The sequence below is a fragment of the Ranitomeya imitator genome, chromosome 5 (assembly GCF_032444005.1).
Source record: "Ranitomeya imitator isolate aRanImi1 chromosome 5, aRanImi1.pri, whole genome shotgun sequence".
NCBI lineage: Eukaryota > Metazoa > Chordata > Amphibia > Anura > Dendrobatidae > Ranitomeya > Ranitomeya imitator.
Window position 1 is genome coordinate 23510836 of NC_091286.1, and position 71497 is coordinate 23582332.

Sequence of the window (71497 nt, forward strand, 5' to 3'; positions counted from 1 at the left end):
ATTACACACCATTTTTGCATGTGTCAGGCAAATTGCTTTATGACATTTGAGACATTCATAATTTGAAAGCCTTCTGGTTCCGCTTTCCGTTTGGCAGGTGGTGCATCTCCTTCTTTTGTGAGGTGGTGCAGATGGTGACTTTTCACCATCATCTTCTGGGCGGAACCTTTTGAGCTGAACTTGAAGGCGAGAGGGGATACCGATTGTTTTCACGCTTCTCCTGCGTAGCTCTCCAAGTACTAGTTCATGGGCCAATTTTTTCAGATACAATCGTCTACGGAGTGGTTCAAGCTTGTTTTCAAGATAAATTACTTGTGAATTTATACCACCCAAATTCAACATAGCAAAAAATATGACCATTGGCCAGCGTTTGATGTTTCTGCTGACGTTGAAAGTGGAGCACATCTGATCTGCTGTATCCACACCCCCTTTGGTGGCATTGTAAAATGTAATTATCTCCGGGTTTTTTTCTGCCCCAGTCCCAGGATCGATGGCAGAATATCGATATTTGCAGATGATACAAAACTATGTAAAGCAGTTAATACAAGTGAAGATAGTATTCTGCTACAGATGGATCTGGATAAGTTGGAAACTTGGGCTGAAAGGTGGCAGATGAGGTTTAACAATGATAAATGTAAGGTTATACACATGGGAAGAAGGAATCAATGTCACCATTACACACTGAATGGGAAACCACTGGGTAAATCTGACAGGGAGAAGGACTTGGGGATCCTAGTTAATGATAAACTTACCTGGAGCAGCCAGTGCCAGGCAGCAGCTGCCAAGGCAAACAGGATCATGGGGTGCATTAAAAGAGGTCTGGATACACATGATGAGAGCATTATACTGCCTCTGTACAAATCCCTAGTTAGACCGCACATGGAGTACTGTGTCCAGTTTTGGGCACCGGTGCTCAGGAAGGATATAATGGAACTAGAGAGAGTACAAAGGAGGGCAACAAAATTAATAAAGGGGATGGGAGAACTACAATACCCAGATAGATTAGCGAAATTAGGATTATTTAGTCTAGAAAAAAGACGACTGAGGGGCGATTTAATAACCATGTATAAGTATATAAGGGGACAATACAAATATCTCGCTGAGGATCTGTTTATACCAAGGAAGGTGACGGGCACAAGGGGGCATTCTTTGCGTCTGGAGGAGAGAAGGTTTTTCCACCAACATAGAAGAGGATTCTTTACTGTTAGGGCAGTGAGAATCTGGAATTGCTTGCCTGAGGAGGTGGTGATGGCGAACTCAGTCGAGGGGTTCAAGAGAGGCCTGGATGTCTTCCTGGAGCAGAACAATATTGTATCATACAATTAGGTTCTGTAGAAGGACGTAGATCTGGGGATTTATTATGATGGAATATAGGCTGAACTGGATGGACAAATGTCTTTTTTCGGCCTTACTAACTATGTTACTAACTATGTTACTATCATGAAGTGTTGATAGAAGAAGTACGATTTTTTTGGCATGTGGTACATAGGAAACTAAAGCCTTTCCATTATGGAATGCAAACATACTGCTGTACTGTTGTCTCTCTTTCACACTTACAAACTGTGGCGGCAATTCCCTTTTGTTTTTTCTTACAGTTCCCACATATGACAGCTTCTGAATTTTCAGATAATCAATCAGATCACAACTTGTAAACCAATTGTCAGCTGTAATATTGCGACCCGATCCAAATAAGGGTTCAGCCAGTCTTTTTACAACATCAATGGGTTTGTTGCTCACACAGTAAGGACCTTCTGGTTGTTTTCCTGCATAAACTTCCAGGTTGTAAGTGTAGGTCTTACTGGCATCAACAAGGGCATAAATTTTTATTCCATATTTGTTTGGCTTTGATGGAATATATTGACGAAAGGCACATCTACCACGAAAACCAGGGAGCATTTCATCAATAGTGAGATTCTCTCCAGGGTAATAACTTTGTTTACAGTTTACAACAAATCTTTGAAATATATCACGAATTGGAGCATGTCGGTCATGTGTTTTGCGTTCGGTTCGGGTAGTTCTGTCGTCAAACCGAAGGCAATGAATTAGAATCTTGAATCTGTTTATGGACATAACAAGACTAAATTTTTCAACTCCATCCCCATCTTTACCCCAAAGTTCCTCCAAACTTTGTCTATTTGCCCTATAAGCTCCTGCAAGGTACAGTAATCCAAAAAAAGCACGCAGTTCTATTTCATCTGTGGGCTTGATGGTTCTGTTGCAGATGTACTTGTCCTTTATAATGTCTATATATTGGTTGGTATATGTGACAATAGAGTCCAGAATGTCATCTGTAAATATACTGTTCCAGCATTCAACTGCAGTTTTTGCATTACGTGCAGTTCCTATTACTGCAGGAAGGTGAGTAATAATGTTTAAAGGTTCCCTACGTTTTTTCTGGAATGGCTTCTTGTTCCATTTAGTATTTTTATCTTTTCCAATATAATATGATCCAACTTCTTCATCCTCACCACTGTCACCATCTTGCTCTGTTTCAGAATCCAGGACACATTCTTCCACCTCATCATGAGAATCAATCTCACTTTCCTCTCCTAAATCCTCATTCAGTGTGAGGTCTCTATCATCTAACAGCATGTTTGTTACTTCCTCAACATCAAGTTGTTTGGATAAATTGTACATTTTCCTCTCCATTTCAGCAGATAATCTGAAGCAAGAGAAGGAATATGTTAGGGAACTACTGTATATGCCTGAGCAGCACACTTTCTTTTATAAAATCTCCCTTATTTCTATGAAATATCCTCACATTTTGTGCTATACATTCATAAAACAAGCTAAATAAACTATTGTGATGAATAAAAACATAAAATACCAACCTTACTGAATGTGACGTATTCACATACAATGAGCCTGAGAGATCTGTGCAGCTATATCCTCTCCCCTGAAGCTCTGAAATCCAACTGTGATATCAGGTTTCACAGACCTTCAAGAGACAGGAGACTACCTGGAGGGAGGGGGTTTCCTCACAATCTGGTGAGGAAGGAGAAATGAAAGTAAAAGAGAAGCGCCTGTCAGATCAGTTGTATGTGACGGAGGGTTAAAAAGCTGAAGATGAAGAGGAATTTCACCTTTGGCATCTAAAGAAGTTGAAAAAAGGAAACCCCCTCTGTCAGCCAGTCAGAATCCATCCTGTGCCACGTAATGGGGGCAGGTCTTTGTCTGTTCATCCCCTCATGTCTGTCAAAGTGTATACAGTCATAAGAGGTGTCCTCACCAACCACAAGGTAAGACTGCTTTTGGTGCATATACCAGCATAATATGTCCTGGAAGTGTCCTGACTCTCATGCTTTGTAATGTTCTATGCAGGGAGTGGTTCCTCTTGATTAACAATCTGCCAGTACTGTAGGTGTTGGAACATCTTTTCCATCACTTCCCAGCATATATTGCTATTTCCTCTATGTTACCATCAAAACGCCTGTTCCTCTTTATCAGCATTCTTCCAGCACTATAGGTGCCAGGACTTGTGTTCCTTCACTTCCCAGCATACATTGCTCTTTCCTCTATAACTAACCATTAAAAGGGCTGTTCTTCTTGATCAGCATGTGCCGCCACTGTAGGTGCTGGAATGTTCTTTCCCTCACTTCACAGCATACATTGCTCTTTCCTCTATATATTGCCATCAAAAGAACAGTCCCCCTAAATCAGCATTCTGCCAGCACTATAGGTGCTAGAACTTTATTTCTCTTCACTTTCCAGCATTCATTGCTCTTTCCACTGCCTAATGTCTTATATATTGACTATTTTATGGCTTAATAAGTATTTACTAACGCCTTAATAGTCGTTCAAAGCTTGTGATACGCAAAACCTTTATATGTTGTGGGAACGTCCCCTGAGGATAGTGGCGAAACCTGAGCTTCCGTATAGAGCGCCGCAGCCGTCTCCTGTCACCGTGATGAGTTGTCCGGGACGGGATCAGCCTGAGGGAGAAATCTGCATCTGTACAGCCTGGAAGGAACATCAGATACTCCGCGCAGGTGTATGGGGGGCACATAGGGAGGCGGTGGGGGGCATTTTACGATATGAGAAACCTGTGCGCCGCCTTCCCTGGAAAGATCCCTCCAGGCACGGGGATGACTCCGGGATCAGTCAGTGATTACACCGGAGAAACCTGATTCTTGATCCAGTCCTTTATACATCAATATCTGTGAAACCAAAGTCACACCTGAAGAAAATGATTCCCAACCTGTTCAGCCACTTAAAGGGGAGGGGGTCAAGCTAAAGGAAAACATTCTTCAGTTTCATGAAACTTACTAAGGCTACGTTCAGGGGCTGCGTCGGCGATGCAACGCACAACGCAGACAAGAACGCATGCAAAATGCATAGTTTTGCGACGCATTCATCCTTTTTTTGCCGGATTTTGGATGCAAAAAAAATGCATCTTGCTGCGTCCTCTGCGCCCTAACGTTTGCGGCAAAAAAGACGCATGCATCGCAAAACGCATGCAACGCATGTCCATGCGCCCCCATGTTAAATATAGGGGCGCATGGCGCATGCGTCGCCGCGGCTGCGCCCGACGCAGCCCGGCAGAACGCAAATGTGAATATAGCCTAATAAAGTTCTTCAACCGCAACCTCCAGTCCTGACAAGTCCTTTTCCTCTTTGTATCTGACATAAAACAGACCATTACCATGTGAAGGAGGCTGTCTGACTACTAATTTCAGCGGCCAAGCCATCCCCCTTCTATGTTTTCATATTGTTGTACCCCTTTAAAGTGAATGTTCATCGTTGATAAGATAGTGTGTAACTGTGGCCACCACTAGAGGGAGCTCACAGCGCACTTTTTTTTTTTTTTATTAGTGACTAGTGAGCTCAATGTATAATCAGCTCTTACAGGGGTTGTCCAACTTTAAGACTATTTTCTTGTATAATGTATATTTGGGGTTAAAACTATTTTTTGTTTCTATTAAAAATGTTGCACCAGTTGGCTCTTTTTTTTGTTCTGCACATTTACCTTTGATGTGGTCTGTGGTCATCAATCAGCTGAGAAGAGCTGAGAAAAATACAGGAAAAAAATAGTTACAAACTAGAATGAGCTCACTGATGGATTCTCAGTTAACTCGTCCTGGAGCCAGGAAAAAAGTAGTGCAACACAAAGACTATAGAAGGTACTGGGCACTTTTTTTTTAAGTAAAACCAATTGCAAAAAATATTTTAGGTGCAAATACATGCAGTTAAGTAAAAAAAAAAAAAAAATTTATTATTTTAAAATTAAACAATTTTTATTTTTTTTAGTTTTTGTGCTTCTTAAAATAAATTTAAAATATTTTCATTTATTTCTGCACGGCTTTTTTTTTTTTTTTTTTGCAGGATGCTTTGTATTTTTGAAAGACACCATTCATTTTACCGAATAATTTACTAAACAATGTGCGGTGAAATGGTGAAAAAAAAATAAAGAAATAACCCAATTCCCTCATTGTTGGTTTTGCCTTTTATTTTTATAGAGATCATTGCAAAAATGATCTGGCGATGTGTTACTATAGGTCGGAACTTTTTCAGTGATACCGAACTTTTATATTTTTTTTAGTAATTAAAAACAAATCAAAACTTTGTAAAAAAAAAAAAGTTTCCCGACACCTGGAACTTTTTTTGTTTCTCTGTTGATGTTTAGAGTTTAGACAGAAGTATTTGAGTAGTTAAAGAGCAGAGATCTGAGTTAGCTCTGATCTCTGCTGTTGGAGGCAGATGTCGGCTGTATGACACAGCTGGTACCTGACCTATCTTTTAGAGGCAGCGATTGGCTGCAGCGTTGATGGACGTGATTTCTTAGTAATGTACTTGCAGTTCTTAGCCAGGTCTTAGATCATTCCTTTAAGGTCTATCCATATGACACCTTCACATTTTGGAAGAAATGGAATCTGGTGAGTTTCTTTTCCAAAGCGAAACGCGTTGTTTTTACTTGGTACATTTCATAATAATTTTTTTTTTTTTTTAAATAAGCAATCTTCACGATCGCCGGCACCAGACTGGATTTCTGTATCTTTTTACTTTTCACCTGCGGACGACTGACGATCGCCCTGCTGACCAGGAGCCGAGCAGCAGACCGAGCGACCAGGACCTTGGTTGGGGAGACTCCCCCAGGGGCAATACGTCGTTCCTTCAACCTCAGGGGAGCGCATCAGCTTTGCACTTTTACTTGTGATATTTTTAATATTGCGCTTAGTTCCTGCGCGGTGCTGTCCCTTTTATATTCCCTATCCTCAGGGTACAATATGAAAATAATTTAACAATTGCAAACCAAATAAAAATGTATCTGATTAAAAAACAAACAAAAAAAAAAAAACAATTGGAAACCAAAATCCGAACAATTGCATTGTGGAACATCTTTCAGAGAACAATGTAAATAACGAAAGAAAAATACAGGAGCTTCAAAAGCAAAGTACAGTAAAATGGAATAAAAGGGACTGCTCCCCCCAGTGGTGAGAAAGCAAAGTGTAAAGTGAGATGGTAAATAATGAAATACTTCCTAATAAAGGTATATTTACCACCATGGTGAACTAGCTCCGTCCCTTATTCTGCTACATAATATAGGAAAACTGAACTTTACATAAAAGTCAAGACATATACAAAAGGGGATAGGAGGGGAAGACACAAGTCCGAAAGAAATTGTGGTGCAACGGGGTTGGTGTATGCAGCACGCTTTGTGGTATGCCTCTGTTCACACTGCCCACATTCTCCAACAATATGTGATGCAGTGGGGTTGATGCAGTGTTACAGACAGGCAGTGACCCGGGAAAGTTAAAAAACAAAGTCTCTTTTAATGGTCTGCGTACTCAAACAGAAAAGTATCACAGCCGGGAAACAAGATAGTCCGTAACCGGGACCGGTTGCTGTGGGCGACTGCGCCGCCGTGTATGTTGAGAGTGCCAGGCCTCCTGGCTCCGCTTATGTTCTGTGTTGCTTCACACAGGTGGAGCTCTGCAGGGCCTTCTGCTCTGCATGCTTGCAAAATCAAACTGACACACCCAAACCCTCTGCTGCAGGGTGTTTACAAGGAACCCATGGCCGTAGACCGGGGGAGGAAACAGACTGCATTACTACCTTCCTGTAGTCCGTTTAAAAAATAAAAGTTCACAGCAGGTTTTCCTAAATCTGCCTTTGACAAATAGCTTGTCCAGGACAAACACTCACTTTTATTCTGCATTGCAATCACAGCTACACCTGTGACTGCAATGCACTCTCACGGCCTCCATATGCTTCTATTCGCATCCTGGGGGATACATAGTGACCCTGGCATATGACCCCGCTCACTGCCTCACAAAGAAAAAAGAGAACAAAGACCTAGCCGCCATTCTGAGCCCAATAATAGTCCCAAGGGGTCCAAAACGTATCGAATCTATCCACTCTTGCTCCCAACAAGGCCGTCATATATTCCATCCTACGAATGTCGGCAATTTTGTTCAGTAAATGTTGATGAGAGGGGGGAGAGGTCTGCTTCCAGTCAAGAGCTATCAGGCACCTTCTTCCCCATCCCTTTAGGAGAGACATTTAGGAGATAGATGGCTGGATCTAACCCAACCTCCACAAAAAGATCCCTGCGAATTAAGGCTCTTACATCTTCCCAAAGATTTCTATTTTAACCTAATCGGTCCACAGGACTTGTTTCCAAAATATATCAGGCTTGTTTAGATGTTATTTTGCATTCTTCTGATGCTGAATTTTATCGTGAGTTCGCAGGAGAGTTTTTCTTCTGATGACTCTTCCATGAAGGCCATATTTGTGCATGTGTCTCTGAACAGTAGAACAATGTACCACAACTCCACAGTTTGCTAAATCTTTCTGAAGGTCTTTGCAGTCAAGCTGGGTTTCTGATTTGCCTCACTAGCAATCGTACGAGTAGCTGTCACTGAAATTTTGCTTGGTCTTCCAGACCTTATCTTGACCTCCACTGTTCCTGGTAACTGCCATTTCTTAATTACATTTCGAACTGAGGAGAGGACAACTTGAAGACACTTTGCAATCTTCTTATAGCCTTCTCCTGCTTTGTGGCCTCCACCATTTTCATTTTCAGAGTGATTAACAGCTGCTTAGAAGAACCATGGCTGCTTTTTTTGGCACAAGGTTAGAGGAGGCTGGGTTTTTATAAAGTTTGGATATTTGCATCACCTGGCCTTTCCTAACGATGATGGTGAACAAGCCATAACCCTAACAGGCTAATTAAGGTCTGAACCTTTGGTCAAAGTTATCTGAGCTCACAATCCTCCAAGGGTGCCCAAACTTTTGCATCAGCACATTTTCCTTTGGACATTTTTAAAATGTAAAAGATGACTATATTATTTTTTCCCCCTAAACTACAAAGGAAATGTGCCATCTGTAACTTTAGGCCTTTTAGAGATAATTTCATCTTCAACTTGTTCACAATAACAGTAATTTTGATCAGGGGTGCCCAAACTTTTACATGCCACTGTATAGCAGCATAGTGCCATGCGGTGCCACACTGTGCCCACAAGTGTCTCACAGTGCCCATAATAATAGTGCCATAAAGAGCCCATGTAGTGTCACATGGGCCCGGGAGAGTAGTTGTTTCCTATCGTGCCCATTCCACGTCACTATAATACTGCCATACAGTCCCCATATAAAGAGCTGCGGCGGTGTCTCCTTACCATAGGCATCCTAATTGGCACTCAGATGTGGGGGTTTCTCCACCAGAGCTAATTATATGCCACAAATAACTGGGGGACACTTACAAACCTCCCATAGACCCCCCGGGGTAACATGGACCGCAGTATATATGTCTCAGGACACAGTCCGGGACTCTCTCTGCTGTTTCCTCCTCTCGCTGGTGTCTGCCGCGGCTCGTCATGAATCTCCAGGAATGTGTATTGAGAAATATCTTGTTTGTTTTTGCAATGTGTTTATAATTAGCGCAGATTTGCATGTACGGACCCCCCACCCCCATTATTTATAGAATATTACCGGGGTGTCACGGCCCCCGGGGGCGGGTGGGACGGGTGTCATCCTTAATCAGCTTCATGTCTGACATCAGAAATGTGTCTGTAGACAACTATGTATCTTCAGACGCCCAACGAGGGAATTCCCAGTGATGGGGGCTGTCTTATCACATCTATTGGTAGCTCCCTGCAAGTATATGCATTCAGGGGTCTGGTCTGGGGTCTGGGCTTATTAAAGGGTCTGGTCTGTATTTATCTAGGAGTTCGGCCTCGGGTCTGGACTTATTTACAGGGTCTGGTCTGGGGTTTATAACTATCTATCTAAGGGTCTGGTTTATCTAGTTCTTTACATGTCAGGTCTGTACTTATCTAGGAGTCTGGTCTGGGGTCTGTACCTATTTATGGGCCTGGTCTGGGTTCTTTAGTTATCCAGGGGTCTGGTCTGGAGTCTATATTTAACTAGGGATCCAGTCTGGGGGTCTATAGTTATTATGGGTTTGGTCCCTATCTAGGGGTCCGGCCTGCAGCCTGTGCTTACTTACATGTCTGGTGTCTGTATTTTTTTTGGGGTGCGGTTTGTAGTTATACAGAGGAGACTGGTCTAGGGTTTCTATCTATCTATCTAGGGGTCTTTACTTAAGTAAGAGTCTGGTCTCTCTAGTTATTTACGGATCTGGTCTGTATTTATCTAGGGGTCCGGCCTGGGGTCTGTATTTGTTTAGGGAGTCTGGTCTGGGGTCTTTAGTTATTCAGGGGTCTGGTCTTTGTATTAGTTTAGGGATCTGATCTGTTTTCATCTATGGGTCTGGTCTGGGGCCTGTAGTAATTTATGGGTCCGGACTGGAGTTATTTAGGGGTCTGTTCTTACTTATGGGTCCGGACTGGAGGCTGGAGTTATTTAGAGGTCTTGTCTGGGGTCTCTAGTTACTTAGGGGTCTGGTCTGGGGTCTGTAGTTATTTATGGGTCCGGACTGGAGTTATTTAGGGGTCTGTTCTTATTTATGGGTCTGGACTGGAGGCTGGAGTTATTTAGAGGTCTTGTCTGGGGTCTATAGTTACTTAGGGGTCTGGTCTGGGGTCTGTAGTTATTTATGGGTCCAGACTGGAGTTATTTAGGGGTCTGTTCTTATTTATGGGTCTGGACTGGAGGCTGGAGTTATTTAGAGGTCTTGTCTGGGGTCTATAGTTACTTAGGGGTCTGGTCTGGGGTCTGTAGTTATTTAGGGGTCTGTTCTTATTTAGGGGTCTTGTCAAGGGTCTATAGTTATTTAGGGGTCTAGTCTAGGGTCTGTTCTTCTTTAGGGGTCCGGCCTGGGGTCTGTACTTATTTAGGGGTCTTGTCAGGGGTCTATAGTTACTTAGGGGCCTAATCTAGGGTCTGTAATTGTTCAGGGGTATGTAGTTATTTAGAGATCCGTTCTGGGGTCTGTACTTATTTAGGGGTTCGGTATGGGGTCAGTATGTAGTCTGTACACAGCAGGTCCATAAAGTCAGGATTCGCAGTCATATTTAGGATAGCGATAAATACATCAGCGGTATTTCAGCTGCGTCTTGACGCTTCGTCACAGTTCACGCAGGAGACTCTAGTGGTCTGGAAGTCAGAGGTATTGGAATGGGTGAAGCCTGTGTAAGAGGCCGGGATCGGCCTTGAGTAGAGGCGGCTTTGAGTAGAGGCATGTTGGATTTCTTTTGTTCTACAAGCCAGTCAGCCTAATGGTGTGAACTCGCGTCAAGACTTCATTTACCATCGCTAACCAACAAATGTGGGAGCAAGATTTTTTTGCGTGAATTTTTTGATTATCTTAAAAGAGTTTCTGTCGATGAAAACAAGAACAATTAATCTTGTAGAATCTTATATAAACTGCAACAAAAACTTGTTTATTTAATCAATTGTAAAACTTAGGATCTATCCTGTCTGCTGTAAAACAGGTGTATTAACCCCTTCACGCCTTGGCCATTTTCCAGCTTTCATTTTTTTCCCCTTCCTTTCTTACAAAAGCCATAACTTTTTTAATTTTTCTGTTAATATGGGCATATGAGGGCTTGGTTTTTTTTTTGCTGGACGACTTTGTACTTTTGATTGACACCATTGATTTTACCATATAGCGCACTGGAAAAACAGGAAGAAAAATCCAAGAGGTGAGAAATTGCAAAAAAAAAAAAAGTGCAATTCCCCAATTGTTTTTGGGGTGTTTTTATTTATCATGTTCACTATATGGTAAAACTGATCAGGCGATATGATTCCCCAGGTCAGTACGAGTTCGCAGATACCAAACATGTCTATGTTTTTTTATTTTATTTACGTGGTGGAAAAAAAAAATCTGAAATTTGTCAAATTTTTCAATTTTTGTCGCCATTTTCCGAGACTTGTAACGTTTATCATTTTTCGGGATCTGGGGTCGGGAGAAGGGTTATACTTTGCTCGCTGAGCTGATGTTTTTATTGATGCCATTTTGGCAGAGATACGATGTTTTGATCACCCGTTATTGCATTTTATTCTAATGTTGCGGCAACCAAAAAAACATTATTCTTGTACTTTGATTTTTTTGCTCATTTGCCGTTTACTGATTGGATTAATTTATTTTATGTTTTGATAGATCGGGCGATTCTGAACGCAGTGACACCAAATATGTGTATCTTTTTTTTTTTTTTTTGTTCTTCATTTTTAATTTGGGGGGTGATTTTAACTTTTTGCCAAATTTTTACTTTTTTTTTACTGTATTTAATAGTCCCCTTAGTAGACTGTGCTATACGTCCATTTCTGGGGGCTTCTTGAAGTAAGTTTGGGGTCATTGTCCTGCTGGAAGACCCATGACCTAGGACACAAACCCAGCTTACTGATCCTGGGACTACATTGTAACCCAAAATCTTTCATATTTTATGATGCTTTGCACACAGTCAGGCCACCCAGTGCCAGAAGCAGCAAAAAAAAAAAAATATTTGAACATCCACCATATTTGACTGTAGGTACTGTGTTCTTTCCTTTCTAGGCCTCATTCCGGTTCTGGTAAACAGTGGAATGATGTGCTTTATCAAAAAGCTCTATCGTTGTCTCATCTGTCCACAAGATGCTTTCTCAGAAGGATTTTGGCTTACTCACAAACATTTTTGGTTTTCAAACCGTATTCTCCTCTTTCTGTTCTCCATGCTCAGTATGACACACAATGCAAAGATTGACTCAACTTCTCCCCTTTTTATCTGGTTTCAGGTGTGATTTTCACATTGCCCACACCTGTTACTTGCCACAGGTGAGTGTGAACGAGCATCACATGCTGGAAACAAAGTTGTTTACCCACACTTTGGGGCCTTTGTGTGAAATTATGTCCAATTTGCCTTTTTTTCTCTGTTGTTCCAATACACACCAAGGAAATAAACCCATGTATAACACGACTAGCGTAATTGCAATGATTTTTGGGAGAAATATTTCATTTTCTGGAACAATTTCAAGGGTGCAAACACTTCCTTCCATGACTGTATCTGTAGCAAAGATCACAATCTCCTATACACTCTGGCCATGAGCCGACGCTCACGGGAGATTCATAATAACAAGCATGGTGGTCTTCCGCAGATATCCCCCCCACCCCGGCTGTCATGACAACCCATCGGCGCCCCGCGATCATGTGACGGGGCGCGGATGGGCGGGATTTGCGATGTGCTTCTGCCGGTTACAGTAATTGACAGCAGGATTTAACTGGATAAATCCACCGTGTCTGTTAAAGGCCCATAAGGCTCAGATCAGCCATCGTGTGCTGGGAAAGACACAGGATTCCTTGGTTGGGTGACATCTATGGTTAAGGAATGAGAGGACTTTGCCACACACTTTAAAAATAAGATTGACCAGACAAGGCAAGTCTTCATTGTTCAACCACCACAACCCCTTTGTATTCCAGACCAATGCCCAAACCCCATAACCTCCCTCTCCAACATCACTGAAGGGGGGCTTAATTGTCTCCTCTCCAAATTGCACCTCACCACCTGTGCGCTCGACCCCATCCCACCTCCTCCCCAACCTCACCACCACACATCCCATCCCTAACCCAACTCTTCAACCTATCACTAACTTCTGGCACCTTTCCTTCTGCTTTCAAACATGCCACAATCACGCCTATCCTTAAAAAGCCAACCCTCGATCCAGCAGCTATGTCCAGCTATCGCCCAATATCGCTGCTCCCATTCACTTCCAAACTCCTGGAGCAGCACGTCCACTCTGAACTTTCCTCCCACCTCTCATCTAACTTGTTGTTAGACAATCTACAATCTGGGTTCCGCCCCCATCACTGAACTGAGACTGCCCTGACCAAAATCACTAACGACCTACTTACCGCCAAAGCTACTGGACAATACACTGTACTCCTCCTTCTAGACCTGTCCTCTGCTTTCCACACAGTTGACCACTGCCTCCTACTACAGATCCTCTCCTCCTTTGGCATCAAAGACCTCGCCCTATCCTGGATCTCCTCGTACCTTTCCAACCGCACATTCAGCGTCTCCAACTCCCACACTACCTCCTCATCCCACCCTCTCTCTGTTGGAGTCCCCCAAGGCTCTGTTCTAGGACCCCTACTCTTCTCAATCTATACACTCAGCCTGGGGCAACTCATAAAGTCCCATGGAGTCCAGTACCACCTTTATGCTGATGACACTCAGATCTACCTCTCTGGCCCAGACGTCACCGCTCTGCTGTCCAGAATCCCAGAGTGTCTATCAGCCATATCCTCCTTCTCTTCTCGCTTCCTCAAACTCAATGTGGACAAATCTGAACTCATCATCTTTCCTCCATCTCATAGATCTTCCTTACCTGACCTATCTATCGCAATTAAAGACATCACACTTTCCCGCATACCGGAAGTCTGCTGCTTCGGAGTAACCTTCGACTCTGCCCTGTCCTTCACACCGCACATCCAAGCTCTTTCCACCTCCTGTCGCCTCCAGCTCAAAAATATCTCCAGAATCCGTCCTTTCCTCAACCGTCAATCTACTAAAATACTTGTGCATGCCCTCATCATTTCCTGCCTTAACTACTGTAACATCCTCCTCTGCGGCCTCCCTGCTAACACCCTTGCACCTCTCCAGTCCATTCTTAACTCTGCTGCCCGACTAACTCATCTCTCTCCTCGCTACTCCTCCGCTTCCCCCCTCTGCAAATCTCTTCACTGGCTCCCATTCCCTCAGCGTATCCAGTTCAAATTACTAATACTGACCTACAAAGCCATCCACAACCTGTCTCCTCCATATATCTCTGAACTAATCTCCCGATATCTTCCCTCACGTGATCTCCGGTCCTCCCAATACCTCCTACTCTCCTCCACACTTATTCGCTCCTCATCCAATCGCCTCCAAGACTTCTCCCGAATATCCCTCATCCTCTGGAATTCTTTGCCCCAACACGTCCGACTATCAACTACAGTCGGATCCTTCAGACGGAACCTGAAAACTCATCTCTTCAGGAAAGCCTACAGCCTGCACTGACACCGCTGCTGCCTCATCACTATCGGAGCTACCGCCTCACGACTACCGGAGCTACCGCCTCACCAACACCGGAGCTACCGCCTCACCGACACCGGAGCTCCCGCCTCACCGACACCAGAGCTACCGCCTCCCCAACACCGGAGCTCCCGCCTCACCAACACCGGAGCTCCCGCCTCACCAACACCGGAGCTTCCGCCTCCCCAACACCGGAGCTTCCGCCTCCCCAACACCGGAGCTACTGCCTCACCGACACCGGAGCTCCCGCCTCACCGACACCGGAGCTACCGCCTCACCGACACCGGAGCTCCCGCCTCACCAACACCGGAGCTCCCGCCTCACCAACACCGGAGCTTCCGCCTCCCCAACACCGGAGCTACTGCCTCACCAACACCGGAGCTCCCGCCTCACCAACACCGGAGCTCCCGCCTCACCAACACCGGAGCTACCGCCTCACCAATGTAAGTACTCGGGCAGAAATCCGAGAGTGGACCCTCTGGGTCGTGACTCTAGAGCCCCCGGGGTCGAGCGGACCAGATGGAATCACCCCCTATACAGGGAGTGTTAGGAGCAGGACCTCGAGGGAATGGAGACACAACAGCTAGAGCCAAAGGGGCGACCCAAGATAAAGAAGGAAACCACAGGCTATAAGGATGGCAGGGAATAATAGGAAAACAAGACTTAACTGAAAATGACTGGAACACGGAACGGCAGAACACAGCAGGAACACGGACTGGCAGGACACAGCAGGAACACGGACTGGCAGGGTACAGCAGGAACACGGACTGGCAGGACACAGCAGGAACACGGACTGGCAGGATACAGCAGGAACACGGACTGGCAGGATACAGCAGGAACACGGACTGGCAGGATACAGCAGGAACACGGACAGGCAGGATACAGCAGGAACACGGACAGGCAGGACACAGCAGGAACACGGACTGGGAGGATACAGCAGGAATACGGACAGGCAGGACACAGCAGGAACACGGACAGGCAGGATACAGCAGGAACACGGACTGGCAGGATACAGCAGGAACACGGACAGGCAGGACACAGCAGGAACACGGACAGGCAGGACACAGCAGGAACACGGACTGGCAGGATACAGCAGGAACACGGACAGGCAGGACACAGCAGGAACACGGACAGGCAGGACACAGCAGGAACACGGACAGGCAGGATACAGCAGGAACACGGACAGGCAGGATACAGCAGGAACACGGGCTGGCAGGACACAGCAGGAACACGGACAGGCAGGACACAGCAGGAACACGGACAGGCAGGACACAGCAGGAACAAGGACAGGCAGGACACAGCAGGCACACGGACAGGCAGGATACAGCAGGAACACGGACAGGCAGGATACTGAGACAAAGTGAAGACTGGGCTGAGAAAAGACACTGGTACAGAGGAGCCTAGGGCATAGGGACACTGACGGCAGACAGTGCACCTACAAAGCAAAGGCGTCTTACCTAGGAAGACGCCGGGAAGAAATAGCCGAAGGGCGCCGCCATGTTGGGGCGGAGCTATCGGGTCGCGACCTCCCAGAGGGCTCAGTGCTGGAGGAGACGCGACCGCGCATGCGCAAAGACGCTGGACGCCGGGAGCCAGAGAAAGAAGCAGCAGAGCGGCGAGGAACGGGATCGCGAGTGCGCCGCTGGATGGAAGAAGATGGGTAAGTATGTGCGGGCGTGACAACCAACACCGGAGCTACCGCCTCCTCATCACTACCGATGCTACCGCCTCCTCATCACTACCGATGCTACCGCCTCACCAACACCGGAGCTACTGCCTCCTCATCACTACCGATGCTACCGCCTCCTCATCACTACCGATGCTACCGCCTCACCAACACCGGAGCTACCGCCTCACCAACACCAGAGCTACCGCCTCACCAACACCGGAGCTACCGCCTCACCAACACCGGAGCTACCGCCTCACCAACACCGGAGCTACCGCCTCACCACTACCGGAGCTACCGCCTCACCAACACCGGAGCTATCGCCTCACCAACACCGGAGCTCCCGCCTCACCGACACCGGAGCTTCCGCCTCCCCAACACCGGAGCTACCGCCTCACCAACACCGGAGCTCCCGCCTCACCAACACCGGAGCTCCCGCCTCACCAACACCGGAGCTACCGCCTCACCAACACCGGAGCTACCGCCTCACCAACACCGGAGCTACCGCCTCACCAATGTAAGTACTCGGGCAGAAATCCGAGAGTGGACCCTCTGGGTCGTGACTCTAGAGCCCCCGGGGTCGAGCGGACCAGATGGAATCACCCCCTATACAGGGAGTGTTAGGAGCAGGACCTCGAGGGAATGGAGACACAACAGCTAGAGCCAAAGGGGCGACCCAAGATAAAGAAGGAAACCACAGGCTATAAGGATGGCAGGGAATAATAGGAAAACAAGACTTAACTGAAAATGACTGGAACACGGAACGGCAGAACACAGCAGGAACACGGACTGGCAGGGTACAGCAGGAACACGGACTGGCAGGACACAGCAGGAACACGGACTGGCAGGATACAGCAGGAACACGGACTGGCAGGATACAGCAGGAACACGGACAGGCAGGATACAGCAGGAACACGGACAGGCAGGACACAGCAGGAACACGGGCTGGCAGGACACAGCAGGAACACGGACAGGCAGGACACAGCAGGAACACGGACAGGCAGGACACAGCAGGAACACGGACAGGCAGGACACAGCAGGAACACGGACAGGCAGGACACAGCAGGAACACGGACAGGCAGGATACTGAGACAAAGTGAAGACTGGGCTGAGAAAAGACACTGGTACAGAGGAGCCTAGGGCATAGGGACACTGACGGCAGACAGTGCACCTACAAAGCAAAGGCGTCTTACCTAGGAAGACGCCGGGAAGAAATAGCCGAAGGGCGCCGCCATGTTGGGGCGGAGCTATCGGGTCGCGACCTCCCAGAGGGCTCAGTGCTGGAGGAGACGCGACCGCGCATGCGCAAAGACGCTGGACGCCGGGAGCCAGAGAAAGAAGCAGCAGAGCGGCGAGGAACGGGATCGCGAGTGCGCCGCTGGATGGAAGAAGATGGGTAAGTATGTGCGGGCGTGACAACCAACACCGGAGCTACCGCCTCCTCATCACTACCGATGCTACCGCCTCCTCATCACTACCGATGCTACCGCCTCACCAACACCGGAGCTACTGCCTCCTCATCACTACCGATGCTACCGCCTCCTCATCACTACCGATGCTACCGCCTCACCAACACCGGAGCTACCGCCTCACCAACACCAGAGCTACCGCCTCACCAACACCGGAGCTACCGCCTCACCAACATCGGAGCTACCGCCTCACCAACACCGGAGCTACCGCCTCACCGACACCGGAGCTACCGCCTCACCGACACCGGAGCTCCCGCCTCACCGACACCGGAGCTCCCGCCTCACCGACACCGGAGCTCCCGCCTCACCGACACCGGAGCTCCCGCCTCACCGACACCGGAGCTCCCGCCTCACCGACACCGGAGCTCCCGCCTCACCGACACCGGAGCTACCGCCTCACCGACACCGGAGCTACCGCCTCACCGACACCGGAGCTACCGCCTCACCGACACCGGAGCTACCGCCTCACCGTCACCGGAGCTCCCGCCTCACCGACACCGGAGCTACCGCCTCACCGACACCGGAGCTACCGCCTCACCGACACCGGAGCTACCGCCTCACCGACACCGGAGCTCCCGCCTCACCGACACCGGAGCTCCCGCCTCACCGACACCGGAGCTCCCGCCTCACCGACACCGGAGCTCCCGCCTCACCGACACCGGAGCTCCCGCGTCACCGACACCGGAGCTCCCGCCTCACCGACACCGGAGCTCCCGCCTCACCGTCACCGGAGCTCCCGCCTCACCGACACCGGAGCTCCCGCCTCACCGACACCGGAGCTCCCGCCTCACCGACACCGGAGCTCCCGCCTCACCGACACCGGAGCTACCGCCTCACCGTCACCGGAGCTCCTGCCTCACCTACACCGGAGCTCCCGCCTCACCAACACCGGAGCTACCGCCTCACCAACACCGGAGCTCCCGCCTCACCAACACCGGAGCTACCGCCTCACCAACACCGGAGCTCCCGCCTCACCAACACCGGAGCTACTGCAACCCTCAACCTACTGTCTCCATCCCCACCATCCTGTAGAATGTAAGCACGCAAGGGCAGGGTCCTCGCCCCTCTGTATCAGTCTGTCATTGTTAGTTTGTTTACTGTAAGTGATATCTGTAACTTGTATGTAACCCCTTCTCATGTACAGCACCATGGAATCAATGGTTGGTGCTATATAAATAAATATTAATAATAATAATTCCGTGTAAGATGTGTCATTTGTGCACATTAATTTCCAATAAAGCAATGAACCAAAGGAAACGCAGCGCTGTGTGTGTGCATGTGTGTACAGGCACCTGCGGCTCTGCGGAACTACTGCCAGCTCACATCAGGCTGCGCATGAGGCCCCGCCCACACACAAGAGACCCCGCCCACACGCAGGGAAGACCCGCCCAGCGGCCCACACGCCGGAAGTGACGTCATTACCAGGACGTAACCGCTTCAGGAGGAAAAGAAAGATGTCGGCTGCTGAGGAGGAGCGGAGCGGCGAGGGCGGCCCGGGGGGCTCCTCTCCGGCATCCTCCCCCGGCCACCAGCTCCCCCAGAGTAACTCCCTGCTCGGGCTGCCCATTGTCGCCATCGAGAACATCCTGAACTTCCTCACGTACGACGAGATCAGCCAGCTGCGCCTGGTGAGGAGGGGGCGCCGTCCGGGGGCTGCGGGCACAGCTGCTGCAGAACCTCTCACCGGGCAGGGGGAGCTGCGCTGTGTCCGTCCTCTGCTTGTTGTCAGTGAATGGGACCTTTATTATTTACGTGTGAGGAGCAGGATAGTGACCTGTACAGAAATGAATCTGAAGGTTTCTGTTCACTGACAGCAAGTAGAGGCCTGGGCGGGGATCGTGTGCAAAGCCAAAACCTCAGGAAAATGGCGTCAGTGTATGGATATTGGCGGTGGAGGATGCAGCCGGTGGGGGATGCTGGGCTGGCGGTGGCTGGTGCCGTGGGGGATGCTGGGCTGGCGGTGGCTGGTGCGGTAAGGGATGCTGGGCTGGCGGTGGCTGGTGCGGTGAGGGATGCTGGGCTGGCGGTGGCTGGTGCGGTGAGGGATGCTGGGCTGGCGGTGGCTGGTGCGGTGGGGGATGCTGGGCTGGCGGTGGCTGGTGCGGTGGGGGATGCTGGGCTGGCGGTGGCTGGTGCGGTGGGGGATGCTGGGCTGGCGGTGGCTGGTGCGGTGGGGGATGCTGGGCTGGCGGTGGCTGGTGCGGTGGGGGATGCTGGGCTGGCGGTGGCTGGTGCGGTGAGGGATGCTGGGCTGGCGGTGGCTGGTGCGGTGAGGGATGCTGGGCTGGCGGTGGCTGGTGCGGTGGGGGATGCTGGGCTGGCGGTGGCTGGTGCGGTGGGGGATGCTGGGCTGGCGGTGGCTGGTGCGGTGGGGGATGCTGGGCTGGCGGTGGCTGGTGCGGTGAGGGATGCTGGGCTGGCGGTGGCTGGTGCCGTGGGGGATGCTGGGCTGGCGGTGGCTGGTGCCGTGGGGGATGCTGGGCTGGCGGTGGCTGGTGCGGTGAGGGATGCTGGGCTGGCGGTGGCTGGTGCCGTGGGGGATGCTGGGCTGGCGGTGGCTGGTGCGGTGGGGGATGCTGGGCTGGCGGTGGCTGGTGCGGTGGGGGATGCTGGGCTGGCGGTGGCTGGTGCGGTGAGGGATGCTGGGCTGGCGGTGGCTGGTGCGGTGGGGGATGCTGGGCTGGCGGTGGCTGGTGCCGTGGGGGATGCTGGGCTGGCGGTGGCTGGTGCGGTGAGGGATGCTGGGCTGGCGGTGGCTGGTGCCGTGGGGGATGCTGGGCTGGCGGTGGCTGGTGCCTTGGGGGATGCTGGGCTGGCGGTGGCTGGTGCCGTGGGGGATGCTGGTGCCGTGGGGGATGCTGGGCCGGCGGTGGCTGGTGCGGTGGGGGATGCTGGGCCGGCGGTGGCTGGTGCCGTGGGGGATGCTGGGCCGGCGGTGGCTGGTGCCGTGGGGGATGCTGGGCCGGTGGTGGCTGGTGCCGTGGGGGATGCTGGGCCGGTGGTGGCTGGTGCCGTGGGGGATGCTGGGCCGGCGGTGGCTGGTGCCGTGGGGGATGCTGGCGGTGGCTGGTGCCGTGTGGGATGCTGGCGGTGGCTGGTGCCGTGGGGGATGCTGGGCCGGCGGTGGCTGGTGCCGTGGGGGATGCTGGCGGTGGCTGGTGCCGTGGGGGATGCTGGGCCGGCGGTGGCTGGTGCGGTGGGGGATGCTGAGTTGGCGGTGGCTGGTGCCGTGGGGGATGCTGGGCTGGCGGTGGCTGGTGCCGTGGGGGATGCTGGGCTGGCGGTGGCTGGTGCTGTGGGGGATGCTGGGCTGGCGGTGGCTGGTGCCGTGGGGGATGCTGGGCCGACGGTGGCTGGTGCCGTGGGGGATGGTAGGTTGGAGATAAGAGATCGGTGGCCGCCGGTGCTGGGACTCCTCTGAAGTGGAGGAAGGCAGTATGTAAAGGCGGATGAGGGCCTGCAGGGAGGGACGCTAGGGAAGAGACGGATGAGGGCCTGCAGGGAAGAGGCGGACGATGGCCTGCACGGAGGATGGTAGGGAAGAGGCGGACGAGAGGTCTGCAGGGAGGATTCTAGGGAAGAGGCGGACGAGAGGTCTGCAGGGAGGATGCTAGGGAAGAGGCGGACGAGAGGTCTGCAGGGAGGATGCTAGGGAAGAGGCGGACGAGGGCCTGCAGGGAGGATGCTAGGGAAGAGGCGGACGAGGGCCTGCAGGGAGGATGCTAGGGAAGAGGCGGACGAGAGGTCTGCAGGGAGGATGCTAGGGAAGAGGCGGACGAGGGCCTGCAGGGAGGATGCTAGGGAAGAGGCGGACGAGGGCCTGCAGGGAGGATGCTAGGGAAGAGGCGGACGAGAGGTCTGCAGGGAGGATGCTAGGGAAGAGGCGGACGAGGGCCTGCAGGGAGGATGCTAGGGAAGAGGCGGACGAGGGCCTGCAGGGAGGATGCTAGGGAAGAGGCGGACGAGGGCCTGCAGGGAGGATGCTAGGGAAGAGGCGGACGAGAGGTCTGCAGGGAGGATGCTAGGGAAGAGGCGGACGAGGGCCTGCAGGGAGGATGCTAGGGAAGAGGCGGACGAGGGCCTGCAGGGAGGATGCTAGGGAAGAGGCGGACGAGGGCCTGCAGGGAGGATGCTAGGGAAGAGGCGGACGAGGGCCTGCAGGGAGGATGCTAGGGAAGAGGCGGACGAGGGCCTGCAGGGAGGATGCTAGGGAAGAGGCGGACGAGGGCCTGCAGGGAGGATGCTAGGGAAGAGGCGGACGAGGGCCTGCAGGGAGGATGCTAGGGAAGAGGCGGACGAGGGCCTGCAGGGAGGATGCTAGGGAAGAGGCGGACGAGGGCCTGCAGGGAGGATGCTAGGGAAGAGGCGGACGAGGGCCTGCAGGGAGGATGCTAGGGAAGAGGCGGACGAGGGCCTGCAGGGAGGATGCTAGGGAAGAGGCGGACGAGGGCCTGCAGGGAGGATGCTAGGGAAGAGGCGGACGAGGGCCTGCAGGGAGGATGCTAGGGAAGAGGCGGACGAGGGCCTGCAGGGAGGATGCTAGGGAAGAGGCGGACGAGGGCCTGCAGGGAGGATGCTAGGGAAGAGGCGGACGAGGGCCTGCAGGGAGGATGCTAGGGAAGAGGCGGACGAGGGCCTGCAGGGAGGATGCTAGGGAAGAGGCGGACGAGGGCCTGCAGGGAGGATGCTAGGGAAGAGGCGGACGAGGGCCTGCAGGGAGGATGCTAGGGAAGAGGCGGACGAGGGCCTGCAGGGAGGATGCTAGGGAAGAGGCGGACGAGGGCCTGCAGGGAGGATGCTAGGGAAGAGGCGGACGAGGGCCTGCAGGGAAGAGGCCGACGAGAGGCCTGCAGGGAGGATAGGATGCTAGGGAAGAGGCGGACGAGGGCCTGCAGGGAGGTTGCTAGGGAAGAGGCTGACGAGAGGCCTGCAGGGAGGATAGGATGCTAGGGAAGAGGCGGACGAGAGGCCTGCAGGGAGGTTGCTAGGGAAGAGGCTGACGAGAGGCCTGTAGGGAGGACGCTAGGGAAGAGGTGGACGAGGGCATGCAGGGAGGACGCTAGGGAAGAGGTGGACGAGGGCTTTCAGGGAGGAAGCTAGGTAAAAGGTGGACGAGGGCATGCAGGGAGGACGCTAGGGAAGAGGTGGACGAGGGCCTGCAGGGAAGAGGTGGACGAGGGCCTGCAGGGAGGACGCTAGGGAAGAGGCGGACGAGGGCCTGCATGGAGGACGCTAGGGAAGAAGCGGACGAGGGCCTACAGGGAGGACGGTAGGGAAGAAGCGGACGAGGGCCTGCAGGGAGGATGCTAGGGAAGAGGTGGACGAGGGCATGCTGGGAGGACGCTAGGGAAGAGGTGGACGAGGGCCTGCAAGGAGGACGCTAGGGAAGAGGTGGACGAGGGCCTGCAGGGAAGAGGTGGACGAGGGCCTGCAGGGAGGATGCCGGGGAAGAGGCGGACGAGAGGTCTGCGGGGAGGACGCCGGGGAGGATGCCGGGGAAGAGGCGGACGAGAGGTCTGCGGGGAGGACGCCGGGGAAGAGGCGGACGAGGGTCTGCGGGGATGACGCCGGGGAAGAGGCGGACGAGGGCCTTCGGGGATGACGCCGGGGAAGAGGCGGACGAGGGCCTGCGGGGAGGACGCCGGGGGAGAGGCGGACGAGGGCCTGCGGGGAGGACGCCGGGGAAGAGGCGGACGAGGGCCTGCGGGGAGGACGCCGGGGAAGAGGCGGACGAGGGCCTGCGGGGAGGACGCCGGGGAAGAGGCGGACGAGGGCCTGCGGGGAGGACGCCGGGGAAGAGGCGGACGAGGGCCTGCGGGGAGGACGCCGGGGAAGAGGCGGACGAGGGCCTGCGGGGAGGACGCCGGGGAAGAGGCGGACGAGGGCCTGCGGGGAGGACGCCGGGGAAGAGGCGGACGAGGGCCTGCGGGGAGGACGCCGGGGAAGAGGCGGACGAGGGCCTGCGGGGAGGACGCCGGGGAAGAGGCGGACGAGGGCCTGCGGGGAGGACGCCGGGGAAGAGGCGGACGAGGGCCTGCGGGGAGGACGCCGGGGAAGAGGCGGACAGTGGAGGAGGGTCTTTGTGGGGGACAGTTGGTAAGTGGACAGAGGATGTGGTTTGTGAGATGGTAGAGTGGACGGGGGTCTGTAGGGAGGAGGTGGAAGTAGGGGGGTGTGTATTGTGGACGGTGGTCAGGAAGTAGATGGTGGGGTCGGTAAGGAGGAGGACAGGGGGTTGGCAGCAGTGCATTCTTATGTATGGGGGGGAATAGTTGTCGGCCAGCTATCTAATCTGATGTAAAATAAAGCCCCCCATACACATTGCTGCACGGCTGTCTATCATTTATCTGTGCCTCTGTGGAGGCTGGCGCAGGGAGGCAGTACTATCTATAGAGGGCGCTCTCGCTGAGCTCCTGACATGCTTTTTGTTATCCAGCTCCATGTACTCTCACAGCCCAGGTGGTCCTCAGGTGTGATGTGATTCGGGGGGTCGCCTTGCAGGATGCTGTAGTGTAATCCGTCAGCCCCGTGCCGGGCGTCATTCCTGGGGTCGGCTCGTCGTGTGCCACTAGTCCTCGTTGGCACTGGTAGGCCTGTTGTGTGCCAGTGTGAGCCGAGCGGTGACTGAGCTGCTGATGCCGCCTTTATCTTCGTCCTAATCTTTGCTATGAGGATATTGATCGTTGACGTCGTGGTGGCCGTTTCCATTATCCTGTGACCAGCGGCTCAGATACCTGACTGCACTTCAAGAAAACCTTGGCTTGTCAGAAGTTTTGGCACTCGGCAGAGTTTAGTAAAATGGTCGGTGCCGCCCTGATCCTACGTCAGTCCTTTGCGGCAGCCAGACCCCGACAGTACTACTGGAGGTATACAACATCGACAAATATATCCTCTACATCGCCCTCTTCAGGACATATGAGAGAGTACATGACGCCATCCCAAAAGAAAATGGCTGTCCATAGAATACACTAAGCCACTGACTGGGCTCTCCATAGACCTGCGGGGTCCCGTTATTTACCTCTACGTGGGTGGTGTAGTTTAGTGCTGGTGCTCTCTTAGATTGTGCAGATTGTGTGATCTAAACCTAGATTTCATGAACACCTTCACCTCCGTCCAGCTCCTCTGCACCTCCAGCCTGCGACTCTCCGGACGGCACAATTGACCTGCGGATGGATGGTGCAGAGCGGTGGGGAGGGCTCCTGCGGCCGCCAGGTATTACACACATGAAGGTCACCCCACTCATGTCTGCTGTATTACAGGTCTGCAAGCGCATGGATCTGGAGTGTCAGCGCATCCTGAACCAGGGCTTCCTGCGAGTGGAGCGATATCACAGCTTGTGTCAGAAGCAGGTCAAGGCGCAACTGCCAAGGTATGAGCTCCAGCAGCCCCTGCTCACGGGATCCCTGCCACAGGCATTGTTCCACTCTTACCTCTGCCAAACTCAGGAACATTCCTTATATGTTCACATACAAGTCGTCTGTGCTCCAGAAATACAAATCTGGGATTGTGAATCCACAAGAATGTGGCTGATATACATCAGTGTTTTATTACTATTCTGCTGGTGCAGTCACTGTGTACATACATTACATTACTGATCCTGAGTTACATCCTGTATTATACCCCAGAGCTGCGCTCACTATTCTGCTGGTGCAGTCACTGTGTACATACATTACATTACTGATCCTGAGTTACATCCTGTATTATACCCCAGAGCTGCGCTCACTATTCTGCTGGCGCAGTCACTGTGTACATACATTACATTACTGATCCCGAGTTACATCCTGTATTATACCCCAGAGCTGCGCTCACTATTCTGCTGGGGCAGTCACTGTGTACATACATTACATTACTGATCCTGAGTTACATCCTGTATTATACCCCAGAGCTGCACTCACTATTCTGCTGGCGCAGTCACTGTGTACATACATTACATTACTGATCCTGAGTTACCTCCTGTATTATACCCCAGAGCTGCACTCACTATTCTGCTGGTGCAGTCACTGTGTACATACATTACATTACTGATCCAGAGTTACCTCCTGTATTATACCCCAGAGCTGCACTCACTGTTCTGCTGAAGTTGACCGTTTGTCCCCAGTATTGTCGGCGGGTGCACAGGGCATGCTGTGTATGTATGCTGGCTGCGGTGAAGCTTCTATATTGCCGGTAGTCGGCTATTCTCGGTGTATGACACATGTTCTTTTGGTAACTTGTGCAGGACGTAAGGGGTTTATGGCGTGCGTGCTGTAGTCGGGGGGCCGCCGTGACTGGTAAATAATCAGACTTAGTGACCCCCTTCTCTTTCACGCAGGCGAGAGTCGGAGAGGAGGAATCACTCGCTGGCTCGGCACGCGGACATCCTGGCGGCGGTGGAGACCCGGCTGTCACTACTGAACATGACGTTCATGAAATACGTGGACTCTAATCTGTGTTGTTTCATCCCAGGCAAGGTGAGGAGTGAATGTGGACGCCGACGAAGCAATCCGTGGTCTGACATCACACGTGATGGGGCTCCGAGTACTGATATTAGCGAAGTGCAGAGTCTTTTCCTCTGTTTTTTTCTTTTTTGTAGTCAAGAAATCCTACTAGTCTAACACAAGCTGGGGATAGACTATTAGCAGCCAGCGCAGCGCAGGGAACGAGCGCGGCCGTCGTCTCCATCCTGCTGTCGGTGTTCTCTGTTGTTGCTGACGTGCAGGAGACGATAGAAGCATAAAATCAGCATCTCCCGCACTGCTCCCCAGAGCCACTAGGTGTCAGTGTCTGCCTGGCGTTATTAGTGTCCTTTATGCTGTGAAGATGAAACTTTCTTTCCCAACTTTAATATGTAAATGGCCTCTTCAGAGAGCAAGAGGACGTGAACTCTAGCACCAACTATTGGAAGTAGTGATCTTAAAAGCCAATATTGACCCTGAGTCCTGCTATATGACTTGGGAGAAAAGCCAAACCCGAATCCCAATCAGACACGGTGTTTCAGGGTGCTGCCGCCCATCAGTGCAAAGTAAGAAGTCTGATTTTGCATGCTGCAAGGCTCATTAAAGGGTTGATATTGACTTGGATGGTCGCTGCTTCCAATAGGTGGGGCTATAAAGTTCAAGTCCTCTCTGAAGAGACAATTTGCATATTTAATTTCCCAGAGGAGCATGCAAGACGTTTAAAGGTACCGTCACACTAGACAATATCGCTAGCAATCCGTGACGTTGCAGCGTCCTCGCTAGCGATATCGTCCAGTGTGACAGGCAGCAGCGATCAGGATCCTGCTGTGATGTCGCTGGTCGGGGAAGAAAGTCCAGAACTTTGTTTCGTCGCTGGATCTCCCGCTGACATCGCTGAATCGGTGTGTGTGACACCGATTCAGCGATGTCTTCGCTGGTAACCAGGGTAAACATCGGGTTACTAAGCGCAGGGCCGCGCTTAGTAACCCGATGTTTATCCTGGTTACCATCGTTAAAGTAAAAAAAACAACCACTACATACTTACCTACCGCTGTCTGTCCTCGGCGCTCTGCTTCTCTGCACTCCTCCTGTACTGGCTGTGAGCACAGCGGCCGGAAAGCAGAGCGGTGACGTCAGTGCTCTGCTTTCCGGCTGACCGGCGCTCACAGCCAAAGCAGAGAAGCTGAGCGCCGGGGACAGACAGCGGTAGGTAAGTTTGTAGTGTTTGTTTTTTTTACTTTAACGATGGTAACCAGGATAAACATCGGGTTACCAAGCGCGGCCCTGCGCTTAGTAACCCGATGTTTACCCTGGTTACTGGCATCGTTGGTCGCTGGAGAGCTGTCTGTGTGACAGCTCTCCAGCGACCAAACAGCGACGCTACCTTAAGTCTTCTCATACAGGCATGTCACTCTCCACGAGGAGAAACCTTATTCCTTTTCACAACTTTTTTTTTTTTTATTTAAATAGATTTTTATTGAAAGCAAACATGAACATTACGTTTTATGCATTTTCCAGTATATTACAAAGTTTCTTCATTTTCCAAACCCCCAACAAACCCCAAACCTTCCCCTCCCCTGACAGCTCCTTCCCAATTATACTTTTATTACCAGTACTGATGGCTCTTTGAGCCGCTTGACTCGCTTATGTCCGCTTGTTCCTCTAGCACTCTCTTCCCTTCAGAGGCCCTCATCCTCCCATTTCCCATATCTACTCATCCCAGCTCGAGCCATGGAGACCACATTTTGTCAAACATTACTATTTTTTCCACGTCTTTTGTAGACCCCCTTTTCCAGATTGAGACCATGTTTAACATATTTCAGGAATTCACCCCTTGTAGGCGGCTCCTCCTTGATCCAGTTCCTTGCTGTCACCTTCCTAGCCATACATAATAGCCTAGCTATTGCTATCTTCCAGGTGTTATCCACTCTAATTTCCTCTACATATCCTAGTATACACACTATCGGATCTCTCGGCACTCTACATTTATACGCCCCTTCCACACGGCTCAGTACCACCAGCCAAAAAGCAACCAGTCTTGGACATGTCCACATCATGTGGTATATTCCTGCATTCTCAGTCCTACATCTCGGGCATTCAGAGTCCGCACGCAACCCTGCTCTATGTAACACTTCCGGTGATTTATAGACTCTGTGCAAGATGTACAGCTGCGATAGTCTATACGGCTCGCTCAGTGACACTCGTGGAACCCACTCCAACACCGACTCCCAGGTTTCATTCTCCATTGGGCCTAAATCTCTCTCCCACTTAGCTCTCGCTTTTAGAGGAAAATCCAGCAAATATGCATGTAGTAGGTCCTTATAAAGGGTGGAAATGACTCCCCTTGTAGACCCTTCCCCACACACATATTCCAGAACTATGTCCTCTTGGATCTCAATACCATCGCCCTTGTTTTGAGCTTTAAAAGCATGTTTCATCTGAGCATATTGATACTCCCCAGTCGGTCTCAATCCAAACTCCCCCTGCAGCTGCGAAAAGGACTTTAACACTCGTTGTTGAATTATCTGAGCAACAAAATGGATTCCTTTAGCCTGCCACTCTGTCAGCACTCCCAGAGCCGCAAACTCAACCAAATTATTATTAAGCCATATCGGTGTAAATTTAGTCAGTCCCGTAACCCCCTGAATCTGTCGCAGTCTGGTCCATAGTTTACGTATCAAAAACACAGTTGGACACAATTTCCCCAATACGCCCAAGGAGCCATCCTCCAGACACTGCGCCACCGGTCGTCGGTTTGTCACCCTCTCCATCAAGTGTTGTACCGCACTGGAAGACGCCTCTCGCGCCCAGCCCTTCAAATGCTGACTTTGGGCTGCAAGAAAATATAACTCAGGATTGGGTAAAGCCAACCCTCCATCTTCCTTGGGTCGCTGAAGCGTCTCTAGGCCAATACGTGGGTACTGCCTCCCCCATATCAGGCTTCTAAAAAGAGCATTAATCTGCCGGAACTTCCCCCGTGGAATCCAAACTGGCGCGTTATGTAGGACGTAGAGTATTTTGGGCATCAGAACCATTTTAATAAGATTAACCCTACCCACCACCGATAGGTGCAATTTATTCCACGCATCTACTTTTGCCTTAAGGACGCCCACGAGAGGAGTCAAATTCCTATACAAAAACTCTGTAACTGGCATCGAGATCCATATTCCCAGGTATTTAAAAAGGGATGCCACCTTAAGCCGCCCCTCTCCCAATGGCTCACTTCCACTCTCCTCCACCCCATCCACCTCAAAGAGGACCGATTTATCCCAATTTATCCTCAGTCCCGACAAGGCTCCAAATTTTTCAATGATCTCGATAGCCCCTTTCAAGGCGTCGTCCGGGTCCGCCAGGAACAGTAAGATGACATCTGCATATAACGCAATCTTCTCCTCCACACTCCCATATCTGAACCCAGGAACCTCATCCGATTGTCGGATCTTAGCGGCCAGTGGCTCCACAGCTAAGGCAAACAGAAGGGGCGACAGTGGGCATCCCTGCCTCGTTCCTCTGGCCAACTTTATAGGCTGAGAAAGTTCCCCATTCACTCTAATTCTAGCTGTTGGTAATGAATATAGCAGTTGAATCCACGCCACAAATTGCGGTCCAATACCCATACACTTCAACACCCGCCAGAGATATCCCCACTCCACACTGTCAAACGCCTTATGGGCATCCAAGGATGCAATGACCCTTCGGCCACAGTTGTCAGACTTCAGCTGTAGGTTCATATGCAGCCTCCGCAGATTAACCGCTGTAGACCTGTCAGGCATAAAGCCGGACTGATCCGGATGTACAAGGTTAGTAATGACACTGGACAGACGGGAAGCTAACACCCTGGCCAAGAGTTTGACATCGATGGTTAACAGAGAGATTGGGTGATATGACTCAGGTTTCCCCAGGTCCTTATCCTCCTTCGGAATAACCACTATAATAGCCTCCCTCATAGATGCTTGGAGGTACCCTTGGCATCCAGCCTCCTCCAGTACTAACTTTAATCTGGGAATCAACACTTCCCCCAAGCTTTTATAGATTTCGGCTGGTAACCCATCAACTCCAGGTGCCTTCCCATTGGCCATAGACTTCAGCGCCCGACTCAGTTCCTCCTCGGTGATAGGGGCATCGAGGCTCACCCTATCCTCCTCACTCAATTTCGGGAGACCCAGACTCTCCAGGAAAGTCTCCGTATCTCCGACTGACTCATTGACCCTGGAGGAATATAAGTCCGCGTAAAAGTCCGCAAAGACCTTTATAATTTCAGGTGTTTCAGATATCCTGCTCCCCCCATCTGAAACCAACGAGTGTACATACGAGGTACCACGCTGAGCCGCGGCTACCACCGATAGCATGTGTCCCACTGTTTCTCCCTCCTGAAAATAAGTCACCCTCTGAAACTCCCGCTTCCTTTCAGCTTTTCCCAGCAGAATCTTTTCCATATGAGTTTGCGCTGTTCTCAACCTTTTCTCTGCCTCTGAGCTCCCCAACACTACCATCTCGTCCTCTGCGGCCTTCAGCTCCTCCACCGCCACTCTCTCTGCCTCCCTTGTCTTCCGCTTACACCTACTAATGTCTCTAAATAGTAACCCTCTCAGGTACGCCTTCATTGCATCCCAAACAATTAGGGCATCTGCACTCCCATCATTTAAAGCAAAGAATTCCGTCACCTCCTTCCCTATACCCTCCAAGTCAACGCTCTGTAACCAGTTAGGATGGATCTTCCATTCTCTCCCGCTTGCGGTCCGTGTCCCCAACAACCTGACCTCCACCTCAATTGGACTGTGATCCGAAAGGGCCCTCGGCAGATAGACACAATGGTGGGGGAGGTGCGTTAACAGGCGGTTACCCAGCGCCATATCAATTCTGGATAACGTAGCATGAGCCGGCGAGTAGCACGAGTACCCTCTCTCCCCAACATGTCTAACTCTCCATAGATCAATCATGCCTATTTCACGCACATAGGTACCAAATGTTGTAGTGTGCCCCTCCGACCTGTTCTGGGTGTTCTTATTTTTATCCCAAAAGTCGTCACAAATATTGTTCAAATCCCCAATAATTAAGAGTGGTAGTGGTTCCCATCGTTGCACCCTCTCCAACACCTCCCTGATCTTCTTACTTGAATATGGAGGTGGAATATACATTGCCGCAACACACACTCTCACTCCATACAATATACACTGTATCACCACATACTGACCCTCAGCATCCACGCATACCTTCACCTCTTCATACTGCACTCCCACCGGCACCAACACTGACACACCCCTTGAGTACGTCGAAAAGGTAGAATGATACCCCTTCTGAATCCAACGTCTATTCAGTACGTCCACCTTCTCCCGTATCAAGTGCGTCTCTAGCAAACATATCATAGAGGCCCGCTGATCCTTCGCATACTGCAAGCTTGCAGCTCTCCTAGACTTATCCGCCAGGCCTCTCACATTCCAACTCAATATCTTAAAGCGGTCCCCTATTACGTGACTCATCATCTTTAGTTATGTCGTTACTCTCGGTTCTGAGCTGTCTAACTTCACTCCCATCCCTTACCCCCCCTCCCCCCCCCTGCCCCACACCCCCCAATACTATACATTCTGCCTCTTATCAAGAGTGGGGCACCGTCACCCATTGCGAACACTCTTGTTAACGTAACCTTCTCCTTCCGCCTCCCGCTACCGTTTATAATAGAATTCGGCGCAGTTCTTAAAAGGAAAAAAAATTATTTCAACATGTGTTAACTTACAACTGCAAGAACCTAAATAAACTTTTAGTACGCTGCACACCCTTCCTCCCTCGTACTTCTCCGCCGCATCAGCACTCCCAGGGCGTTCCCTGCGTAATACCCAGCTCCACCCTCAAACCTTCACATCGCAATTACCAATGTACTGTCAGTCAATCTCTTTTTCCTTTTTAAGGAAAGTAAAATACCTCCCGACCAACCCACCCCGCATTTTCAATCTCCTTTCCCTTTAAGCTTTTTAGCGTTAAGATCTATCCACTGGGTAGCGTCCTCCGGCGTCTGGAAAAAATGAGTCTTATCCAACGCTACCACTCTCAGTCGTGCCGGAAACATCATGGAGTATTGCACTCCCAGTTCTCTCAGCCGTCTCTTGATACCCGTGAACATCATCCGTTGTTTCTGTACCAGGGCGGAATAGTCGGGGTAAATAGCGATTCTTTGACCTCCAATTGTCAGATCCGTCATGTCTCTAGCCTTCCTCAGGATAATGTCTCTGTCTCTGTAGTTTAGGATTTTGGCAAGCATGGTACGGGGACTTGCTCCAGGGACAGGTGGTTTCGGTGGGACCCTGTGGGCTCTTTCTACCGCAAATACTTTTGTCAGTGCTGCATCACCAAAAGTCTCAAGGAGCCAGCTTTCAATATACTCCGTGGGATTCCTCCCCTCAGTTTTTTCAGGGATACCCACTATACGAATGTTATTTCTTCTGGACCTATTTTCCAGATCCTCATTTTTTGCAGCTAGCTCCGATATTGCCTGAGTAAACTTCCTCTCCGCTTTCTGCAGCTGCACTATATGGTCTTCTGCCGTGCTCACTCTTTCCTCCACAGCCCCCACACGTTTGTCAATCTTTTGCAGGGCTGCATTTATCTGGGCTGTATCCCCCTTGACCTCCTGTAGCTGCTGGGTCAGGGATTGTTTACATGATGATACCAGTGCAAAAACGTCTCGAAGGGTGGGCTCTGCTCCTGGCTCCTTATCTTCAGATCCCCCTACTACCACCGCCATGCCACTATCCCTGCTCCCCTGTTGTACCTCCTGCTCCTCTGCTGGGCTTTCCTCCTCTCCTTCTGTGTCTGTGTTTGCTCCAGCGTCCTCCTCTGCTTTTCCTGTGTTCCCTGCGGCCTCCACTCTAGCAAACTGCTGGAGCTTTGCCGCCGCCGCCATTCTCTTCTGGCATGCCGCGTTGTCTTTCTCCGCCTTCTCCCTGGTGTCGGCGCCATCTTGGCCGGTCCCAGCCTCGCCGGCTCCTGCGTCTCTTTGCCTCCTCCTGGTCATATTTGCTGACCTCGGGGCCGCCGCTATTCACCGCCGCACTCCCGGGACTCTCCTGCAGCCGGTAAGCGCCTTGAATCGCCGCTCAGCTGCGGCTTATAAGGATAAATTCAGCGTTAGCAGCGGGAGCGCTCTGTCACACGTCCGCTCACATGGACGTTCAGGCCACCCCTTTTCACAACTTTAGAAACATGTAAAGATTTCACAGTTGGACTCGTGGCTCTTCTGTAGTAAACCCTGCGTAGGGACACGGCTCAGGGATAGGAACTAGTGATATCCTGATTTATACCCGGCCATTGAGCATTTCTCGTCTGGTCCTTGGATTGCAAGCAAGTCACAAGAGATGTAAAATCAGGGCACGTGGCCGTCTCCAGGATCACAAGGCCGAGCGTCAGACCAGGGACAGCAATGAACTTCCACACGTGGGACATAAGACTGCGCTGCAGAATTGGTGCGAATCGATGGCCACAACGGTAATCTGTGACCTCTAGACAGAGAGCTGACCACATCCGCGGCTCTTCTTATGATTAGTCTTCCTGGTGTGACGTCCCATCCTAATGGCTAATCAGAAGAGCAGGATGCCATCGGGTAGGGGCGATTCTTAAGTCTCCCGTCACAGTGCTGTCGTGGACGGGGTCATGAGCATCGATTTGCACCGACTTTACTGCGCTGTCATTACTTGGGCCTGGCGTATAGTCATTAATCCGCTGCTCTCTCTCTCTGCAGGTTATTGATGAAATCTACAATGTTCTACGATACGTGAATTCCACGCGATCCCCTCAGCGAGCTCACGAGGTCCTACAAGAATTACGGGACATCTCCTCGATGGCAATGGAATATTTTGATGAAAAGATTGTTCCGATCCTTAAAAAGAAGTTACCCGGCTCTGAAGTGTCGGGGCGTCTCATGGGCTCTCCTCCAGGTGCGGTGACTTCTGTAATTCCTCGCCCCTTTAATGGTAAACCCTTCAGATGCATCGTGTATGTGACTGAGCATCTATGCAGTGCATCGGGGCCACATTACCGTGATGCAAAAAATTAAAGGGACGATCTCTGATTAGAATAGCACTTGTCACTTTGCTTTATGACCCCCTTTTTCTTTTTTCTTTTTTTTTTTTTTGCAATATCTGGGGCTGACCGTTTTATTGTGGTACGGTCTTAAGAGGTTGACTTGTACATTTCCATATGTGGCAGGATCACGACTCCCAGCATGCCCCGACTGACTCGCGATGTGCAGTTTATCACGATGTGTAATAATTATTGCTCTCCGTAGTTCCAGGTCCCTCCACCCCCTTAAGTACAATGCAGCTGTTCTCCAAGCAAAACCCGTCAAGACAGGAGGTGACGAAACTGGTGCAGCAAGTGAAAGCCAACGGAACGGGCCTGACCGTGCTGAGGCGGGAGATGTCCGAGCTCCGCACCAAGGTCCAGGAGCAGCAGAAACAGCTTCAAGACCAGGACCAGAAACTTCTAGAACAGACCCAAATCATAGGCGAGCAGAACGTGCGCCTCGCCGAGCTAGAGCACAAACTGCGGGATGTGATGGAAAGCGCAGTAGGCCCCTCCGGAGCGGGACCTAGCGATGACTCCCCCAGGAAACGGAAGAAAGTAGCGGGGGACGCGGACTGTCCTAGGAAATCAAAGCGTCTCCGAACCCGGAAGTAACTGTATTAAAAAACAAACTGTTTTAGCTAGCGGCATGGTTATTGGACTGGTTACTGGTGGGCAACCGGGGCGCAGCTGGACCGAATTTTGTTGTAGGGTCCTCTTTACCCTTCCATGCAGTTCAATGCCACCACAAGATGATGAGCACCTTGCAGGTTACTCCTTAAATCCTTTATTTTATTTTTTTTTTCATTTTGCAACCATTAGGAGGTAGGTTACATTGGAAATTTTAATGCTGTTGATGGATCCAGTGAAACAATTTCACAGCACAATTCACTACATTGTATCCTGGCAGAATGGACAGTCTCCTTATTGATAAACCTATTTATTTCATAGAGGGTGGGGGGGGGGGGTCCTTTCTGCTGCATTATAACCTACTGACCACACATCCGTAATCTTCTGCTAAGAAAAAAATATTCCAGTGCATCAAGTATGGAATAACTTTGCAAATAAGAAGCGCCCGTTTTCTACACTCAGCTCCTGTGCAGAGCGGTGTGTCTCCATGGTTACAGACTACAAACAAACCATATGTCGTCTGTTAACTTAGGTTAGAAAGTAGCGAATTACAAAATCTGACTACACAGGGTTTGTTTGTAGTCTGTCCCCATGGAGACCGACTTCTACACTCGATCATGGTTCCGTTTGAAGACGCTTTGGAGAAGTTAGAATGTTTTTTTTTTTATATTTTTTTTACAGACGTGCCGATACTCTATACATTAGCTGCTGCTAAACTACAACTCTCAACATGCTCTGTCCATTCTTGGGATAATGCTAGAGGTTGTAGTTTAGCAGCAGCTGGAGTGGCAAGGTGGCTGATTTTTGCTATTTTTATTGGTGGGGGTCCATTAAGTGGTCTCGAGAACAAAGCCAGGCTCCTCGGTTTCCATTGGAAGCTATAAGACTGCCCTTTTTTTTTGGGTGAGGGTCTCTGTTGTCGGACCCTCACTGATCACAAACTCGTCATTGGTGCTCACACATGGACCACGCAGCCATTCTGTCTCCTGGACCGTGTCTATAGGGTGACGAGGTGAAGCGGTACCCACGGGACTGCTCAGCCGGCAGAATCGCTTGCATGTGTTGTGTAATTTCTAAACTTCCCCTTTAAGACATGACATCATAGTGATGACTTAGGTCCATTTCGGCGCTCGCTGACCGTAGGAGCAGACATTAATTTAGGATTCTCCTCCATACCTAGCACCTTACCCCACCCCGTCCCCCCACAAGTGTTATTTATGTTCCGTTGGTTTTGGGTAAGCGAACTCCTCAGTGCCTATTTTTCCTGTTAACAGATGTGTAACATCCAGACGTTGGACTGTTTTTTTTTTTTTAGAACAAACTGCAGAATGGTAATTGTGACGCTGTCCCTTTAAATTTGAGTTCAGTGCTGGATACTGGTTTATGATTCACTAATGTCTGAAGAAAAAAAATCCAGTCTTTGTAAAACATCACTTAGACTTGAATTGTGTATACACCGTATATATATATCCGTATAAATATATATTATACCTTTGTTTCCTTGTGACCTAAATTCTTACCGTCCCCAGGAGAGGTTTCACTTACAGAGGGAGGGGGGTGTACTTAATTTATGGCCATTCAAACATTTGCAGCCATTTTAATATTGCAGCAGAGCTTCCGGTGTGGAAAAACAAAGCAACTTTTGCAAATTTTAGAATTTACCGTTTTGTGTTTACAGCACCTCTGCGCATCATGTATAGTTACTCCCTTTCCTCTGCCTCCATTACCTACAGTTTGCAGGCTTGGAAATGTACAGATCTGCGTAGGAGCTGTATACAAATAACGGTGGGGCCTGTTTTTCTTCATTTTGCTTCAGATTTTATTTTGGATGCTTCAGGGGAATGAACATTGGGCTGGGCGAGGGTTAATGATATTCCCATCTCCAAGATCCTATCCCAACATGTAGTAGGCATAATATTAGCAAATACCTCCAATTAGAAATCTAGTGTAGTTCTTCTGATTCGCGATGTTGCTTACCCCATGTGCAGGGCGTTGCAGTAGCTTAGGTATCCATGGTTACAACCACTCATGTAATGACAGTTGTTAGTGGCCATAACCATGGATACCTAAGCTACTGCAGTGCCCTGCGCATGAGCAAGACATAGCTAATCAGAAGAACTATACTACATTAGTAATTGGAGGTATTTGCTAATATAATTATTATTACACCTACACATATATGGATAGGATCTTGGAGATGGGAATACCCTTTTTAAGGTTTATTTTTGGTAAATTTCTTGACCCCTTGGGCAGCACAATTGCACATAGCGAGCACTTAAAGGGATAAGTTTTGCACAGGGTTACCCTGACTTTTCCTTATTGAACACGTGCCATATAAAGTGTGAAACGCGTTGGAAATCTGCGCATTTTCCGCATTGCTGATGATTACTGCAGCTTTCTCTTCTTAGCCTAGAGTCTCCGCATTCTCATTATTTCACCGGAAAATCTTGGAAATGTTTGTTTGTAGATGTCAGGGAGAAAAAAAAGGCTCGTGGAGAGGAAGACACGAAAGATGTTTGTAAGGTAATGGGTGATACCGTGCGGGTTCCATGGCAAATAACCTGGGTTGACCTATTCTATAATATGCCCATACATCTACAAGAGTTGATGGCATGCTGGGAGTTGTAGTTTCAATACAGCTGGAATGCCGCAGGTTGCTGACCCTCTGCGTCAGGTGGCCAACTTGGCTGTAGAGTGCCCATAGGCATTAGACTGGGTTCCTGCACGACTCCTCTGGCGCTTGCTTCATGCCTTTTCCCCAGACACATACAGCGGTGGGACGATCGCTGGTCAGGGCGACTTTAGTGTGTATGAGGCTAGCTTAGCATTTTATTTATTTAATTTTTTTTTTAATAATGACGAGAACAAACACTACAAATCTGATAAGAAGCTGCTGGTGTGCACAGGTGAGAAAAATGCAGCCTGACAGCGCTGTTCCCCAGGGGAATGCAATGTGCAGGCGGAGAACTATAAAAACCAGCAGAATCGAAAAAATACATAAATATCCTTTAAAAGACTTTAGAATTTTTTTTTTTTTGCTCTTATGTGGGTTCAGTGTCTGGAGGTCTCCATTTATTTTTTTTAAACCATAATGAGCTATCAAAAGATTTAAAATACAAAAAAAATCCTTATAGTCATCGTTTACCTCTCCAGCCCCTCCGCCACCTGTCCAGTCCTTGCTGCCAGATCTTCTGATCCCCCGCCGCTTGTGATGTGATCCACGGGGGTCTCGCACTGTGCTGGACTTACACATGTGAGCATGAAGGTCATTGCACAAGTCTTGACGCCTTTGACCTATGCTCACCATGACAGCGGTAGAAACCTAAACATTCCATTGCGCGCAGCAAAGAATCGTGATCCGGCGGCGCGGACTGGACGGGTGGCGGATATCAGCAGAGGGGTTGGAGAGGTGAGTGGAGAGAGTGTGTATAAGGATTGTTTCTCTATCGCCTCTCATTGGGGGACACGGGAACCATGGGTGTATGCTGCTGACACTATGCACAAAAGAAGTTAGCTCCTCCTCTGCAGTGTACACCCCACCGACTCGCATTATGCTCTTCAGTTTAGCTTAGTGTCAGGTAGTAGGTGGACACAAGGGTCTACCGAAAGACCCATCTACCTCAGTGTGCGTCGTTTTCTTACCTGCGGCCGCGCTGCTCCGGCCGCTCTCAGCGGCTGCTATGCAATTTGATACAACGCGGCGGCCTTGACAGGCTGCCTCTCCGCTTCCTACCTGCAACACACTGCTCCGGCGCCGCAGTCTTTCACTGGCAGTCGCTGGCCTCTAATTCTCTAATTTTAATTCTGCCCGGGCCTACTTCTTTCATTGGGCGGGCTTTTCACCCGCCCAACAATTTCTCTACCTGGAATCCGTTTTCGTCTGCCGTGAGTAGCTCTGCACTGCCGACTGACATTCCCCTCTGTCCTCTAACCCTCTGGCATTTTCTTCAGGGACCCTTCAATATGTCTTCCTCCTACTTCTTCCTCTTCTTCATCTGCCTTAGTCAAATACTTTGCATGTTCGTCTTGTAACTGCAAACTTCCCTCAGGTCAGTCTTTTCCACTCTGTCAGGCCTGCAGCAACCCGATTGTGCCCACCACCCAGGATCCTCCGGCTGCTCCGCTTGCGTGATACCCTCACGCCAGGCTGGGCCTCCTCTCACAATCTGTAGCGGATCTAACTCAGGTGTCTCAAACTCTGGTGTCTGTGCTTGATCGATTTCCCCTGCAGGCTCCAGTAGTTGCCAGCGGGTCGCAGGAGCCTCCGTCCGAGCCCTCCATTATAAGCCGCAAAAGGTCCAGACAGGAACGCCGGTCTGAGTCCTCTTCTCGCTCCATCTCGCCACACAGTCCTCTGCGGTCGGCGTCCTCCCGATCCTCCTCCCCTGAGTCAGGCGAGGCGTTCTCTAATGCGCCCTCGGAGGATATTTCGGAGCTGTATTCTAACCAAGTCGCTACCATGAGGGATATGGTTCAGAATCTCATTGGAGCGATAAATCAAACCTGTGGCATCAAGGATTCCTCTATGGAACCCGCAGATCAGGCGGTTTCGTTTAGACGGGCTAAACCACCTTCCAAGTTTTTCGCTCCTCACCCTGAATTCGAGGAGATCATGAACAGAGAAAGAGAGAATCCGACCAGACGTTTTCAGAGGGGAAAGCGCCTTGGCGTTTTATATACTTTTTCTCCAGAACTTACTGCCAATTGAACTGTTTCTCCCTCGGTGGATCCCCCAGTTTCCAGGCTGTCCACCAACACGGTGCTTCCACTGTCCGACAGAGAATCTCTGAAGGATTCTAACGATAGTCATAGAATCCTTTGCGAAATCAGCCTTTGAAGCGGCTGCAGCTACTCTATGCCCGGCTTTTGCTTCCACTTGGGTTTCAAAATCCATATCCAAATGGGCCAAACAACTCCATCGAGGTATCCTTGACAGGGCTCCACCCAGACAGCTGGCGGAGCTTGCCAACCAGATTTCTCATGCGGGTGAATACCTGGTCTCGGTTTCTCTGGATGCCGCGTCTTGTGCGGCTCAGGCGTCCAGCAATGCTGTTGCCATCCGCCGGACCGTTTGGCTCAAGGCCTGGCAGGCGGACTTGTCTTCCAAAAGTCCCTTACCAGCCTGCTAAACCTTGTCGCCCTCCTAGACGGCAATTTCAGCCTTTTCGCCGCTTCGCGGCATCAAACTTTTCCCAGCAGCAACAGAGGCCTTAGGCACGTCAAGAGAAGACGGTATCCTTTAGACCCACTCCTTCCCGGGTGTTCTCGCTACTCCCAGGGTAGATCCTCCAGGACTGGAAGATCCACCTCGGCATGACTCTCGGCAAGACCCCAGCCCACTTCCCAGGCTTGACGGCCGTCTCCTCTTCAGGGACGTCTGGATCTCCTCAGTAGAGGACGCATGGGTCAGGGAAGTTGTATCCTCTGGTTACAAAATAGAGTTCGTTTCACGACCCCCGGGATCGTTTCTTCGAATCCTGACCTCCAAGAGACCCCGCTTTAGTTCCGGGTTTCTTCGCAGCCATCGCTTCTCTTCTCAAAACCCGGGTAATCGTTCCCGTCCCAGAAAAAGAACTGTTCACAGGTCTCTATTCAAATCTTTTTGTAGTACCGAAAGAAGATGGCAAGGTTCGTCCCATTCTGGATCTCAAATTGCTTAACAAGAGAGTTCGTCTGAGTCACTTCAGGAAGGAATCCCTTCATTCAGTAATTGTTTCCATGGAGGCTCAGGAATTTCTGTGCTCCATAGGTATTCAGGACGCCTACCTCCATGTCCCGATATTCCCGGGACATCACCGATTCCTGCGCTTTGTGGTGCTCCAGGACCATTTTCAGTTTGTCGCTCTGCCGTTTGTTCTTGCAACCGCTCCCAGGGTTTTCACGAAAATCATGGCGGCGCTGATGGCCATCTTGAGGGTCAGAGGCCTGGTTCTGTTTCCGTACCTCGACGACATCCTCATCAAGGCTCCGTCTTTTTCTCAAGCTCACGAAAGTCTGGCCATCGTCCTCGACACCCTAGCCTGCTTCGGGTGGCTGGTCAACCGGAAGAAGTCCTGCCTTATTCCTTCTCAGCGCATCGTTTTTCTGGGCATGCTCTTCGACACTCGTCAGACCAAGGTCTTCCTTCCCGAAGACAAGAGATCCATCCTTCGTTGGGACGTACGCTTGCTCCAGGGTCCTCGGCTTCCCTCCTCCCGATCGGCCATGAAGGTTCTGGGGAGGACGGTAGCAACATTGGAAGCGATTCCCTTCGCCCAATTTCACTCGCGACCTCTTCAGCAGGCCATCCTGTCTCAGTGGGACAGGTCTGTTTTCTCCCTGGATCGTCCGATCCGACTCTCTCCCCGAGTCAAACGGTCTCTCAACTGGTGGCTGACATCACCTCATCTCTCAGGGCAGGTCCTTCCTTCCAGTTCACTGGCAGGTGGTGACGACGGACGCCAGCCTCCTCGGCTGGGGTGCACTTTCGCCACCTGACTGTTCAGGGTCGTTGGTCGACGCAGGAGTCTTCTCTGCCGATCAACGTCCTCGAGATTCGGGCCATCTTTCTCTCCCTTCGTCACTGGGAAAGGATTCTCAGGGGTCTACCTATCCGAATCCAGACGGACAATGCCACGGCGGTGGCATATGTCAACCATCAAGGGGGGACTCGGAGCTCCTTGGCCGAGGTATCCAAGATCCTCCTCTGGGCAGAGGCAACGGTTCTGGTGATAGCCGCGGTACATATCCCTGGCATGGACAATTGGGCCGCCAACTTCCTTAGCCGCGAGGGTCTCGCGGCTGGGTAATGGTCCTTGCATCAGGGGGTCTTGTATCAGATTTGTCTTCGATGGGGGACTCCGGATGTGGACCTCACGGCGTCCCGAATGAACAGGAAGGCTCCTCAGTTCATCTCCAGATCTTGCAACCCTCTTGCAGTGGGCGTCGACGCTCTGTCCATTCCTTGGTCGTAGTTCGTGCTGCCTTATCTGTTCCCACCCCTTCCCTTGCTTCCCAAGCTGTTGAAAAAGATCAAAGCGGAAGGGGTGCCGGTCATTCTGATTGCCCCGGATTGGCCCAGGAGAGCTTGGTTTGCGGAGATTGTCAATCTTCTCGCGGACGCCCCCTGGCGCCTTCCAGACAGGCCCAATCTGCTGTCTCAGGGTCCGATCTGCCACCCGAATTCTCAGTCGCTCAGTTTAACGGCGTGGCTGTTGAGACCGCAGTTCTAAGAGCGTCTGGCCTTTCGGACCGGGTGATTCACACCATGATCCAGGCTCGGAAGCCTTCGTCTTCCAGGATCTACTATCGTACCTGGAAGGCTTACTTCCGTTGGTGTGAGTCCAGCCGCGTTTCACCTATATCCTTTTCCCTGCCTTCCATTTTGGCCTTCAGGCAGGACTGGATTTGGGCCTTGCTCTTAGTTCCCTAAAGGGCCAGGTTTCTGCGCTCTCTATCCTTTTTCAGAAGACGTTATCTTCTCGGCCACAGGTTAAGACCTTCCTTCTGGGATTTAAATCTTGTGCTGGACGTTCTGAGGGTTTCCCCCTTTGAGCCTCTCAGGGAGGTTTCCCTGTCAGTTCTGTCTTGGAAGGTGGCCTTTCTTGTGGCCATCACTTCTATCCGCCGCGTTTCCGAGTTGGCGGCCCTTTTCTTGCCGACCTCCTTTCTTGGTTATCCACCAGGACAAGGTGGTCTTCAGGCCTCCGCCTTCCTTCCTTCCTAAGGTGGTTTCCACCTCAACGAGGACATTGTCCTACCTTCCTTTGTCCATCTCTGACTCATCCTCTGGAGCGATCGTTGCACAAGCTGGACCTCGTCAGGGCAGTGAGGATCTACCAGGCTACAACGGCCGCTTTCCGGAAGACGGATTCTCTTTTCGTCATTCCTGATGGCACGTGTAGAGGCCTGCCGGCTTCCAAGGCGACTATTGCTCGCTGGATCAGAACAGCAATTTTGGAGGCTTACCGGGTCAAGAACAGAGTGCCCCCTCCTGGGATAAAGACTCTACCCGGGCAGTCGGCGCTTCCCGGGCGGTACATCACATGGCTTCCGCCTTACAGCTCTACAAAGCGGCAACCTGGTCTTCCATCCACACGTTCGCCAAATTTTACAAGGTCCATACCTACGCTTCGGCGGACGCCAGGCTAGGCAGAAGGATCTTGCAGGCGGCAGAGGTGAGTCCTCTGACCTGATGGAAGTCTGTTTTCCCGCTCCAGGGACTGCTTTGGGACGTCCCATGGTTCCTGTGTCCCCCAATGAGAGGCGATAGAGAAAACAGGATTTTTGGTTGCTTACCGTAAAATCTGTTTCTCAGAGCCTCCATTGAGGGACACAGCACCCTCCCAATGTTTCTCAGTTTCTGATGTTCTATGTTCTATGACTGTTCTCACGTTTACAGTTCTCATGTTTGTGGTTATGTTTCAACCTTGTTGTTTTTCTCCTGCCTTCTCACTAACTGAAGTGGATAATTCCAGTCGGTGGGGTGTACACTGCAGAGGAGGAGCTAACTTTTTTTGTGCATAGTGGCAGCAGCATACACCCATGGTTCCTGTGTCCCCCAATGGAGGCTCCGAGAAACAGATTTTACGGTAAGCAACCAAAAATCCTGGTTTTCCTATATTTATTCTGCTCTGGGGCCTAGAGAGATGCTTTGTACATAATAAGGGACATTAGCGGAGAAGAACGACTCCGTGACTCAAGTTTCCCCTGAAAATCTGTGCGACCGGGTGAATTTGATCCTGATCCGCGCATCTCTAGTTATCAATATGAACATAGTAGAGCAGCTCGTTGCCTCGTGTGATGAACACCCCACAAGACCTATTGTTTTTTAGAGGCTCCAACCCAATTGTTTAACTCAACTATCACAAGGGCCAAATTGTGATGTGTAAAGAGCACCAGCCACTTGCTCAAAAACCACCTGTTTCAAATGTTTTATTAAATGTAAAAATCCTTGAGCTCACCTGGTCCTGGCGCTGTATTCCGTTTTTGCTCTGTGTCGCTCCATTGCAGAGAAATTCACATTTGTTGCTTTTGGAGTTCAGAATGTGAAATCTCTGTTTGCCGACCGACTGGGCGTTTCTATAGCGTCTTCTCTGGGGTGGGGGGGCACTTTCACACCTCTCTCCAATGAACTAACAATCACAGCTGAGCATTTGATCTATCAAGCTCAAATGCTGCTGAGCTGTGATTCGCTCGCCACAACTGGGAGAGAGGTGTGAAAGAACACACCCCCCTCACCCAGAGAAGAGATTTCACATACTGCTCTCCAAAGCAACTACTGTGAATATCTCCGTAATGGAGCGACGCAGCGCAAACTGGAGAAAAGCAGCAGAATCAGGGGAGCGCAGGGATTTTTAAAAGTTATTTAACTCAATTTATTTGCCCAAGTCCCTTTTAACAGCCATTAATTGTAGGCGCCTTAAAATACAGTCTACACAGATAATAGAGAATGGATGTGTGGTTTCAGTATCGCCACACACGAGAAAGGTTAACCCCTTAGTGACAGAGCCAATTTTGTACTTAATGACCGGGCCAATTTTTACAATTCTGACCGCTGTCACTTTGAGGTTATAATTCTGGAACGCTTCAATGGATCCCAGTGATTCTGAGATTGTTTTTTTTCGTTACATATTGTACTTTATGATAGTGGTAAAATTTATTTGATATTACCTGCGTTTATGAAAAAAACAGAAATTTGGCAAAAATGTAGCAATTTTCAAACTCTTTGATTTAAAGGACACAATTAGAGAGTCATATTACAAAAAATAGTTAATAAATAAAATTTCCCACACGTCTACTTTACATCAGCACAATTTTGGAAACATTATTTTTTTTATTCTTTTGTTAGGACGTTATAAGGGTTATAAGTTGACCAGCGATTTCTCATTTTTCCAACAAAAATTTACAACACCATTTTTTTTTTTAGTGACCACCTGACATTTGAAGTGAGTTCGGGGGTCAATGTAACAGAAAGTCCCCAAAAGTGACACCATTCTAAAAACTGCACCCCTCAAGGTGCTCAAAACCACATTCAAGAAGTTTATTAACCCTTCAGGTGTGTCACGACATCTAAAGCAATGTGGAAGGAAAAAATGAACATTTTACTTTTTTTCACAAAAAAAAAATGGAGGGTGCATGCGCAGTGCTCCCGGCGAGATCTGTCGGCCAGCACCAATAGGTAATTTTTCCTATTGGTTCATTTTGATTACTGTGATAGGGTCCATCACAGTGATCAAAATAAAAAAAAAAAATAAATCAAAACCCCCGTAGTTAGGTAAAAATAGTAAAATAAAATAAAAAAGTATTTTTTTCCATTAGGGTTGGAGTTAGAACTGGGGGTGTTTCCAAAAAAAAATTACTTTGGTACCAAACTTTATTCTCACAAGGGTATCAGGAGAAAATGGACCACAAAATTTGTTGTGCAACTTCTGAGTACGCCGATACCCCGTATGTGGGGGGATAGCCACTGTTTGGGCGCATGTCAGCGCTCAGAAGGGAGGGAGCACCGTTTGACTTTTTGAATGCAAAAATTGACGAATTAATGGTAGCGCCAAGTAGTGTTTGGAGACCCCCTCATGTACCTAAACAGTGGAAACACCCCCAGTTCTAACTCCAACCCTAACCCCCATCATGACAACCCTTACCCTAGCTTTAACCCCAATCCTAACACTAATGGAAAAAAATACTTTTTTTTATTTTATTTTACTATTTTTACCTAACTACGGGGGTTTTGATTTATTATTTTTTTTATTTTGATCACTGTGATGGACCCTATCACAGTAATCAAAATGAACCAATAGGAAAAATTACCTATTGGTGCTGGCCGACAGATCTCAGCGGGAGCACTGCGCATGCACCCTTCATTTTCTTCCCAGAAGAAGATGCCGGGGGACAGGACTGGGGGATGCAGGAGGTACCGGGGGGCTCGGAGGACGCCATTTCTCTCTCCTCTGGTGTGCTGGATCATATCAGAACAGAGAGAAATAAATGGGAAATCTGACTTTCTTTTTTTTATGTGGTCGCCATCGCAACATTGTTGACGGTAAAAACCGACCCGAATCATGTTCTCCGAGGTCTGTTACCCCTGGTAGCTGAGATTTTTCGACACTGGGGGGCGCTATACCCTTATTTCTCAGCGCCGTTAAAAGGCGTATCTGCGGTCGTTAAGGGGTGAAAATACACAAATAATGAAGCAAAAAAATTTGTACACCCTGCCTCGCACTGGAGCAGACACCAAGTCCTTCCATTGACTCTCGTCTTAACTCCTGTGATAATTACTGTGTATAATTTAATATTCCGGACGTGTTACATTTGCAGATCTCTTTATTTCCGTTTTGCCTTTGCGACCAGGATTGTCGGTCACACCCTGCGATGTGCAATAAATCCTATGAGCCGCAGGCCGTTTTCCATGTATCCTTATCAACAAAGAAAACTGCGGCCAAGTAGGAATTTTCCAAAATGGAGAGTCCCTTTAACAATAACACCGCCAAATTTCATATTTGCGTTTTTTTTTTTGTTTGTTTTTTTTTCTTCTTCCAAGAGCCATAATAATTCTGCCAACACAGCCGGATGAAGGTTTTTTTTTTTTTTTGGCAGGACGAGCCATAGTTTTGAATCACAGCCATCATTTTACCATGTAATTTACTGAAAAACTGGAAAAAAAAAATAAAATTACAGAATGCGGTGGAAGGGTGATAGGGAAAAAAAACCCCTTTAATTCCACGCTGTATTTTGGGGGGTTTAGTTTTACCGTGCTCATGGTGAGGTCAGCCCAATTATGATGATACCAATCTTGTATAGTATTCATTAATTTTTTAAAAAATAATTATTTTATTGAATTAAAAAGAAAAACTAAACTTTTGGAGAAAAATAAAATTGTTGCTTTTTTTTTTGAGGCCTTTAATCTTTTCACGTTTCCATTGATGGAGCGAGGGATTGCTGTTTTTGCGCTCCGTGCTGTAGTATTTATCAGCACAGTTTTGTGGGACGTCTGATATTTGACCTATCTGCAATTGCGTTGCCGGATAAAGTAGACGCCTTAGTAGGATTGCGTCACTTACATGCTGCTGATGGCGGCATTTAGGTACAGTGGGGGAAATAAGTATATGATCCCTTGCTGATTTTGTAAGTTTGCCCACTGACAAAGATATGAACAGTCTATAATTTTAAGGGTAGGTTCATTTTAACATTGAGAGATAGAATATCAAAAATAAAATCCAGAAAATCACATTGTATCAATTATATAAATTTATTAGCATTCTGCAGTGAGAAATAAGTATTTGATCCCTCTGACCAACAAGACTTAATACTTGGTGGTAAAACCCTTGTTGGCAAGCACAGCAGTCACGTTTTTTGTAGTTAATGAGGTTTGCGCACATGTCAGGAGGAATTTTGGTCCACTCCTCTTTGCAGATCATCTCTAAATCATTAAGAATTTGAGGCTGTCGCCTGGCAACTTGGAGCTTCACCTCCCTCCATAAGTTTTCTATGGGATTACGGTCTGGAGACTGGCTAGGCCACTCCATGACCTTAATATGCTTCTTTTCGAGCCACTCCATTCTTGCCTTGGCTGTATGTTTTGGGTCATTGTCTTGCTGAAAGACCCAACCATGACCCATTTTTAATGTCCTGGCGGAGGGAAGGAGGTTGTCATTCAGGAACTTACGGTACATGGCTCCATCCATTCTCCCATTGATGGGGTGAAGTAGTCCTGTGCCCTTAGCAAAGAAACACCCCCAAACCATAATGTTTCCACCTCCATGCTTGACAGTGGGGATGGTGTTCTTTGTGTCATAGGCAGCATTTCCCTTCCTCCAAACACGGCGAGTTGCGTTAATACTAAATAGCTCAATTTTTGTCTCATCTGACTACAGCACCTTCTCCCAATCACTCACAGAATCATCCAGGTGTTCATTGGCAAACTTCAGACTCGCCTGCACATGTGCCTTCTTGAGCAGGGGGACCTTGCAGGATTTTAAACCTTTACGGCATAATGTGTTACCAATGGTTTTCTTGGTGACTGTGGTCCCAGCTGCCTTGAGATCATTAACAAGTCCCCCCCGTGTAGTTTTAGGTTGATCAATCACCTTCTTCATGATTAAGGATCCCCTACGAGGTGAGATTTTACCCTCCGTGCAGGGCTGACCGCCGAGCCACCGCGCAGCTCAGCATACAGACAAGCTTCCGAGAAGGACCAAGATGGCTGTGATGGACGTCTTCATCGGGCACCGAGCTGTTATAGTGGCCCATCAGTGCCAGGTCTGAAAACGCGCCAGTCCTTATGTTTTAGGGGTTTTTTCCTCCAATTTTGGATGTGTTGATACAGATATAAAATCTCCTGCATTCTGCACATGACGTTGGCATCTCTGGGTCCACGATGGAACAACTTTCCTTTCGTTTCACAGCCGATTGAAGACTTCTCGTGTCCAAAGTCACCGCTGTGACCGCTCCTTAGGGCGGCAGAGCCGGCAGGAAGATCTCGTCCTTCTGTTTACTAAATCTCAAAATTTTTAAGTGGGAGAATTGAAACCAGTTCTGTCTCGCACGTCTCCGATTACACTACAAATAGCAGACAACTTCTTGTTTCAGAAAGTCACGCTCCAGGAATGAGAACAATCACACCTGTTTAAAGGACACTTAGAGAACAATAATCTGCCCTGTGTGCGCACATGAAGGATCACCTAACCTCCGGCCTCCATCGCTTGTATCCTGCATTATCATTGCATTGGTTTCTTTTTTTCCCCTCTGTAGCTTCTGTCTCTAATTTTTCAGTTGTCTCTGAGCTGGTGGGTGCAGACGAGCTGCTGTGATGTCTCCAATGCAGCACACACAGATGGGAATGATGAATTTAGGAGGTAGAAAGTGGCTCATAAGTGGAGAAAAAAAAATACATTTTATGCCTATAAGATATATTGCAAAGTTTCTTATATTTGCTTGTAATATTTGATGCATGCATCATTGATTTAACCCTTTCTTGACATGACACGCCTGTGCGTCAAATGTCGGATGCTGCTGTATGGAGCACGCACTTGCATATAACTGGGAATCGGACCTAGCTCTCATTGCTCCTGATTAAGTATATATTAAAAAAAACAACTGGATTCAAAGATTATTAGTTATTTACCACTTTAATCTCTGGATCCAGTTGGCTTTTCATGTGTTACTTTGGATCCAACCTCATGGGCGCCATCTTGGTACACCTCTAAATATTGGCCACAGTTTGGGATTCATAGGATGTGATTGATTTTTGCTTTTTTTATGAAGGTATTGCAGTATCTAGTAGAATCAATCGAAAGAAAGCAGAGGAAAGATCCCTAAGGGGACTAAGAAGATAAGCAAAAAAATAATAAAAAGTTTCTAAAATTCTAAAATATATATATATATATATATATATATATATATATATATATATATAAAATTGCTCCAATATTATGAAATTAAGTAATGAACCCATCTGGTATTTGCGTTTTGACATAAAAAAAATAAATAAAAATCAGGTTTTGATTTTTTTTTTCTGTCTCTGCACATCCCCCCCAACATTAAATATAAAGCAATCAATTATATGTACTTGTTTATCAAGAAAAAACGCACACAAAAAAAAATAAGCCCTCACACAATTCTATTGATTGAAAATAAAAAAATAAAAATCTGTATTTCAGAAAATGGCGACAGAAACCAAATTTTATAAAGTTCAAATTTTTTTTTTTTCAAATCAGTAAAATATAGAAAAAAAAAACAAGCAAACAATAGATCTGGTGTCTCTGTGCTCGTATTGACCTGACAAATCATATTACCGGGTTATTATTGCCACCAATGAACGGCGTGTGATTGAAGGCCAAAAAAAAAAAACTATGATGGTATTTTTTTATTTTTTTTTTAATCATTTGCCCAAACTTTGCATTTATTTCTCATTTTTTTAGTATATTATATGATAAAATGAATGGTGTCATTCATCACTACAACTCGTCCTGCAAAAAAAAAAAAATGTGCGCTCGTACGGCTGCGTTGATGAAAAAATAAGAGCACAAAAAAAAATAAAAGCACAAAAAAAAGGAATAAACACTACATTATTTCTACTCCTCTGTCACCTATACTCTGCATAAGAAGGCATTAGATATAAGGTGAATGCTTGTTCTGCCGACATCTACTCCTCCTGACGCCGTGTACACACGCACCCTCACACTGGGTGACGACATTCAACACGCCCGTGCCAATCAGCTGGAATTCATGGCTGAAATGTGGATTCGATGGAGGGAGATTTTCCCATTACTGAGATAGGAGATGACAGTTGGTGCTCATAAGATTCTATGTAGGGGGAGGAGCTACTGGCAGACACTGACATTCTGAAGATTCTATGGAGGGGGAGGAGCTACTGGCAGACACTGACATTCTGAAGATTCTATGGAGGGGGAGGAGCTACTGGCAGACACTGACATTCTGAAGATTCTATGGAGGGGGAGGAGCTACTGGCAGACACTGACATTCTGAAGATTCTATGGAGGGGGAGGAGCTACTGGCAGACACTGACATTCTGAAGATTCTATGGAGGGGGAGGAGCTACTGGCAGACACTGACATTCTGAAGATTCTATGGAGGGGGAGGAGCTACTGGCAGACACTGACATTCTGAAGATTCTATGGAGGGGGAGGAGCTACTGGCAGACACTGACATTCTGAAGATTCTATGGAGGGGGAGGAGCTACTGGCAGACACTGACATTCTGCTGCGATTTCTCCATAGAACTTTATGAGCACCAACTGTCATCTCCGGTCTCAGTAATGGGAAAGTCTGTATTCACTGAAAACGCATTTCACCAGTGAATTTGTTTTCAGTTTTTTTTTTAAGACTAAATGATCAGTCGGGGAGGAGAACGAAGCAGATTTCTACGATAAGATTTTTTATAAAGTTGCTTATTTTCAGGTGTACTATACAACCTCGTACTGACCTGGAGAATCGTGATGGAGGTCAGTTTTAGCATTTAGTGAACATGGTAGAAAAAAAAATGGTGGAATTGTACGGGGTTTTTTTTTGCAATTTCGCCGCACTTGGAATTTTTTTTCCCGTTTTCCAATACGCTATAGGGTAAAATCATTGGGCATTGTTCAAAAGTGCAAAAATAAAAAGTTACAGTTCTGGGAAGAAGGGGAGCAAAAAAAAATTAAAACGTAAAACCCCCCCCAAAAAACGGAACATCCCAAGGTAGTGAAGGGGTTGTCTGCGGAAGATAATAGTATCCCCGCATTAACCCTTTCCGGACAGCTCCCACCAGCTGTAGGTGTTAATCTACACTGGCAGAGAACCGTCCCTCCAGTGAGTTCCCGCTCGGCGCCGTATCAAATCGGCCGCGGCCTCTTTCCTCGCGCTGTTTATTGACTTGTGTCAGCAGGCGGCGCGGGGAGACGCGCGGGGGGACAGTGTACAGAGGGACCAAACACAATACTCCGACCCTTCCTGAGGAAATGGCCGGCGGTAATCCGAGGCCGACGTCCTAGTTTATAGCACTGAAAAATCATTTCCGTCCATAAAAAAAAATGACTTAAAGGGATAGTGTCAAGTATGAACGCTATCGCCCCCTATCCATGAGATAGGGAATAACTCCCCGATCGCTCGGGGTCCAACCGCCTCGACCTCCCCACCACCGATCCCGAAAAACTGTGGCTCTGACTGTGTGAACGCGGCCGTAGCGGGAGGGTTGTGGGCAGGACGGACAATGTGGCGCATTACGCCTCAATGGTCTTTTTTAACCCTTTCATGACCTCATGTTCTGAATATTTGCATCATCTGGAAGCAGGGGGTGTGCGGAGCCGGCGGAGGGGCCGTGTTATACGTCCAGCACGTTCCCGACCAGATTCAGCGGCGACCGCTGCCCTTTAACCGCTTAGATGCCGCTGCCCTTTAACCGCTTAGATGCCGCTGCCCTTTAACCGCTTAGATGCCGCTGCCCTTTAACCGCTTAGATGCCGCTGCCCTTTAACCGCTTAGATGCCGCTGCCATTTAACCGCTTAGATGCCGCTGCCATTTAACCGCTTAGATGCCGCTGCCATTTAACCGCTTAGATGCCGCTGCCCTTTAACCGCTTTGATGCCGTTGCCCTTTAACCGCTTTGATGCCGCTGCCCTTAACCGCTTTGATGCTGCTGACGTTTAACCTCTTAGATGCCGCTGCCCTTTAACCGCTTTGATGCCGCTGCCCTTTAACCGCTTTGATGCCGCTACTCTTTAACCGCTTAGATGCCGCTGCCCTTTAACCGCTTTGATGCCGCTGCCCTTTAACCGCTTAGATGCCGCTGCCCTTTAACCGCTTAGATGCCGCTGTCGTTTTATGTCAGCAGCCTGTAACTGGCTCAATCGCAGGGGGTTTCGATGTGTTGCCATGGCATCCGAGCACCTACTGAAGGCCGCCATCGCTGCAGAGTTTCCATGTTTAACTCCCCTAAAAGGGAATAAAAAAATAAAGTAATAAACGTGAAATGAGAAATTGAAACGCCAGAATTGCCATTTTTAGTTTGCCTCTTGACGAAAAATAATAATAATAATAATAATAATAATTTTATTTATATAGCGCCAACATATTCCGCAGCGCTTTACAAATTATAGAGGGGACTTGTACAGACAATAAACATTACATCATAACAGAAATACAGTTCAAAACAGATATCAAGAGGAATGAGGGCCCTGCTCGCAAGCTTACAAACTATGGGGAAAAGGGGAGACACGAGAGGTGGATGGTAACAATTGCTTTAGTTATTCGGACCAGCTATAGTGTAAGGCTCAGGTGTTCATGTAAAGCTGCATGAACCAGTTACCTGCCTAAGTATGTAGCAGTACAGACACAGAGGGCTAATACTGCATAAAGTGTATGAGAACATGATGCGAGGAACCTTTTTTTTTATTTTTTTTTTTATTATAAATAGGCCACACAGGGATCGTTAGGTTAATGCATTGAGGCGGTAGGCCAGTCTGAACAAATGAGTTTTTAGGGCACGCTTAAAACTGTGGGGATTGGGGATTAATCGTATTAACCTAGGTAGTGCATTCCAAAGAATCGGCGCAGCACGTGTAAAGTCTTGGAGACGGGAGTGGGAGGTTCTGATTATTGAGGATGCTAACCTGAGGTCATTAGCGGAGCGGAGGGCACGGGTAGGGTGGTAGACTGATACCAGGGAGGAGATGTAAAAATGCGAAGAAAACATCACACGAACCCAAAAATGGTACCGATAGTGCCGAGCAAAAAGCCAGGCCCTCCACCTAAAAAAAAATAAAATAAAAATGACATCATAAAAGCTGATTTTTAATGTAAAAAAGAACACAACCAACAATACGAGGTTTCCATTCTCTGCCAGCAAGCAGAGCTCTTAATAATGGTTAATCATAGCTACCCAAGAGGAAAACCCGCTTTGTTGCCAGGAGCAACCAATCACAGCGCAGCTTTCATTTTCTTATCTGCTCAGGGGAAAAAATGAAAGCTGTGCAGTGATTGGTTGCTATGCGTAACCAAGGCAGTTTTCCTCTGGAGACGGTATGTCACGTGACCCCCCTACTGAATATTACACAAACGACCACACCCTGGACCGTTAGATGCAACCAGTGGTAGTAAGAAGCTGTATCGTGCCCTTATATGGATAATGGGCGTGGCTTCGGTCCTACTTTCCTCTCCCTGATTGGATAATCATTGCGCTTCTTCCTTGTCTTGCAGAGGGGAGCATCCTGTTAAGGCGCCCCCCCTCCCCCATTTATACGTTTGGTGCAATCCATCTAGTCTTATTTAAGTGGGCGTGGTTTGATGTAACACCGCCCCGTTTCTCTATTGCGTCACAGCCTGGGCGCGGCGTCGCGTTGCCGGCCTGTGGGCGTGTCAGTCGTGTTCGCTGTAGCGGAGGTGGCAGAGCGCAGTGTTCCCGGTTCAGGACAGCACTCACCGCAGCCATGGGGAATAAGGTGGCCCGGGAGGACTTCGAGTGGGTGTACACCGACCAGCCGCACGCTGACCGCCGGAAGGAGATCCTGGGTGAGTGGAGGCGCTGCCGCATCACATGTGCCGGTCTCCGGCTCTCCGCTATGGCGCTTCCTTCCACTTCTAGCCGTTACTTCCAGGCTTTGCTATTATAGCTGTTTCCAGCCAATCAGAATCCTGGTACAATTTTTGAGTGGCTGTAAACTGCAACCTGATTGGCTGCTGTGAAATGTTTTATTTCTGCCAGCCCGTTAAGCCACCAATCAGATATGTGCTTTCAACTTGGTGATTAAAAGCTGCCCTTTGATTGGGTGCTGTCTGCCATCCACCAATCAAATGTTTGCTTTCATTTCTAAATGGCTATAAGCTGCCATCTGATTGGTTGCTATCTTCTATAGTCTTCTCCATGCTGTGGCTCAGCAGCTGTTATACAACCACTACTCTCAGCGGATCCTGTCCGCCAGGAGTGATGGTTTTGGACCATTTAAAGACCATAAGGTTAATATTTACTCTTCTAATGCACGGTGTGATAAGTGGTGTAAGTAAATCATGGCGGTGGTCCCTCCGACCCCCGGGAATGGGATTCCTTTGTGTGAATGGAGCCGCAGTGCGTGTTTGACCAAAGGCCCAATCACTTCTATGGGTCTGAAGGATGTTGGAGAAGTCAGTAGAAGTGAATGGAACCGGGGGAGGATTTGGGGACTGGTCTTCGGTCGACCCTAATTTCTGTGGATGGCTGATCAATTTGGGTTTCTCCTTTTAAATTTGGTCGAGCAATAGATGTGACCTAGTGTAAAAGAATCTCAGACCCGACCTACAGAGGAGAAAAAGGTGCTGGCGCCTGGTGTGAAGCCCGGAGAAGGCACCACCCTTACATGGATAGGTGGTACGGTCAGGTACAGCTCTCCTGATAGCAAGCGATCATCAGGGGGACTGCTCCCCCCCCCCTCAGCAAGCGATCATCAGGGGGACTGCTACCCCCTCAGCAAGCGATCATCAGGGGGACTGCTCCCTCTCAGCAATCGATCATCAAGGGGACTGCTCCCTCTCAGCAATCGATCATCAGAGGGACTGCTCCCCCCTCAGCAAGCGATCATCAGGGGGACTGCTCCCCCCTCAGCAAGCGATCATCAGAGGGACTGCTCCCCCCTCGGCAAGCGATCATCAGAGGGACTGCTTCCCCCCCCCCTCAGCAAGCAATCATCAGGGGGACTGCTCCCTCTCAGCAATCGATCATCAGGGGGACTGCTTCCCCCTCGGCAAGCGATCATCAGGGGGACTGCTCCCTCTCAGCAAGCGATCATCAGGGGGACTGCTCCCCCTTCAGCAAGCGATCATCAGGGGGACTGCTCCCTCTCAGCAATCGATCATCAGAGGGACTGCTCCCCCCTCGGCAAGCGATCATCAGGGGGACTGCTCCCTCTCAGCAAGCGATCATCGGGGGACTGCTCCCCCTTCAGCAAGCGATCATCAGGGGGACTGCTCCCGCTTCAGCAAGCGATCATCAGGGGGACTGCTCCCTCTCAGCAAGCGATCATCAGGGGGACTGCTCCCCCCTCGGCAAGCGATCATCAGGGGGACTACTCCCTCTCAGCAAGCGATCATCAGGGGGACTGCTCCCTCTCAGCAAGCGATCATCAGGGGGACTGCTCCCTCTCAGCAAGCGATCATCAGGGGGACTGCTCCCCCTCAGCAAGCGATCATCAGGGGGACTGCTCCCTCTCAGCAAGCGATCATCAGGGGGACTGCTCCCCCCCTCAGCAAGCGATCATCAGGGGGACTGCTCCCCCCTCGGCAAGCGATCATCAGGGGGACTGCTCCCCCCTCGGCAAGCGATCATCAGGGGGACTGCTCCCCCTCCTCAGCAAGCGATCATCAGGGGGACTGCTCCCCCCCTCAGCAAGCGATCATCAGGGGGACTGCTCCCCCTCCTCGGCATTGATTGGCCGTCCGGTCTTGTTGCAGGCGGTGCTCCAGATGAGGATATTACCAGCAGCACTGATGCATTGTATAATATCAGTGTATCAGTCTGTACAATGTATCTGTACTGCTCACAGTGTAACCTGCCCCCATGGAATTGTTCCTACCGCCTTTCACCTCCTGAAAAGAACTGTCTAAAGTTACGTCCATTTTTTTTTTTTCAGAAATCCGTACAAAAAGCACTTAAAAGAAATGTCCTTGTCCTAAGCAACCGGCGGCTCAAGAGTCCGCAGCGCCGACAGTGATCTCCAGACCGATCTTAAGCCTCATAGACCTCCGGGTCCGGTGTGGCCGGGGCGGTCCGTACTCGGCCCGTGTTTCGTGGTCTAATGTTCTGATCGCTCTTGCTGAGCTCGTCCCTTTTTCAGTTGATGACACGGACGACATCTGCGGGGCCATTCATCTGCCGGTTGCGTGGCAGGGTGATGGCCCCTGGGTGGGCACCGTCATCCATCGTGATCTGTAAACGCCCCAGTTCCAAGGTCACTTCTGAGTTAAAGTCGTCGTGATCTGATCCAAATGAATTTCTTTGCCCCACAGAAGGGTCCGGACTCTGCGCATGCACAGGTCGAAGATTGGCCAGGACCCTTCGGTGGGCACCTGAGTCTTATACTGAGTGCCGAAGATCCTCCGGTAGCGGCTCCGGTGGGAGCAGTTATTGGGGAGACCCCGCTAAGGACTGATGCTTTGGTCGTGAATACACGAGATCGGAGTATAAGGCGTCTCTGGATGTCGGCTTCTTATACGCCGCTGTGTGGTGATTACAGCTCTGGAGGATGGTGGCAGTTCGCGTAGGTTTAGCATTGCACCCCACGCCCAGGTTCTGTCCACATGTGTTGGGTTTACCCTCGATAGTTCGCTTTCCTCTTATGGATTTTCTGCCCTGAAGTCGCCTTATGGCATCCATGCTGCTGCATCGCCTCTTGCTTCCATTACTTGGCACAGAATATCTCTCGCCCCAGGGAACGGTATCTGCACTTGGAGAAGAATGACTTCCAGGCAGTGACACAACAAGTCTCCGCTGGCCTGCTGCGCTCACATTCTTCCCCCTGGCACATCACTGTATAACTAGGCAGCTTTTAACCCTTTATAGGGTTATTTACAGCAGTGCACGTTATCGCCGATCCTTGAGGGTCTGATTGCCGGACCCCCAACTGTACTGTTATTTCCAGCGGTCCCATTTGGCATTGCAAGGAGCATGGGTGCACGGTCGGCCACGTCCCTGACGTTGTTCTTGGGGATTAAATTAAAAGGGTCGTTCAGCAGTAACCCCTCCTGTTCTCTTTAGGGGCAGCCATGTCTTTTTTACCTGTTTGTTACAGGCTACAGAGCGGTTCACATGAGGTTTTCAGTCCTGTCACTCTTCCCATTGAAATCAATTAGTCACAGCCTTCCCAAGCCTGACGTGGCTGATAACGGAGAGCAATAGCTTGGTCCCTGTGAGTGTGGATGTGGCGTCTTTCTCTCCATTCGATCGCTGCCCTTTGCTCCACTTCCTTCCTGCCCGGTGATGAGTCAGGGTCCTCGCGCTGTGCCCTTCGCTCGTCTCCCGCCATGTCTTATGATGGGGCCTCTGCTTACTGCTAATTACCGGCCTGTATGTGCGGTAATGGCACGTCTCCCACCATCACTGCTCCCAGAGGGTCTCATCTGCTGTCCTCACTTACCCCATAAGTCAGGACCCTCCGTACAGAGGACATCTGCGGTAATTATAAATCTGGGACAGCCGGCCATCTGTATGGGGGGCTTACCAATTGGGGGGCTATGGATCAGGCCCTCGGATTTTAACTGCTCCATCATCTCTCTCCAGGAGATAAGTCTATAGCGACTGCTCTACCCACGGGGCAGATGGTGCATGTGTATGGGGGGCTGGGGTGCATGTGTATGGGGGGCCGGGGCAGATGGTGCATGTGTATAGGGGCCGGGGGAGATGCTGCATGTGTATGGGGGCCGGGGCAGATGGTGCATGTGTATGGGGGGCCGGGGCAGTGGTGCATGTGTATGGGGGGCCGGGGCAGATGGTGCATGTGTATGGGGGGCCGGGGCAGTGGTGCATGTGTATGGGGGCCGGGGCAGATGGTGCATGTGTATGGGGGGCCGGGGCAGTGGTGCATGTGTATGGGGGGCCGGGGCAGATGGTGCATGTGTATGGGGGGCTGGGGTGCATGTGTATGGGGGGCCGGGGCAGATGGTGCATGTGTATAGGGGCCGGGGGAGATGCTGCATGTGTATGGGGGCCGGGGGAGATGGTGCATGTGTATGGGGGGCCGGGGCAGTGGTGCATGTGTATGGGGGGCCGGGGCAGATGGTGCATGTGTATGGGGGGCCGGGGGAGATGGTGCATGTGTATGGGGGCCGGGGGAGATGGTGCATGTGTATGGGGGGCCGGGGTGCATGTGTATAGGGGCCGGGGGAGATGGTGCATGTGTATGGGGGGCCGGGGCAGTGGTGCATGTGTATGGGGGGCCGGTGGAGATGGTGCATGTGTATAGGGGCCGGGGCAGATGGTGCATGTGTATAGGGGCCGGGGCAGATGGTGCATGTGTATAGGGGCCGGGGCAGATGGTGCATGTGTATGGGGGGCCGGGGCAGTGGTGCATGTGTATAGGGGCCGGGGGAGATGGTGCATGTGTATGGGGGGCCGGGGCAGATGGTGCATGTGTATAGGGGCCGGGGCAGATGGTGCATGTGTATGGGGGGCCGGGGGAGATGGTGCATGTGTATAGGGGCCGGGGAAGATGGTGCATGTGTATGGGGGGCCGGGGGAGATGGTGCATGTGTATAGGGGCCGGGGCAGATGGTGCATGTGTATAGGGGCCGGGGGAGATGGTGCATGTGTATAGGGGCCGGGGGAGATGGTGCATGTGTATAGGGGCCGGGGGAGATGGTGCATGTGTATGGGGGGCCGGGGGAGATGGTGCATGTGTATAGGGGCCGGGGCAGATGGTGCATGTGTATAGGGGCCGGGGGAGATGGTGCATGTGTATAGGGGCCGGGGGAGATGGTGCATGTGTATAGGGGCCGGGGGAGATGGTGCATGTGTATGGGGGGCCGGGGCAGTGGTGCATGTGTATGGGGGGCCGGGGCAGATGGTGCATGTGTATGGGGGGCCGGGGGAGATGGTGCATGTGTATGGGGGCCGGGGGAGATGGTGCATGTGTATGGGGGGCCGGGGTGCATGTGTATAGGGGCCGGGGGAGATGGTGCATGTGTATGGGGGGCCGGGGCAGTGGTGCATGTGTATGGGGGGCCGGTGGAGATGGTGCATGTGTATGGGGGGCCGGGGGAGATGGTGCATGTGTATGGGGGGCCGGGGCAGTGGTGCATGTGTATGGGGGGCCGGGGCAGATGGTGCATGTGTATGGGGGGCCGGGGGAGATGGTGCATGTGTATGGGGGCCGGGGGAGATGGTGCATGTGTATGGGGGGCCGGGGTGCATGTGTATAGGGGCCGGGGGAGATGGTGCATGTGTATGGGGGGCCGGGGCAGTGGTGCATGTGTATGGGGGGCCGGTGGAGATGGTGCATGTGTATAGGGGCCGGGGCAGATGGTGCATGTGTATAGGGGCCGGGGCAGATGGTGCATGTGTATAGGGGCCGGGGCAGATGGTGCATGTGTATGGGGGGCCGGGGCAGTGGTGCATGTGTATAGGGGCCGGGGGAGATGGTGCATGTGTATGGGGGGCCGGGGCAGATGGTGCATGTGTATAGGGGCCGGGGCAGATGGTGCATGTGTATGGGGGGCCGGGGGAGATGGTGCATGTGTATAGGGGCCGGGGAAGATGGTGCATGTGTATGGGGGGCCGGGGGAGATGGTGCATGTGTATAGGGGCCGGGGCAGATGGTGCATGTGTATAGGGGCCGGGGGAGATGGTGCATGTGTATAGGGGCCGGGGGAGATGGTGCATGTGTATAGGGGCCGGGGGAGATGGTGCATGTGTATGGGGGGCCGGGGGAGATGGTGCATGTGTATAGGGGCCGGGGCAGATGGTGCATGTGTATAGGGGCCGGGGGAGATGGTGCATGTGTATAGGGGCCGGGGGAGATGGTGCATGTGTATAGGGGCCGGGGGAGATGGTGCATGTGTATGGGGGGCCGGGGGAGATGGTGCATGTGTATGGGGGGCCGGGGGAGATGGTGCATGTGTATGGGGGGCCGGGGGAGATGGTGCATGTGTATGGGGGGCCGGGGCAGATGCTGCAGGTGTATGGGGGGACGGGGCAGATGGTGCATGTGTATGGGGGGCCGGGGGAGATGGTGCATGTGTATGGGGGGCCGGGGCAGATGCTGCAGGTGTATGGGGGGACGGGGCAGATGCTGCAGGTGTATGGGGGGACGGGGCAGATGGTGCATGTGTATGGGGGGCCGGGGGAGATGGTGCATGTGTATAGGGGCCGGGGGAGATGGTGCATGTGTATAGGGGCCGGGGGAGATGGTGCATGTGTATGGGGGGCCGGGGCAGATGGTGCATGTGTATGGGGGGACGGGGCAGATGGTGCATGTGTATGGGGGGCCGGGGGAGATGGTGCATGTGTATAGGGGCCGGGGGAGATGGTGCATGTGTATAGGGGCCGGGGGAGATGGTGCATGTGTATAGGGGCCGGGGGAAATGGTGCATGTGTATGGGGGGCCGGGGGAGATGGTGCATGTGTATAGGGGCCGGGGCAGATGGTGCATGTGTATAGGGGCCGGGGGAGATGGTGCATGTGTATAGGGGCCGGGGGAGATGGTGCATGTGTATAGGGGCCGGGGGAGATGGTGCATGTGTATGGGGGGCCGGGGGAGATGGTGCATGTGTATGGGGGGCCGGGGGAGATGGTGCATGTGTATGGGGGGCCGGGGCAGATGCTGCAGGTGTATGGGGGGACGGGGCAGATGGTGCATGTGTATGGGGGGCCGGGGGAGATGCTGCAGGTGTATGGGGGACGGGGCAGATGCTGCAGGTGTATGGGGGGACGGGGCAGATGGTGCATGTGTATGGGGGGCCGGGGGAGATGGTGCATGTGTATAGGGGCCGGGGGAGATGGTGCATGTGTATAGGGGCCGGGGGAGATGGTGCATGTGTATGGGGGGCCGGGGCAGATGGTGCATGTGTATGGGGGGACGGGGCAGATGGTGCATGTGTATGGGGGGCCGGGGGAGATGGTGCATGTGTATAGGGGCCGGGCAGATGGTGCATGTGTATGGGGGGCCGGGGGAGATGGTGCATGTGTATAGGGGCCGGGGGAGATGGTGCATGTGTATGGGGGGCCGGGGGAGATGGCAGGCGGTTTTCACCTATCTGTGTACAGGGCATTTACAATGAGGACAGGAATGTATAGGAAGGGAGTGACGTGTATAGAAGCCGTGCTCATAGCTGATCTGTCACTGGTCTTGTATTATATCTGACCCGGGGATGGGATAGTGCGGTAGATCTCAATAAACACAAGTGTGAGCGGGCACCATCATCTAATAATATAGTAATGATATCATTAATTGCTTAAACCGGGATCACCTAATGCATGTCAGAAAGAGGCAAAAAAAAGAAAGTACATGCACAGAAACAGGGCTCACCAAAATGTTTAGATAAAGATACAAAACGTTTTATTACAAGACCAAAAATACACACAGAGATAAAAACAACTAAAAATCCCCTTGGGACAGTTCACACAAACAGATCCATGATAGAGTATCTCCTGAGTACCCCAGGGCGAAATATGACATCCATTCAAATAACCAGAACAACACATCTGAGGACTGTATAATAATAATAATAATAAACTCCTACTGTCAGTAATGCGTGGCATAGGAGGATAGACAATGACACACCTGCACCAACTCTGTACAAATACAATTGTGGTGAACATGTATCCAATAGTCCTCCGGGATGAGGACTGTGAATAGTGAAGTCCTGATGCGCTGAGGTTCCAGCTGGTAAGTGTTGGACTAGAAACCCTCTCCGCACCTCGCTGGTCAAAGACGCAGATGAACGAGACCATATGATGTGAGGTGAAGTCATGCACATGGTGCACACACTGTCCTATGGGTGCTGGATGCTATCAGAGCCCTTCATAGAGAAGTTACCAGACCCCTACCTACATAGTGTGGATCAAAGGGGTTGTCTTAGGATCTGATACTCAGGAGCGCACTGCTCCCCTGGCTTTTTTTCCTTGGGGCGCGTGCTACCGATGACTTGCAGTTAGTTTTGGTAGCATGTTTGTACCTCTGGCCTAATCTCTGCGCGCTCTGATGCTGCAAGCAGAGACAGCATTTCCTCTTTGGCATCAGAGTGGTGCAGTGAGACTACTGGATCCAGTGATCCCACCAGCTTTAGAGCAGCACTTACAAGTTCCATAAGAAAGAGCTTGTAGGCCCTTGATCCTTGCCTTGGAAATTAGCCACCTCCGATAGACCTTCTGTTTGGGGCAAAAGCTCCTGCTGGAGGGGTGCACGGGGCGCTGCTTTCTTCTGCCTGGCGAGGCGCTGCTTCTTTCTGCCTCGATCCTGCTGGAGGGGTGCAGGGGGCTCTGCTTCTCTCTGCCCGGCGGGGCGTTAGTTCCTCCTGCCCTGCTCCTGCTGGAGGGGTGCAGGGGGCTCTGCTTCTCTCTGCCCGTTGGAGCGTTAGTTCCTCCTGCCCTGCTCCTGCTGGAGGGGTGCAGGGGGCTCTGCTTCTCCCTGCCCGGCGGGGCGTTAGTTCCTCCTGCTGGAGGGGTGCAGGGGGCTCTGCTTCTCCCTGCCCGGCGGGGCGTTAGTTCCTCCTGCTGGAGGGGTGCAGGGGGCTCTGCTTCTCTCTGCCCGTTGGAGCGTTAGTTCCTCCTGCCTCGCTCCCGCTGGAGTGGTGCAGGGGGCTCTGCTTCTCCCTGCCCGGCGGGGCGTTAGTTCCTCCTGCCTCGCTCCCGCTGGAGGGGTGCAGGGGGCTCTGCTTCTCTCTGCCCGGCGGGGCGTTAGTTCCTCCTGCCTCGCTCCCGCTGGAGGGATGCAGGGGGCTCTGCTTCTCTCTGCCCGGCGGGGCGTTAGTTCCTCCTGCCTCGCTCCTGCTGGAGTGGTGCAGGGGGCTCTGCTTCTCCCTGCCCGGCGGGGCGTTAGTTCCTCCTGCCTCGCTCCCGCTGGAGGGGTGCAGGGGGCTCTGCTTCTCTCTGCCCGGCGGGGCGTTAGTTCCTCCTGCCTCGCTCCCGCTGGAGGGGTGCAGGGGGACTCTGCTTCTCTGCCCGGCGGGGCGTTAGTTCCTCCTGCCTTGCTCCTGCTGGAGGGGTGCAGGGGGCTCTGCTTCTCTCTGCCCGGCGGGGCGTTAGTTCCTCCTGCCTTGCTCCTGCTGGAGGGGTGCAGGGGGCTCTGCTTCTCTCTGCCCGTTGAAGCGTTAGTTCCTCCTGCCTCGCTCCTGCTGGAGTGGTGCAGGGGGCTCTGCTTCTCCCTGCCCGGCGGGGCGTTAGTTCCTCCTGCCTCGCTCCCGCTGGAGGGGTGCAGGGGGACTCTGCTTCTCTGCCCGGCGGGGTGTTAGTTCCTCCTGCCTCGCTCCTGCTGGAGGGGTGCAGGGGGCTCTGCTTCTCTCTGCCCGGCGGGGCGTTAGTTCCTCCTGCCTCGCTCCTGCTGGAGTGGTGCAGGGGGCTCTGCTTCTCCCTGCCCGGCGGGGCGTTAGTTCCTCCTGCCTCGCTCCCGCTGGAGGGGTGCAGGGGGACTCTGCTTCTCTGCCCGGCGGGGTGTTAGTTCCTCCTGCCTCGCTCCTGCTGGAGTGGTGCAGGGGGCTCTGCTTCTCCCTGCCCGGCGGGGCGTTAGTTCCTCCTGCCTCGCTCCCGCTGGAGGGGTGCAGGGGGCTCTGCTTCTCTCTGCCCGGCGGGGCGTTAGTTCCTCCTGCCCTGCTCCTGCTGGAGGGGTGCAGGGGGCTCTGCTTCTCTCTGCCCGGCGGGGCGTTAGTTCCTCCTGCCTCGCTCCCGCTGGAGGGGTGCAGGGGGCTCTGCTTCTCTCTGCCCGGCGGGGCGTTAGTTCCTCCTGCCTTGCTCCTGCTGGAGGGGTGCAGGGGGCTCTGCTTCTCTCTGCCCGGCGGGGCGTTAGTTCCTCCTGCCTTGCTCCTGCTGGAGGGGTGCAGGGGGCTCTGCTTCTCTCTGCCCGGCGGGGCGTTAGTTCCTCCTGCCTTGCTCCTGCTGGAGGGGTGCAGGGGGCTCTGCTTCTCTCTGCCCGGCGGGGCGTTAGTTCCTCCTGCCTTGCTCCTGCTGGAGGGGTGCAGGGGGCTCTGCTTCTCTCTGCCCGGCGGGGCGTTAGTTCCTCCTGCCTCGCTCCTGCTGGAGGGGTGCAGGGGGCTCTGCTTCTCTCTGCCCGGCGGGGCGTTAGTTCCTCCTGCCTCGCTCCTGCTGGAGGGGTGCAGGGGGCTCTGCTTCTCTCTGCCCGGCGGGGCGTTAGTTCCTCCTGCCTTGCTCCTGCTGGAGGGGTGCAGGGGGCTCTGCTTCTCTCTGCCCGGCGGGGCGTTGGTTCCTCCTGCCTCGCTCCTGCTGGAGGGGTGCAGGGGGGCTCTGCTTCTCTCTGCCCGGCGGGGCGTTAGTTCCTCCTGCCTCGCTCCCGCTGGAGGGGTGCAGAGGGCTCTGCTTCTCTCTGCCCGGCGGGGCGTTAGTTCCTCCTGCCTCGCTCCTGCTGGAGGGGTGCAGAGGGCTCTGCTTCTCTCTGCCCGGCGGGGCGTTAGTTCCTCCTGCCTCGCTCCCGCTGGAGGGGTGCAGAGGGCTCTGCTTCTCTCTGCCCGGCGGGGTGCTGCTTCCTCCTGTTCCCTTTCGTACCGCTTGCACCCATGTACCCACTGTGGTGTGAGCCGCCTCGTTGCTCATCATTCTTTGCACCAATGGTAATGATGATATAATGTGAATGTCATCCGCCATATCTTCCCTAATGGATCTCTTGTGGCCTCCTGTGAATTCCCTGGATATGAGGGCGGAGGTGAATGGGGGGATCGGCCGCCCCTGATGACGGCTGTGGTCTCTGGGTCCTTGGATATATTCACGCTGCGGCAGATGTTCTGGCTCTTCTTACACTTCAGCTTTTGTGCTGCTGTAATTTACATTGGGACTGAAATAGTCGTCGAGGTTCTGTGTACGCAGATTGGAGGCTGCGGGAAAGCAGAAAATACACCAAATACAGCTCGCCCCATCCCATAGCTGGGAGACGTGCCCTGTATATGGGGGCCTTACTATACGCCCCCTCAGGACCCATACAACGCGCTGCAAGCATGAAGGTCGACTGCACTATAGTTCAGAAAGTTACTAACTTGTAAAAACTTTTTGGGGACAAAAGCTGAAATTTGCGCTGTTGGTCAGTTTTGGCGCTGTACTGCCTCCAGCGCTACTGGAGACCACGAGCATGTGGAGGAGTGGGCACACTTGGGGGATGAGGGGTAAATGTACAGTCATGAATTTAAAGCTACTAGATTATGTGATAAGTGAGTGCGGATCAGCTCTGACCTCCCGGAGTATTCGCTGTAATCCTCTGCGCTGCTGTTTTATGTCTTTGTTGCCTCGTTCACCTTGTGTATGTGCGGTACGTGTCACTCGGCTGAGATAAAACACGTGCACGCTGCCGACCGTCTTATCTCCTGACACTCGTTATGTTTGTGTATGCGGAATTCTGCCGCCATATTGCGGCCCTGGACTCTGCGTGGTCAGTGTCACCCTGCAGGTCTTCATAAAGGTGATCAGATGTGGGCCAGTTCTTAGGACCCCATCAGCTTCTTTTGTAGTGGTCTGCCCTGTGTAGTTTTCAATCTGATGCAAATCTACAACTCCCAGCTTTCCTTGACACCAGTTGCTGGGAGTTGTGGTTTTGAAATGGCTGGAGAGGCGGACATTGGTGATCACTGTTGTCTCTCTGGGGTAGGTCATGAGACTATAGGAATGGTCCAGGTCTACACAAACCAAACCCCAACGTGCCCTCTTCTAATATGTCTGCCCTTCTTCTCCCCAGCCAAGTATCCGGAGATAAAGAGGCTGATGAAACCCGATTCTAACCTGATCTGGATCGTCACGTTGATGGTTGTCACCCAGTTTCTGGCCTTCTACCTGGTGAAGGACCTGGAGTGGAAGTGGCTCATGTTCTGGACCTACGTGTTTGGAAGTTGCATCAGCCATTCCATGACCCTGGCCATCCATGAGATCTCTCACAACTGCGCCTTTGGGAATTGTAAGGCTTTGTGGAACCGTTGTTTTGGGATGTTTGCCAACTTGCCCCTTGGTCTCCCATACTCAATCTCCTTCAAGAGGTATCACATGGACCACCATCGCTACCTGGGTGGGGACGGCATCGACGTGGACATTCCCACCGATTTCGAGGGCTGGTTTTTTTGCACTCCCCTGAGGAAGCTCGTGTGGATCATCTTGCAGCCGCTTTTCTACACCATTCGACCTGTCTGTATCAACCCCAAACCCGTCTCCCGACTGGAAATGATCAATCTGGCCGTGCAGTTTTCCTTTGACGCCGTGGTTTACTATTTCCTGGGTGTGAAGTCTGTGGTCTACATGCTGGTGGGATCCATCCTTGGCCTCGGACTTCATCCAATATCCGGGCACTTTATAGCTGAACATTACATGTTCCTAAAGGGACACGAGACCTACTCCTACTACGGGCCACTAAACTACCTGACCTTCAATGTCGGCTACCACAACGAGCATCACGACTTCCCAAGTGTTCCCGGCAAGAGCCTTCCTCTGGTAAGCCATCCGTTCCCTACCCGCAGCTGTAGATGTATTTCATGTAATGCACCTTGAAATGATGCAGAACTGCAGATTTGGGGTCTTTGGTTTTTTTTCTTGTATAAATGTAAAGTCAATTAATACAACTCTGCAGCTACATCTCCCTCCTCTCCCCCCCCCCCCCTCCTTACCGTCTGTCTACTGTATGGCAATAGTTATATTTTTCTTGTGATTGAGCAGAATTCTACACATTTTACAGAGATCTTGTAAACATATCCTGAAACGGTAAAAAGCAAGGTTTGGGTATAAAATTGGTTTTGGTCAATTTCTCACAGATGTTTGTGATCAGAAGAAATGTAGGGAGTCCAATACAACTGTTTTTGTAAGGGCAGCGGACTGCTCCATATTTTTTTTTTTTTTTTTTTTTTTTTTTTAAATTCTTTCCCCCTGCAGCATGTTTCTTCTATACAGAAACATTTTCCAAGCCCATACACACTAGAATAATGGACAGACCCTTTCATGTTTTAGATTAGGAAAGCAGGATCAGGCATATTAAATTTCAACATGTATGATCCTTTCTTCCCACTCATGAGCCACCATAAGTATCTGGCAGCAGATTATTCCCTCCTCAAGCTATTGAGATCTTGTGTGTAAAATATAGATATGATTTAGTTATAGGGATTGTGTTACCTTTGCATTTCCCTCTAAATTTTTTTTTTCATTTTGCCAGTTTGAGGCGTGTTTTCCGGTTACGTACGCCTTATGATTGGTCATTCATCAAACCGGAAAGAGAGAAACTACCGCCAACCCCCCCAGTGAAAACTATCTAATAACACTCGAACTTAATTATTATTATTATTTATTGTTATAGCGCCATTTATTCCATGGCGCTTTACATGTGAGGAGGGGTATACATAATGAAAACAAGTACAATAATCTTAAACAATACTAGTCACAACTGGTCCAGGAGGAGAGGACCCTGCCCGCGAGGGCTCACAATCTACAAGGGATGGGTGAGGATACAGGAGGAGAGAGGACCCTGCCCGCTAGGGCTCACAATCTACAAGGGATGGGTGAGAATACAGTAGGTGAGGATAGAGCTGGTCATGCAGCAGTTTGGTCGATCGGTGGTTACTGCAGGTTGTAGGCTTGTCGGAAGAGGTGGGTCTTCCGGTTCTTTTTGAAGGTTTCGATGGTAGGCGAGAGTCTGATGTGTTGTGGTAGAGGGTTCCAGAGTAGGGGGGATACGCGAGAGAAATCTTGTATACGATTGTGGGAAGAGGAGATAAGAGGGGAGTAGAGTAGGAGATCTTGTGAGGATCGGCGGTTGCGGGTAGGTAAGTACCGGGAGACGAGGTCACAGATGTATGGAGGAGACAGGTTGTGGATGGCTTTGTACGTCATGGTTAGGGTTTTGTAGTGGAGTCTCTGAAAAATGAAAAAGATCAAATAGTTTTCACTAGGGGTGTTTTCTTTTTCCCCCTGTATGATGCTCACCAATCGTAAGCAGGCAGCAGCACAGTAGAAAAGGAACACACCCCTGAAACAAGTGAAATGTAAAAAAAAAAATGGAGATTTTAAGGTAGCCCAATCCCTATAGTTATATATTTTACATATAGGGACTGGGCTACCTTAAATTCCCCTTTACACAAAATAAGTGTGCGCATGTATATTATTATTTTTTTTTTATTTGCTTGACAGATATTAGCAATTAAGCTATTTAGCTCCTGATGAGTCAGCACCGTCTTGGGCTTAACTTTTTTTTTTCCAGACAGATTTCACTGGGAGCGCTACTTTTTCCTCCTATATGATGCTGACCAATCAGAAGTGGGCAGCAACATACTAGAGAAAGAACACACCCCTACTATAGCTTATTGCAGGTTTTTCTGCGCGAGGAATGTAATCACACTCATGTCTGTTGTGCTCTAGTAACTTGTATTAGCTCTGCAGTGAGATTAGGCTGTCATTATGTCTCTCATAGGTGTAACCTGCCTGATGTGAGATGCAATGAGATTCTGTTATACTCTCACTGCAGAGTGATAAAGTGCTGTGAGCATAGCAGACATTGGTGTGATTACTGACTCATCTGTGCACATATAGTGCACATATAGTGTGGGGGAAGGGCAGTACAGCAGAGCTAGGAGAAGAGGAGAGCTGATAACAGGGTTCAAGTGACACCGCTAAACTCGGCTGTATTGTTCCTCCCCCTCCCCCCCCCCCCCCCACTGACTGCTCTGACTTTATCTGAAATGCGTTAGGGTACCGTCACACTGAAACGACGCTGCAGCGATACAACAACGATGTCGATCGCTGCAGCGTCGCTGTTGAGCTGTCACACAGACAGTTCTCCAGCGACCAACGATCCCGAAGTCCCCAGGTAACCAGGGTAAACATCGGGTTACTAAGCGCAGGGCCGCGCTTGGTAACCCGATGTTTACCCTGGTTACCAGCATAAACGTAAATAAAACAAACACTACATACTTACATTCCGTGTCTGTCCTCCGGCGCTCTGCTTTCCTCAGCACTGTCAGCGCCGGTCAGCCGTAAAGCAGAGCGGTGACGTTACCGCTCTGCTTTCTGGCTGGCCGGCGCTCACAGCCAGTGCAGAGAAGCACAGCGCCGAGGACAGACAGCGGAAGGTAAGTATGTAGTGTTTGTTTTTTTTACGTTTACGCTGGTAACCAGGGTAAACATCGGGTTACTAAGTGCGGCCCTGCGCTTAGTAACCCGATGTTTACCCTGGTTACCAATGAAGACATCGCTGAATCGGTGTCACACACGCCGATTCAGCGATGTCAGCGGGAGATCCAGCGACGAAATAGAGTTTGACGATCTGCTACGACGTACGATTCTCAGCGGGGTCCCTGATCGCAGTAGCGTGTCACACAGCGAGATCGTAAGGATATCGCTGGAACGTCACGGATCGTGCCGTCCTAGCGATCAAAGTGCCACTGTGTGACGGTACCCTTAGTGATCTGATTTCTAATCATGCCTGAGGTTAGACCAGGAGATCAGGGTGTCTGCCATATATCTCGCACACTGAGGAGCCCTACTTTAATCCATGCTGGAGGCGTGTTCTTTTTCTCCTGTGTTGCTGCTTGCTTATGATTGGTCAGCATCATGCAAGGGAAGAAGGACACGCCCCCTCCCAGTGAAAACTATCTGATAACTTTCTTAAAGTCCAAGTGGGTGTTACCTCATTATGTGCCAAATATTTTTATGGCTAATATTTCTGCAATGGAGAAATGAAATTAAAAGGAAAAAACACTTTTTTATTCTGCTCTGCAACTGCTATTGGATCGTGTGTCCAGTTCAACTTGAAAAACTTGGTGAAAGATTCTCTTTAAAGGGGATCAATAATATTGACTTTCACATGAAGAGGTCAGTGGCACCAGCGACCTCTCGTCTACACATGCCTGGCAGGAGCAAGTTTTAACATGGAATGTTAAGACGTGACATCGTTGGCACCAATCGCCTCCGAATTTGGAAGTGACCGGAGACTGAGAGCTCCTTGTATAATCTTCATAATTTTGAAGTAATGAAGGTTCCTATTTACGGTCCATGAGCAGAGGTCTTCAAAGAGCGTGAGAAACTCTGATAGCTTACTAGTGCCAAGGAACCGATGCACATCCTGTTGGGTGTTTGTGGTGTCGCGTCCCCCCTCTCGTCTGGATCGGGCACCACTGTGAGGTTTCATGCATGGAGTGTCCCTTTATGTTTGAATTACTTCTAACTTTTAGTTTGTTTTTTGTTTTTTTTACTCCTAATGATTGACAGATACAACTAAAAAAAAATTCTGGGTAAGACCAAGCATTTTGCCCCTGCTCTGTGTGCTGCCCATTTTCCTCAGTTAGGATGGGGGCAGCTGATCTGTGATTTTTGTTCTCCCATCTGTGGATACCATTGGAGATGAGTAATAAAATCCAACTGGAGAATCCTACGGAAATGAATCGGGTGGAAAAGTCCTTTCCTCTATGCTCGGCACCTAGACGCGTTTCCACCAGTGGCTTTTCCTTTTCATCTGTGTAGTTTATAGGACTTTGCAGCTTCATGTTTGTCCCTCAGCCAGGATACAGTGTCCCACCCAATGCTTGTATATGATGACTGCCGTTGCATAGACGACCATCAAAACAGGTTAAAAAAAAAAATGTTCCTCCTTGCCTAACAATTATTTTTTCATTTTAGACACAAGCTTTTTGTTTTTCTAAGGCTGGACCAATTAACAGCATGATTTTGCTTTTTTTCCCCCTCTATTTTTTTCTTATTGTGTCCCCCATAAGATTTTAAAAGTCCTTTGGTGGGGCATTTAAATATTTGTTTCAATCTAATTTATCTATTATACCAGCCTCAGTTATAGAGCAAATTCAGCCTCTTCGCTGCATATCAGCGCTGACAGGGTCTTGAATCACAGCTGGGTTTCCCCGGAGATCACATGATCACTGGGTTCGGAGAAGGAAGCACTGTCAGCATTTCCTATTACTGCACACACAGACCTTGTTCATTGATGTGTGTGTCTATAGGGATGGAGAAGGCAGAGATGCTAATAAACCGCTTGTACCGTCTCTATAAGGAGCTGTCTGACAGCCAACTCCCGCTATTGTGTGCAGTTGCTATTAGTGATCAACAAACGTGCTAGGATAATGTCTTATCATGGGTGTGCTCAAATACATTCAAGTCCCTCCCGCTGCATGAACCATGGGGACTCAAACATATTGATCGAGCGTGCCGGAGATACCCTGATAACACCCGAGCATGCTCAGATGACGTTATCCAAGCACGTTCGCTTATCACTAACAGCAACTGCACCCAATCGCGGGAGTTGGCTGTCAGACACCGCTCCTCATAGAGAAGGCACAGGCGGTTTATTACCATCTCTGCCTTCTTATACTCATCACCGAATAAGGTCTATGTGTACAATGGGAAGCACCGACAATGTGTGTTTCCTTCTCCAAATCCAGTGATCGTTCCTGTACGGAGGCGGGTGTGTGAGTGCAAAATGCCATTTGCCATTGCTTCACGAGAGGCTGGATAAACAGATATTTGCATTCACTGACAGCAAGCGGAGCATCTACAATAGTATGTTGGAGGGCTGCTTATGCGAAGATCCATTGATGTACAACCATCTTAATTCTTGCGTTTCTTTCTTAGGTGCGGAAGATAGCGGCCGAGTACTACGACCCGCTGCCGCAGTACACCTCCTGGGTGAAGGTGCTGTACGACTTCATCATGGATGACACCCTCAGCCCCTATTCCCGTGTGAAGAGGGAACTGAAAGGAGAGATAAATCAGGAATAACTCCT

At 50.6% G+C, this 71497-nt stretch overlaps 2 protein-coding genes across 3 annotated transcripts in view; both read left to right on the top strand.

Moving 5' to 3' along the window:
* The first annotated feature begins 18942 nt into the window (after positions 1 to 18942).
* On the top strand, positions 18943 to 36137 carry FBXO28 (F-box protein 28). 2 transcript variants are annotated; one of them, XM_069768414.1, is made up of 5 exons: positions 18943 to 19150; positions 24782 to 24891; positions 25834 to 25972; positions 33690 to 33885; positions 34236 to 36137. In XM_069768414.1, the coding sequence occupies exons 1-5, from the start codon at positions 18977 to 18979 to the stop codon at positions 34625 to 34627; spliced, it is 1011 nt and encodes a 336-aa protein (XP_069624515.1). In that variant the 5' UTR covers positions 18943 to 18976; the 3' UTR covers positions 34628 to 36137. The 2 variants fall into 2 exon arrangements, with proteins under 2 accessions (XP_069624515.1, XP_069624516.1); XM_069768415.1 differs by lacking the exon at positions 18943 to 19150 and adding an exon at positions 23959 to 24388.
* A 17328-nt stretch (positions 36138 to 53465) lies between these two features.
* DEGS1 (delta 4-desaturase, sphingolipid 1) overlaps positions 53466 to 71497 on the top strand; it is a 20465-nt gene continuing 2433 nt past the window's right edge. The window contains exons 1-3 of the mRNA XM_069768416.1: positions 53466 to 53629; positions 65473 to 66215; positions 71346 to 71497. The exon at positions 71346 to 71497 is cut by the window's right edge and continues 2433 nt beyond it. Of these exons, the coding sequence (XP_069624517.1) occupies positions 53548 to 53629; positions 65473 to 66215; positions 71346 to 71492 (972 nt within the window). The 5' untranslated portion in view covers positions 53466 to 53547 and the 3' untranslated portion in view covers positions 71493 to 71497. The remainder of the gene's footprint in view (positions 53630 to 65472; positions 66216 to 71345) is intronic.

Coding starts and splice junctions, on each gene's coding strand:
- FBXO28 (XM_069768414.1), top strand. CDS start 18,977: ATGTCGGCTGCTGAGGAGGAGCGGAGCGGCGAGGGCGGCCCGGGGGGC. Junction 25,973..33,689: donor GTTGTTTCATCCCAGGCAAG/GTGAGGAGTGAA, acceptor CTCTCTCTGCAG/GTTATTGATGAAATCTACAA. Junction 33,886..34,235: donor TCTCATGGGCTCTCCTCCAG/GTGCGGTGACTT, acceptor TGCTCTCCGTAG/TTCCAGGTCCCTCCACCCCC.